Raw genomic sequence first — 60,948 nt, forward strand, 5'->3', positions numbered from 1 at the left:
CTCTCAAACTGGTAGGAGTCTCTCATAAAATCACATCAGGGATCAATGAAAGGAGCAGAGAAAACAGGGACAAGGACAGGAGAGACTTGGAGGGAGGAGGTTAAATTCCAACAAACTGGCACATACACAACAGGTGTTTGCTCAGAAAAATACAGTAAAGTTGTCATGCAAATAGAACGTTAAATCTGCTTTCCTCCAACAGGGCTGGCATCACTTTGTGAGCCCTCATCCTGAGGGAGGAAGCAGGACAAAGAAGAAGGGAGGAGGAAGGAAGGTGAGACACTTTGTTCCCCTTCCTTGCCCTCTTCCTCCCACAGAACAGTCCATCTTGTGCAAACTTCATCCAATGGTTTGAAATGGGGGGCTACAGCTGAGAGAGAAATGGCTTTTCCCTCCTATCCAGCCTTACCCCCACCAGAGAAAAAAGAAGGGCCTGATGATAGCTGTATCCCTGACCTCTCTTTTCTGCTTCATTGAGGTGTTGAGGGGGAAAAAGCAGAAACCTTTACAGATTAATGCTCCCCCTTTAAGTATTAACTGAGCAGAACTGCTTACAAGAACACACAGCAGAGAAGCACAGGGAGGGAAGAATTGGGGAGAGGAACAAGACTCCATCCCCCCTTGCCTGTCATCCCCCTTTTCCTGTCCCATTCTGCACCACAGCCATTAGTCTTTTCTGCTTGGATAGTTGCCATGCTGGAAGACCACTGAGCCTGCTCCGTGTGGTAGCTGGGGAGGTCTCTGTTGTGCCTAAGCATCTCTCACGGCTTTTACCTGTCTTGGTTTGCTGCACGGTCCCAAAATGGAGGGACACTTTTCAGCAGTGATGTGACTGGCCTTTGTGACTTCCCTTCATCCTGCTGCACACAGGTGCACACACACGTGTGCACACACACCCCTTCTTCTTGGTAGGATTGGCTTTTTCTGTGTGGAGTCAGTCCCACAAATACCTCTGGACTCAAGGCAAAATAATGCTTTGACTGTGGGAAAGCAGGCTGACAGTGAAAAGTCTGAGGCAATGGGGTCAGGACCTGGCTTAGGATTGTTACCATCAGCATCCCTACAAGGAAGAAACTCCACAGATCTTTACAGGTTTACACTTTGGGAATACCTGCTCTGGTTTTCATGCACCAGACTCTACCTACTGCTCCTCCTCACTTACAGAAATTGTCATCTGTGGCATAGAAGCCAGCTCTCACAGCTGGCATTGCTACTACCTGGCAGATAACAGGCAAGTTCTCTGCATGCAGCATGTAAATCCCTCCTAGAGAAGTTCCTACACCCTCATTGTCCTCCCAGGGCCCCCAAAAACTCTGGGTCTTCTGAGGAGCACCTCAAACTACTTAGGGGGGACCAACATAACATAGGCCTTCACCCTCATCCTGACAGAGGTGAACTATGGTCAACTGCTGGGCAGATCATGGAGAGAGAAGGCTCCATGATTAAGTGCTGCATAAAGACATGTTCAGCAGGCAGCACTCCTGCCTGACAGAAAATCCTCGGGGGAGATGGCGCCAAGATTGTGCTTTGTTGGGTTGCTCAAAAATGGGACTAGGTGGAGAGGGCAGTAGGCTCATTCCCTACTTTGTGACAGACCTTCTACCCAAGAGGCAGAGGTTGGGACCTAGCAAATGCAACTGGGATTTTGTCAAGAGATGAAAGGACCCCTAAGAAAAGTTTGCCACACCTGTGAGGAGGTGGAGGATTTAGGAGATGATATGTTGCTCTCACTCTCATGAGGGCCTCTAGGTAGTCAAAGGAATGCTGCCATCCACATGCTGGTGTCCTCTTCTACCCCAGAACACACAGTGCACTCAAAAAGGGAGCTGCTTCCAGGCCATCCTCCTTGGGCTACTCACAGGCCCACATTCTCACATCCCATTTGTTCCCTGTGCTCCTGTCTTCACCCTAGGACGCCCCCTGTTCATGCCAGAATGTCCATAGCCTATACAAGAGAAAGACACTTTGTGAGGCCAACACAGTGAGAGGAGCAACTAAAATCCTGTTCTTCACATTCACCTGGAATTGAGGAGGTTGGATGATGCTCTTCTCATGGACACCCACCCCACAGCCCATGGTGCCAATCAGTTGGGAAGAGCTGCAGAAGCTTCATGGATAACTTGTTCTGCTAGATCCTCTCCGGGTCCCCCTCCTCATGGTAAGGGGGAACATGAACACAGAGCATTAAACTGACTGCACAAGGGCAGCCTGAGCATAGGTGTGTGTGGTGAGGAGGACCTCTGACCTGTAACACTCATGAAGAGATGGGAACCCTATACACCTCTGAGAGACCAGACCTTCCTGCCTTCCTCCACCGCTCCTTGAGGACCTGGCTTGCCATGCCAAAGAGAACATTCACAACCTGTTTTCTCCCCACCAACTGGGAGAAAACTGGCTCTGAGAAGGCCTGGAGAATGCCTGTCCCTCCAGAATTGCTGGTGTTCATCAGCAGCAACATGGCAGGAGAAGGGAAGGAGGAAGAGCAGCAAGAGCACGGAGCCTGTTATATGGCAGGCCCTGCCTGCCTTGGTCCTTCACATCTCTTCTTCCTCTGAGGAGGACAGAGGTGAAGTATCTAGACAGGAAGTTCCAGCCTAGGGACCCTTAACAGAGAAGGATAGGGAAGGGCAAAGGAAAAGAAGGGAGAGAACTTCTTCCAGAAATTCCCACCTGTCTTGGAAGGGAACAGGAGAGAGAGAGAGAAAAGCCTCCACTGCTAAAGAAAATGAGGGGAAAAGTTAGTGATGGAAGATTTGGCATAGCACGTGTACAAGGTGGACAAGGAAGCTTTCTAAACCAAAGTCCTTCCCTCCCACCCAAAAGAAAAATCAGCCTTCAACAGGAACAGAAAGATGAATAGTTCACAGCTGAGTTTCATGCCCAGTGAGTGTCCATCCCTGCCCTTCTCCTGCCACCACTGCCACCCACTCCCAGGCCACCCACCCACACTCCAACGTTGTTACCACAGTGTCAGAGCAGGACACTCTTCCCAACCATCAGTGGGCAGAACAATGGTCCCCGTAACACAGTAGAGACAATTCAGTGTGTGTGAGTGAGTGTGTGTGTGTGTGTGTGTGTGTGTGTGAGAGAGAGAGAGAGAGTGTGTGTGTGTGTCTGTGTGTGTAAGAGTTGTTGTAAACTTTAAGAAAAGGTTTTGTCAGTTTTGTATTTGTCAGGAGTATTTTGTTGTTGGTTTATTTTTCACAGTCAAGTGGCTTTTTTTTTCTAGTTGTTGGAGAGGGGGTCTTGGTTTGTATTGTTTCCTTGTGAGGAAGAGTCACAGCTTCTGCTGAGCAGAGACTCCTTTCCAGTAATCCAGGATGTCATGCAGATCCTCGTCCTTGGCAAATTGAACTTTCTTCCTCAGGGCATGCCCAGCTGCCATGTAAACCTCCTCCCTGTGATGCTTCTTGTAAGGCCGGAATCGCTCCCAGATCTTGTGGGTGCTCTCTGAGGAGTACTCGGGGCTGGAGGAGTAGCCCGAGAAGTAGTGTCTGGGGGAGAGCTGGGAGTACGTGGAGTCTCGCTTGGACCGGGACAGTGGCTTGAGGAACGACACCCGCTGGCTCAAGGTGTCAGCACTTTCCTCATAGTACAGGGCCGGGAAGGAGTGACGGTGCTCACTGCAATGGTAAGAAGGCTTGACCTCCAAGTGGTGGATGGCGCTCGGAGACACCAAGGGAAGACGATCCAAAGGGCTGTTTAGGGGGCTGCCCTTCTCAATGTATTTGGAGTCAGACTTGCTGAGTGGTGGGTGGTCAGGCACATCCAAGCTGAAGACCTTGGCGCTCTTGATGGAGCCACTAGAGGAGACACTGCAGGTCTTTCTGGCCACAGCAGCATCGGCACTGAGCTGGCGCTGCAAAGGGTGGTGGGAGCTTTCCTTGTAGGGTGGGGAAAGAAAGCTGGGCCGCTCTAGCCCACTTGAGGAACCGGCTGGGATGGACTGGCACTCAAAGGCCATATCTGAGTCAACACCAGTCCCACCACCCAGGAAAGATGCTGTGTCCAGCTTGAGGGCATCAATACAGTTGTTGATGATCTGGTTGACCTTGTCTACCTCCTTCGCTATAGTAGAGATCTCAGCAGCTGAGCCTTGCCCATTGTCAAGCTCCCTCAGGTCCTCATCTCGCTGCGTTCTCTCCAGCCCATCCCCACCACCAGTCCGTACCTCAATGTAGTTACCTTTAGCGGTGACTTTAGGAGTCTCCATCCCAGCATCTATTGACTTTGATGGGGGCAACTTCTCCCCGATCATGGAAGGGATGGAGGACATCCGTGAGACAGGAATGACAGGTGGCTCACCTAGCTTCTGGGAAGGATGGACCATGGTACTGGTATCAATATCCGATCCATAACGCATTTCCAGAATGGTCTTTTTGACATTGAGTGACTTCTGCTTCTCCTCCTGCATCCTCCGCTTCCGCAGGCAGTAGTACACCACCCCCAGGACAATGACCATCCCAAAGAGGCAACCCAGGGTGGTCATAATATAGTGTGTAGTGGTGGAAGTACTAGAAATAGGATCTTCCCTGCCTTTGCTCCGGGTTGCAAAGGTCAGGCAAGTATGGTTGTAACGCCTGTTGTTGCGGATAGAGGCCACACAGAATGTATAATCAGTGTGGGCCTTCAGCTTGTTGACAGTGACATACTCCTTCTTGCTCTTCAGTGTCGCAATGTCAGAAACGTAGCTGTTGTTGTATTGGACCAGCACATACATCTTACTGTAGGGCATGGGGATGGTGACCATCAGGATGGCTGAAGTGATCGTGACATCATGTAGCTTGATGCTGGGACTGAAGGAGGAGTCAGTGGTGGAAGAGGCTGGCGGCTTGACTGAGAGGAAATCCCCAGGGCTGATGGCTGACCCCTCATCCAGATCTCGCTGGGAGTCAGGGGTGTAAGGAGTTGGGTTGACCCTGGAGAGGGAGGGGATGGTGCCCCCTCTGCACATGGACTGGAAGATGGTGATGGCATTGCGGTTGTGGTGAGGCCGAGGCACCAGAAGCGGATACCCAGCAAACTCCCGTGGAGTCTCACACTGGAGACGGTCATAGTTCTTGGTGACGTTGTTGAAGAGAGCCAGCCAGTTAAGAAAGCTGTAGAGGCTACAGTCACAGTTGAAGGGGTTGCCAGCCAGCTCGCACACCATCAGGTTGCTCAAGCTGGTGAAAGTGTTGCCCTCCAGACGGCTGAGGCGGTTGGATGACAGGTCAATGCTAATCAAGCTGGGGCACTCAGAAAAGGCAGTAGGGGTGACCAGCTCAATTAGGTTATGCTGCACAAAGAGGAACTGGAGACGGGCCATGCCCCGCAACATGCCCTCTGTCAGGTTGGTGAGTTTGTTGTAGCCCAGCTGTAGGACCTGGAGGTTTGACTGACCCATGAAAGCCCCATCCTCAATGTAGGAGATTTCATTCTTGGTCAGGTTCAAATCAGTCAGGTTGCCGAAGCGGTTGAGAGAGGAGTAGAGCACCACTTTGAGCTTGTTCTCGTTCAGACGCAAGTCGTGCACCGTGCTGTTGATATGCTGGGGGATGGTCTCATAGGGGGGCTGGTTCTGGCTGCAGATGGCCAGCCACACATACCCTTTGTCCCCCTCAATCAGCCAGCAGTCACCTCGCACGGTGCCAGGGGAAAACAAGCAGAGCAGGGCAGCTGCCCACAACCCCAGGCACAGCATGGTCTGCAGTGGTGCCCTCATCAGGATGGGGGAAAAGAAATCCCCAACAAAAAACAACGCCAAATCTCAGGACAACAGCAAAAAGAAACTAGGGGGCGGGAACTCAGGTTTAGCAATGGAAGGGAATGAGCACCCCAGTCCTATCGGATGTCATCACCATTATTTCTTCTTGCCCTCTGGATCAAGCCAGGAGCATGAAGGAAGGGGAACACATGCAATCTTCTTCCAGAACACCCAAAAGCTATGACCATGGATGTTTGTTCTGGAAGGGAACTACTTTGTGCTTCTTTTCTAAACAAAAATTCAGGCCGAGAATAATAAATCTTCTTTGATGCTCATGAGCGACTCACACGCTTTTTCCACTTTTCTCCCCTCCCACCCACCCCCCACCCACACCAAACCCACCCCAAAACAAACCCAAGTCCTCCCCCCTCTAGTCTTCCCCTGCCCCTCCACAGTGTGATTTGGAAGAACAAGGCAGGGCTGCCTCCTGAGTCGCTCACGCTCCCTTGGCTTCTACTCCTTCTCTTCCTTCTTTCCTGGGTACCCTCTGAGAAGCTTCAGAGCTTCGGATCAAACATGTCGAAAACAAAAATACAGAGAGGGAAAGAGCAAGTGTGCACGAAAGAGATCCATCTGTCACTGGAATCTGGAAGAGAAAACACAAGAGACAAGAAGAGGCATCATTTGGAAGGGTCTTTGAGATAAGTGTATAGACAGCAATGTTTCATGAGAAGAGGGAAATGGGGAAGAGACACATTAAGGGGGGTGCAAGCAAGAGAGGTGTGGTACTGCCTGCCGTGCTGATAAGCCTTTGAGGAGGGAACCCTCATGATGTATAATGTCATATCAGGGATATGCAGAACGGTATCCGGGCTCCCTTAAGTCGTGCGATCACAGCCAGGGACCTGGGGGAAGGCAGTGGCGTGGGAGTAGCAGGGGAAGGGAAAGGAGAGTGGGAAACATAAAGCTGTTATTGTGGGGGCTCAAAATCCCTAGTGTAAACAAAGGCAAGCCCCAAGCGCAGCCAAAGCCATGAATTTTCAGCTGCCTGAAAATGATGTACACAGAATGCATGAAGCAGAGAAAATGCAGACAAGCTTCTTCCTCCCACCCCCCAAAAAAAAGCTACACATTTTTTTTCCTTTCCTTCCTTCTTTGATGCAAGAGGGATAAATAATTCAAGCCACGTGTAACCACTTCTGCTCTAAAAATTGTTCCTGACTCTTGGTGCATGGACAAAGCTGTTGAGGTGAACCAGTCTGGCTTAAGCACAGTGGGGGGTTGGGGGAGCAGGCAGTGTGTCAAATACCAGCCTCCAGTCTCTCACCCAACAATGCCAGAACTCCTAATTTAAAGCACATCACCCATTTACCCCCCACCAAAGAGAGCTGTACAGTTTACACCTTCGTACTTTACTACCTCTCCTCGGGGGCTATGAACACTGCCCCTTTGGAAGAAAACACACCTTGCAGACAAAGTGATTTTTGCTTGTTAAACCACAACAAATGTGTTTCTGGGCTCTGGGTGAGCTCCTGGTTCTGACTGCAAAGCACAGCCTGGAGAAGCGCAGCCTGGAGCGTCTTCCTCTCCAGCTACAGCTCAACCCTTCTCCCACTGTGCTGAGACAGGAGCCTGGCAGGGGTGTCCTCAGGCAGCACAGAGGAAATAATTTCATACAGCAGATAAAACATGTGGGCACTGTGCTATGCCTTTTTTTTTTTCTTTTTTTTTTATATAATTTTATGCAGAAAGGAAACATTAAAAAAAACAGAGAAAAGGATTCTTGGTTAATGAAAAATAAAGATCCCCTCTTGCCCCTTTTATTTTGGGGGGAGGCTGCTCACTAAAGATATCACTGAAGCTTTTGCTGCAAAAGCTGAACCAATTTCTAGCACAGAGACACAAAGGGCAGAAATAAAATGAAGGAAGATAAATGAAGGAGGAGTGAACCCTTGAGGAACAAGGCTTACGTCTGTGGAGAAATCTGAGCTGATTTGGGTCTGTGGAATTACCAGGCCAGCTGGATTAAGGGATCAGAGATAGTGTCACAGAGAAACACTTAAATATTCAATAATCTAAAACGTAAAGCCAAGACAGCAAAGGGAAGGGGGAGAAGAGCTAGACCAATGGAAAAGATAGAGAAAAAACCTCCATTCCCCACATCTCATCATCTGAGGCCACCAAACTCATGTCACTTATGGCTGTCATATGATGGCCTTCAGCTGCTGCCTCAGCTTTGCCTCAGACAGCAATGAAGTAGAAGGCAGAGGATTTTACAGTCTGTTCCTTTGTTTCTCAGCCTTGTAATCCAATGAGAAATAATTTCCTGACACTGCTTCCCCAGATGCATGAGATAGGACGCACATCTGGCTCTCCAAAGGTTGGGACCTAGAGGCCTCTGATATTCCTCAGCGCCAGTTCCCTAACTTGGTCCACCATTTCCAGAGGGGACTCCATGCAGAGACACATCCAATTCCCCACACCATCTCTGTCCCTTTATCTTCTCTCTGATGTTCACAGAATCACAGAATCACTAGGTTGGAAGAGACCTTCAAGATCATTGAGTCCAACCTAGCCCTAACACCTCAAGTAGACCATAGCAACGAGTGCTACATCCAGTCTTTTATTAATCACATCCAGAGATGGTGACTACACCTCCTCCTCACTTCCTTCACTTCACCTGATTTCTTCCACTGAACAAAGGACTGGCAGATACTATCATGATTTTTGCCATACACTGGTGCCCAAAGTATGTCCACCCCAGGCAGAAGCCAGGGGCAGCCCCTGAGCAAGCAGTGGAAAGATTTAGGGATTAGAGATTTTAGCCAGCATTCTTCTCTGAGCATTATTTTCTGGCCTCCCTGTCTCACCTCACCAATTACTCTGCACAATATCCAGCTCCATACGGGAACATCCCAGCCCATTTGCTTTGACCCCTTCTGGTAGAGGAGACTTCTCCAAAAAGTGTGCTGAAATTACCACTGCCTGCTATTGCTTGTTCATGGTGCACAGAGAGAAACCTGAGGCCACGACCATGTTCCTCTGCAGCAACCCCAGCAACCCCTGAAAACCACCCCATCCCACTCAAGGAGCTGTGCTCAGGCAGGACTGAGAGGGCTAGGAAGGGCACATGTCATAGTAGCCTGGAAAGGAAAGAGGTGGGTGGGTTAGTGGTGGATGGAAACAAAGGTGATGCTTATCGTTACTGTTTGCTAAAACCAAAGGGACCATGCAGAAATTCCTGTTTCCTGTCTACCTCCCACCTGGGCTGTGTAGCCTTGCCACAGGCCACAGGAAGGGTGAAGCCATTCCTCAAGCCAAACTCACTGGTCCCCTTGGGTCCCCAAGGTAACCACATATGAGAAATACAGACCTTGGCATTCTTCCTCCAATAGTTCTTGTTTCCCCACCATCATGCTGGGGCTTTAAGGGCCCTGAGTCCAGCCCAATCCATGGCCCAGCACCTCGTTTCAGCTCAGCTCAATGCATCAGTCCCTGCTACAGCAATGCTGTAGGAGTGCTGATCCCCAACTCTACCACAGCCATGTCCTGCCCTCTAGGGAACAGGTGCTCCCTGATCCTGGGAACTTGTAGTCAAAGGGAGGCCAGGAATGAGGGGCAGCACTCTGCCCTCCTTTAACTGTCTACAGCCAAAAGAACATAAATCACACAGCACTGGAGTCCAACAGCACAAGGAAGCAACACTGTCCTTTTTGATGGCTTGAAAGGTGTTAACATGCATGGCAACAATGGAGGTGGCTGTTTCTCTCTCTTGCTTCTCAGGCAACAGAGCAAGAAGGCACAGGGATGGAGTGTGGTCAGGGGAAGCAAGAATGAACAGCAAAGAGCCAAGGAAGGGGAATGCAAGAGTTCTGGAGAACTTATGGGCAAGAGAAAAAGTTAGGACACACAGGATGTTTTATAGGGAAGGTACAAGATAACCACCTCCATGTGCTGGGTTTATTTGTTTGACTCTTCAGTGTCACCCAAGATCTACAACAAGCTCTTGGCTCCTGGCCATCCTCATGTATGTGTGAACATGAAGAAACAGTAGTGACATTGCACCCGTGAAAGCTGTGCTCTCCTTGGCTGGCACAAAGTCAGCCTATCAGCTCCAAAGTGATTTCCCTCTGCTTTATTCTCTATTGGCATTTATCTGCAGCACTTTGGAGATGAGCAGAAGGCCACAGGGATGGTTCCATTGTTCAGTGGAAAGGAAAGAGAAGGGAAGGTGAAACAGAGGGTGGAGAGTCCCAAATCTGAGTCAGGAGCAAGTGTCAATGGCCACAAACATCCCTTTAACTTGGAGCCCAAGGTAGCACAGGGGATGACACAGGATTGAGGCCAGCATAAAATACAGCCAGTGAAAGTATGGACAGGCAGGACAGGAGGCACAGAGGCAAACTGGGGCCTGAGGGGGTGGAAGGACCAAAACTGAGAGAGAATACAAGGCAACCAGAAAAGTCACATACAGCTGCAACTTGGGCCTAAAATTCTGACCTTGTCAACCTCGTCCTCTTGGGGCCCCATGCACTGGAAAAAACAGCACTTAATTCTACCATTGCTTAAACGGTGCTAAGAGCCTCCCATTTGAAATGCATGCATTAAAAACCTGCCAAACACTCTTGACTCCTCTGGGGACACCCCGAAACCAGGCCAAAGCTCCTGCTGCTTTCTTAAGCTTCATGCTGCAGCTGAGCATCATCCCTCTTCCCAGCTCAGTGTGCTGCCTGCTCCTGGCAGGCCTCAGGGCACAAACACCAGCTCCAAGGGACTCTGCCTCCTCTTCTTGGCTTTAAGGTCCTTCCAGGATTTCTCTAACTACTTTCTGAAAGAGGAGCCTTTCCCAGAGGTTCTTGGCACTTGAAATTCATGCTTTACTTGAAGGGACTCTTCCTATCTGCTGGGTAGTTTCTGTAATTCACAGTGCAGTGATCACTGCAGCCACCCCAGATCACCATCCAGAGACTGTCCTTGCTTTTGCACCCAGCTCTAGTGGAAGCACAGTGCCATGGGAGAAGCCTGCAGCACAGCCGTGGCACTTACATGACAGCAATCCCTTCCCTCTCAGCCCTGCTTCCAGGGAATTATTGCAGGAGTTACCTTCAAGTCATGCAGCAAAGAACCTGTAACTGTGCCCAGAGGTGCTCCAGAAGCTCTGACAAGTCTGGGACCAAGAGAAGAGGGAGCAGGAAGTATGAAGTGGTTTTGTGGTATGGAAGACATTTGTGTGGGCACAAGAGAAAGAATACTACAGATTCTCTGATGTTCACAAAGGGTTGAGCTCACACAATACTCTTTCCTTTAATGGGTCTCAATGAGGGTTTCTTTCTCATGTTCTCTCTTCTCTAATTTATCCCCTATTTTCATGGAACACGTAAGATCTCAACATCTCTCAGTTCTATCCCAATGTTACATTTGCTTGAAATCAGCCCTGTAGCTTCAAAAATCCAGAGGTCAAAGGAGCAGTACAGCCACACTAGAAAGTCATGCAACAAAAGGTGTTCCCATGTCACTAACCAGACAAAGCCTTCATCCCATACAGGAGTTGAACTGATTTCAATGAGTCCTGAAGGGTGTCCACTCAACCTTAGAGTCTCTGTGCAGGAGAAATCTCATGCTTCAGCTCTGGGCAGGTTCATTTCACCCTATACAAATCCACAGTGCCTGCAGGTACAAAACTGCAGCTGGGCTGAAGCTGAAAGCTGGGCTGCCTCTGTCATAAGTGGGGAGGAAGACTGCAGCTCCCAAACTCCAGCTGTCCCTGACATCTGGAAGCCCAAACCACTAGGATCCCAGCAGGACATTGGGAACCAAACAAGATCCCAGCTGCTTCTCACAGGACACCACTGCAAGGATACTCACAAAGCTCAAATTCCAGCCAGCAAGGATGGAACCCTGCAGAGAGGAAGGGAAAAGAGATGAAATACAGGCCACAGTACTGCCCCAAGGACATGCTGCTCTGCGGTCTTGCCCTTTGGCCAGTTTGGGGCACAGGAAAGAAGGAAAAATTCAGAAGGAAAAATTCAGACGGAAGAATTCACACACCCAGGCTCAAACAAACACACTGCCATTGACTCCAAATCTTTGCTGGGACAAACAGCTTAAAGACTAACCATGAAAAAAACCCAACATGTCGCTGCATATAAAGCCCCTGCTCTCCCATCGCGCCTCCCCAACAGCGATTAGATGCCTAATTTGTTAGGCAGCAAGAGAGAAAGAATGGGAAGGCTCAAGGGAGAAAAATGAAGCAGCTCAGAAGCATGAAAGAGAGAGCTTTAGAAGCATAAATCTTATTTTAGAGTGATAAATACTGGCAGAAAGGTCTTTAATATGCCTGTGGTTCCCTGGCAGGCCAGAAAGCCACTTTTGTTTTCCAAAGTGAAATGGTTACCTTTTATATTAATATGATTATTGAAGATTAAGGCGGATTTGCATCAAGCCAGCTCCACCCAGACAGCCTGCAGCAGCAATCCACAGAAGCATGTACACGGGGGTAGGCTTGGGAAACAGCCTTTTCCAGGTAGAAGAGCATGTCAAGAGATTAAAGGTGCCACAAAAAATATTATCAGCAATAAGGCTGCCTTCAGCACTCTCCCTCCAGAGCAGAGAGGGGCCTGGGAAACATATTTCCTTTGTCATTCCATAAGCCCAGGCACGAGGGGCTTAGAAATAATTCCTGCTGGCCATGGGGAGGGAGCATGGGGTCTGTGTGACTCTCTGTAGGGACCTGCCACAGGGAGTGGGACAGCAAGACTGGCTCTGCCTGCTGCTGTGGCATGGTTGTGAGTCACTGTAGAGAAAGATGTGGCACTGTTGGCTCCAGGAGTGCGAGGTGGAGGGGGTGTGTGCGCGGAGGAGTCGCTGTAGGTGATGGGGTGGATGTGTAGGCTGGGGGTGGATGTGCTTTAGTCACTCTGTGAAGCAGAGAATCAGTGCTGGCTCCTGGGGAGGGAGGAATTGCCATGGAGAGCCAGGCAAAGGCTGTTTGTGAGTTTATGTGTGTGTGCATGTGTGTTTGCATGCAGCAGGCACCACGGAGAAAGGGGTGGGAGTGTTTGGCTGTGTGAGAGGAGCTGCAGGGGACAGGGTGGGAGTGCAGGCTGCACGTGGGCGTGCATGGATCACAGGAGACAACCAGTGTGTGTTTGGGAGAAGGGCTGTAGGGAGAGGGGTGGGAACGCTCCTTCTGCGTGTGTGCCCTGATGTGAATCACTGCAGGGAGCAGGGTGTGAGGGCAGGCTCTGTGCATGTGCGTGTGCACGTGTGAAGGAGCTGCTCCAGGGGACAAGGAATGACCTCTGCTGTCTGTGAGCTATTGAGGGGTAAAGGGACAGGAATGGCAGCTCTGCATGAGCGTGTGTGTGAGCTGCTGCAGGTACCAGGCCAGGAGTGGAGGCTCTGGGAGCATGTAGCAAGCAGGGTGGGAGCGGTGGTGCTGTTGTGTGCTCCCATGCAGCACGTCCAGCATGAGACCAGGAGAAATCCTTGGTCTGTATGTGATGTCACTGCGGAGATCTCCACCTCCTCAGGGTCATTGTGATGCCTCTGCTGTCCTGTGGTGGCCTTGGTGCCCCCTTTTCCTTCAACAAGTCTGGCTCTCACCAGTCTGACTATGAACAGCAGGAAACTATTTAAGAGATGCCCTCCCCCAAAACAAGCATACCTCCAGTATTTCTGCATGCTGAAAACATCTCCGGCAACCCAGCAGTGCCAGTTTAGAATGTCCCAAACATGCTGCCCTGTAAGTAGAGCAGGAAAAGGGCATGGTCCTTGAATTACAGCTCACTACAGTTGCTTACAGAGGGGACTCAGAGCCTAAGGAATCACATACGCCCTGGAGTAGCAATCACTTCCTGACATGCACTGGCAGCCATTTGCCCTGAGTAGGACACCTCCAGGCCTGCAAACTCCTGCAGGGCATAGGCACTGGCATTCAAGCATCCTTCAACATTCTCTCGCCTTCCAACCGACCTTGTGCTTGATGGCCACCTGAGAGAGATTCCCTCACTGGCAGTGGGACCCTCAGCCCTTCAAAGCTCTTCTTCCTCTGGTCAATGCATGCCTGGATTCAGCAAGAGGAGTAGCCTCACACTGGACAGGGCATTATGTTTCCACACAGATGCTTCCACCTTCCTTCCATCCTCCACCCGCAGGCAACGGCACAGCTCAGCCCCGCTGGGGAGGGACCCTCCTCCCGGCCGGCTCGCCCACCTATATTTCAAGCTAGCATCTGACATGCATTTTGACACAACCCTGCCTCCCTTCTCTTTTCCCCACTACCTTGCCTTGTTTAGAGCCTGGTTTTTTCTTCCATTGCCAAAACACAATGACTGTTATAATTAACAGATTATCTCAGTGCGACAGCTGCAGTCCTTTGAAAATTAGGTTGAATAACAGGATCCTGCCGTATGGTAATTTCTTTTCATCTCTCAAATATTTTCTCTCTCTCACTCTGGTTTCTACCTCATTTCTATTTTTCTTTCTTTCTTTTCCCTCTCCCCCCTCCTACATTCCACCAGCTCCCTGACTGCATGAGCGGTATCTTTGGGGAGAGACAGGCTGAAGGGCTCTCTCTGCCTTCATCAGCTGTTTTCACTCCCCTTCTGTTACTACCACACCTCACAGAGAAGCAGTGCTTGCAGGTAGGCTCACAAACACGTCGGGAAAACATGTGCCCACCAGAGGCAGCAGTCAGGGGCCCTCTCTGAAGCCCCACTGCTTCAGAAAAGCAACCCATGGAATTTCATGGGGAGGAGAGGGGAGAAAACTGGGATGCAGTAGCCTGAACCACTGCATGCAACTTTGCCATAGGGAGCTGAGTGCAATGGTGCAGCTGAGTGGTTTGCACTGAGTTAGCCAGGGTGCTCTACCCACCCACTACCCGTCCGCCTTCTTGCTGACTCAGTATCTGCCCCTGACTCACCACTTGCTCACTGAATGGGGACTGGCAGTACTTGCACGGCATCCTTCCCTCTCGCTCAGGCAATAGCTCTGCCACTTACCACCCCCTTTCCCATTATCCACCTACATCTGTCTCTCTACCGACTCAATCAACCCAAGTTAGCCAGAAAAGCAGCTTGCTGGGGATTCAGGGTTTCAAAACCAAAATAAGAACTGCTCCCAGCTGGACCCAAATTAGAGGCTCTGGAAATCTCCTCCTCCAGGACTAGAGATCCCCTGGCTCTAGCTGTAAACAGGACTGATCCATTCACAGAAGTGGCTGGACTCCTCGGTCTCTGCTTGGCATTTCAGGCTGGGAGGATGACCAGCCAGACACGTGAGCTGGGCCTGTTGGAATTGTTGGAATGGTGTCTGGGATTTGGCAACTTAAAGGTTTCAAGTTCATTATGTTCTGGTCTCAATAAGTCTGCAACTTTGTTGTTGACTGCAAAGGGAGCATTAGTTAATTATTCTGAATGCCTGGCTTGAACCCATGCAAAATGCCCTGGTCCTGCACTGCTTATTTCAGCCATACCTGTAATCTATACAATATCATCCGTTACACTTAAAAACTGCTTTTTCCTTTTGAAAAACAGGGAGGGATTCCTCCATATGACATGTCCATCACAGCCTAGCACCCCTCTGCAGAAGTCAGCTCCAGCTGGGTCCTGGGCCTCCTCCTGCCTCCTCAGCACAGCCATTTCCTCTCCTCCCATGGAGTTCCACCTCATTTATTTCCTTAATCCTGACTCGGTAGAACAGAAACTCTTTGTCACCATTATTCTGCCAAAAGCCAAGTAGTTTTATAACAAACACTCATCCGTTCCATTGTATTTCAGCAGTCTCCAGCAATGCTGCTCCTCGTCGTCCATGATCTCTTTCTTTTCATCCTTTGCCATCCTCAACCCCGCATTTTCTCTCTGCTTTCACTGCAGGCCCTGTGATAGCTCATGGCACTTATAGCACATCTCCTCATTCATTCACTGTCACTTACCCAAATGTTACCTTCATTTATTAATTCTTCTTTTTTCTAGTAGCATCCCTCCTCTGAGTGCTTTGTACAGTCCTACTTACGTATCCAATAATAGTATTTTCCCAATGAGTGAGTCACATACCCCTTTGCTGACATTTAGAATTCTCCTTGTTCTTTGAAACACGTTTATTCATTCCCCATCTCTACAATTATATATGTCTACTCATGGCGTTGCATTTCCTACAGCAGCTGTGCAGCAAACAGATGATTTGTGCAAATAACCCAGCAAAATACTTTTTCCTCCTGGTACCTTGACATCCTCCATTTTAATTATGTAGGCCAAAGCTAATTCAAGCTATGATATATATATATGGGACAGCTGTATTTTAAAAAAAAAAAACCCACCCTTTCCTTTGTTCCTGCTCAATCCAGTTTTCCATCTTATTTCCCCACCTATTCTCTGCTCTGCTTCTTTCGATGCTGTCAGTAGCAGAGTACATGAAGGCTGCAATTGTAATTGGGCCTCTGATTTCATAGGTGCTGAAAACATTTTTAGTGAGAAATAAACTTTGCTTTAGACTGTTTCTGGGCTGAAATGGTAAAAAAAAAACAACAAAAGGAGCATTACTCAGCTAATACAGGCACGTAAATGTCTTACCCACTAACCCATGTAATACCTACTTCATGGCCAGGGAATGATGCTTATAACCCTAAATCTCTCTCCAGGTAGCCCTAGAAAGCAATTAATCTGACAGCCCCTCCTTGTTCTTCACTGTGGCCCCTATTCCTTCCCCCACCATTCTTTGCTTCTCTTCGAGTCCTTAGTCACCCTTGCACTTTCCATATTTTATTTATTCCTTACTACTCCTCTTAATCTGCATAGGCCAAACCCTAAGCTCTGGAGTCACCCTGACTCATTTCCTACCCAGGAAAAGCAACGATTTATATCAGTGGGAAAGCCTGTGATGTCAATGTGGACAGAGACTGATTCTGCACGGGGACTCCCGCATGATTATTTCTTGTTCTCACTCATTCAGGTCTCCATTTAGCAACACACTTAAGCATGCACCCAACTGTAAACCCATGCAAGTCCCATTCAGCTTCTCAATTGCTTTCTTCTGCAACATCTGTGTTGATGGTTCCCACATCTTCCAAACACAACAGATTCTCCCTCTGTGCTTCCTCTTCCTAACCTCTCTGTTACCCCCTCACCAACATCCTTCCTCTTGCTTTGAGAAATTCAGGTTTTTTCAGGTTGGTTTTTTTTTCCTTTGCTTGTTTGGATTTTCTTATTTTCACTGCTGCCCGGGGATTCCAGTTTGTAATTTCACCTCCCTGTTCCTGAGATTGCTATGTTGAATAAAACACTGACTTCCCCCTCCTCTCTCCAGCATTCTGAAATACTGAATTGGGCCACTAAAGAGAAAAGCTATTGGCCAGGACTGCTGTCTCTGATACTGAAACAGAGCTGGCAGTAATATTTACAGGCGACTTTGAAAGCTCCAAGGATGGCTTGTGGCCAAAAATGATGATATCCACCCCCTCTTTTTTTTAATGATGTCTTCCTATGACTCAGTCTGGTCCATAAGTCAAAATAAGATTTTTTTTTTTTATTTTATTTTTTTACCCATCCTCCCTTTAAGCAATGAGAACAAGAGCCTAAGAACAGAACGCTGTAGCATCACGGACAGGACGAGTTACGTCACGAGTAATGCAACTTGGGGTGTCCTTGGTAGCTTTAAAAGAAGCAGAACAAAAGGCATATGTCCTCTTTCCGGAGAAATGAGTTTTGGCAGAGCTAAACTGGCAATTGCCTGAGTTTTCTAAACTTAGTTTTATCTGTAAGCAAAGCAAGAAACACGCGGGAAGCAGAGACACGGTGACCTCAGGGGCTCATGATTTGCCAGGCTCAGCAAGGAGCTGCCGTGCCCTTTATGATCCACCACTGTGCGGAGGCAGAGCCTCGAATAAAGGGACGGCGTCGGGGGAACTGTGACAGTTTCAAAGTGGGGCTGTGGTGTACCAAGCCAGCCTGCCCACACACCCCTACCTCTGCCTCCAGCCACGCAGCCTGCAGCGACAAACAGCCATCCCAACGCTTGAAAAACGAGCAGTTCGGCCCCAGACCATTTAATTTGCTCCTCGCCTTCTTTGTCTGCCAGTGGCGGGATAAAAATGCATGTTTGGAAATTGGCAGTGTTGCATACAGCATTACCAGGCTGGAGTTATACTGACTGCTAGACTGCTACAGGAAAAAAACAAAACAAAACCAACCAAAACAAAACCAAACCAATAAAAAAAAAACCCCAACCCACCATCACCCCCCCCCCCAAAAAACCCCCAACCCACCAAAAAAACCAAACCAACCAAAAAAAAACCCCAACAAACAAAAAATCAAACAAACCCAACAAAAAAAAACCAAACCAAAAACCAGGAAAAATCAAATCAAAACAAAACAAAAATAAAAAAAAAAAAAATAAAAAAAGCAGAAGAGGGGAGCAGGCTGAGAGCTGTGAAGAAGGGTGGGGTGTGAGCGGGGGAGAGCCAGGCAAGGAAATAGGGAGAGAAATGAGACAGTACTATATCCAAGAGTAGATACTATGATGATGGGGACATTAAGAATATGATAGATAGGCAGGGAAGGAAGGCAAGCAGACAGAGGAAGGTGCAGAGAAAGAGACAGAGACGAGGGAGGGAGGGAGAAGGAAGAGAGGCAGAATTAATTTAGGAGGAATATACTGAAAACATAATCTTCTCAACAGAGTTAAAAAAGAGAGTGAGAGAGAGAATTAAACAAACAGCGACAGGAAACTGAGAAAGAATAACTTTTTTTTTTTATGAGCTTGTTAACATTTGTGAAGTTAAGTAACCCTAAATTTATGCCATTAATTTGCATGTATTACATTTTTTTTTTCTGTGCTGCCAGTTTATAGTCTCTGTGAAACCTTTAAAAAGTGGCTTTTTTTCTCCTTTTCCCTTCGCCTGTGTTAATTAAGGCTTGTGATATATGTATATTTTTACACTGCTGCTGTGCTCTAGCATTTAATCATGAAATGGCCCTTTTTGCCTTTTCTTTGGGCTGCTCCTTCCTCATCCTTTCCCCTCCAGCGAAACCTGAGGAGGCCTGCGGGTCCACCCACCTGCACCGAGCTGCAAACATGCCTGGAGCCAGACTGAGATCCCATGATCCCAGGCCGGGATTCACCCTGTCAAACAAGGCAGCTTTCACAACAGAGAGAGGATCCCCAGCTGCTGAAGGGTTAACAGTTCCAATGCACTAGGGCATTCACATTGCCATACTGAAGCACACGGTATTTACACATTAGCAATCACTGGGGAGCCATAAATCGGATTCTCAGGGGAAATCCAGCCAAAGAACAGAGTGAGATTCCTAATGAAGGAAGTCACAGCCAAAGCTGGGGGAGGCACAAGTGACAGATACCCTCTAATCAGCTGCTGGAATAAAAGGGGACCCAGGTCATCCTCTAGGGCTTTAGTAGCACCTGGAATTATCCAACCTAGGATGCACATAGAAACAGCTGCTGTAGAAAATGTGAGCCCAGTTTCTCCCCTGCTTCCAGGGGACTGCACCACACCAGTTCTCAGGGGCAGTGTCCCTCCTCTCCTCCCAAGGACTCTTCTTTCTGGGCAGACAGATCTCTCTCCTAAGCACATTGCTGACTTTGGAAGTGCCCAAGGCCAACACAAAGCGTAGCTGGTGGAGCCCTTTTGGCAGCTGTCCCAGCAAGCATATTTCTGAGCTCAGCTGGACAGGAGTCCTGGTCCTAAATGTGCTTTGATTGCTTTGCTCCTCTCCAAAGGCTCTGTTTCTCCCAGCTGTAAGCAGAGTTTGCTGAAGCAAGAAGCAGGTTGCTAAGCCTGGTTTGGATGCTGTTTGGTCCTTAGTGGAGCTGATGGGACTCATCTTGTTAAAAGCCAGCTGAGCTGAGACCATGAACAGTGAACATTGATTCAGACCTAATCACCCTCCACGGGAGACACAGCAATTGGAGGAGGGAATAAGGGGGATTGCTGGTCATAGCAGAGGTGGTGTTCCCTCATCCACTGTGGAGGAAGCTTGTGATCTCCTTGGGGTCCAGCAGGCATATGAGAGGTCTCTGGAGGGTCTCTGCTGCATTTGGGAAGGAGAGGTAGGGGAGACAGACCAGGCTTTCCACACCGTCATTTATTTTGCCATATGGGGGTGTTGAGCACCAGAGAGGATATTCTGATTTACTCCCTGGCTTACAGTTGCTGTGGCAACGGGAGAAATACAGGCCAAACTAGGCTGCATCTGCAATGTGGTGGTAATAGGGAGTTTGGATTCCCATGTGTGTGTGTGTGTTTATTTGTTTGTTTGGCTGTTGCAGGAGCCACATGGTAAAAAAGCACCGTTGCGATGAAAAGGGAATGAGGTCTGAATTGTACCCAGGCAAACACACCCTCCTCTCATGCAACAGCCAAACAGCCATGCATGCAGTCCTACAGACAGCACACAGCCCAAGGAACACCAGCACACATGTGTGGCCTTTCTTCCCACCCCTGGAGCTGGGGGTCCCCAGCTGCTCTCCCACCCTTAAAAGAAGCCAGACTTCTTATTTCATAGGTACGACGCCCCTGTGCACCAGACACTTTGTAGATGGGCTCTGAAATGCAGCTGAGAGTCTAGGGCACCCCTGGTGTCAGCAAGAGAATCTCCACTGCTGCCAGACCCACACAAATTCCATGTCAGCTGTGATTCCAAGGGATCACAATCCCCCCATTGGTTACTGAGCAAATACTCCTCCCTGCAAACACTCCTCCAGCACATTGTAGTGACAAGTTCTTACCTCCCCCCCACACACACTCCCCAAGCTGATCAACAAAACAAACTCAGCCCTTTCTCAACAGGTTTATCCCCGATTGGGTGAGATGGCCTTCATTGCCAACATCAGAGTGAGCCCTCAGGTCACATAAATTGGCCTGCTGCAGATACCAGCCTCCAAATGTGTGAGCTCATGAGTCTGCCAGCACAATTCCCATCCCAGAAAGCAAGCTGTAGAGCACAGTGAAGTACTGCCTCTTTCCTTCCCTCTCCTCCAGCTGCAGGAGCCTGAGTACCCTCAAACACTGGCCCTTGGAGAAAGGCTCCATGTCCACTGCATCCAAAACACTGGCCCCAGAGACACACTTTAGGTTAAGTGGAAAGAAGGAAATTATTTCTCAACTGCCCCTCATGGCTCCAAAGTTTCTCCCTGCAGTGCTGGAAGCAAAGGATAGCCTTTGTAGCAAGACAAAGTTGCTATTCAGCCATACCATCATCTGTTCTTCCTTTCCCCACAGTCCATAACAGGCTGAAGATAGCATAGGTGCAGGGAAGAATGGCCTGGTAACAGGATGAGGACATGGTTTGCTCAGGCACAGAGACTTTGGAGTTCCTGGAAATCAGATTCCTAACCAGCTTTGGGGGTCCTCTGTTGCAACTTTTGCAAAGGAGGCACAAAGTCCATGGCAGAGATAGACTGAATTTCCTCAGTCTGGCAGAGCAAGAGCCTGTGAGGGAGGATTTCTCTACAAGGGCAGCACACTTGGGGTGAGACACCAGCAAAGACAAGGGGTGTCATTGAAAGGCCGGTGATGCCAGCAACCTGTTGGCTGCTGCTAATAATGACAATGAGATAAAAATGGGGGGGGAGAGAACAAAGGCACTAAGGTTGAGCTGAAAAAGATGAGGTGGTGGAGATGAGAGGCTCTGCAGGTATGAAAAGTTGCTACAGAACATTGTGCAGAGAGGAGATGTCCAGCTCGATCCCAGCGAGGACAGCCACAGGGAATGTGTGGTGGCTGCCGGTGTGCTGCAGGAATACTATGAGTTTGCAGAATACCTATCCACCCAGGGTGTGCAGGAGAGGTGAGACAGGATACAGATTCACACCCCTTGAGTCCTGGCTGCTTTTTCTCCCATTATTCCTGAGACTCCATCTGGCCTCGCTATTTTTACACACATACACATACCATCAAAAAAAAAAAAAAAAAAGGGGAAGATAAAATAAACACTTAATTTCTAACCTAATCAGCCCTTCTCTCACTAATTAGCACCCTCTGAGCACATCCACAGGCTGTGAGAGATACTCTGGGGCTGATAATGACCCCCAACCTGCAGTTGCATATGCTGAAGGGTCAGCAGAGCCAAGAGCAAGCCGTGGGGAGGCAGGGAACAGAGCGACCTCTATCATTGTTTTTTTCTCCCTGAAATGCGGGATGATGGAAAGGGGACGTCTCTTTTTTGGCAGGGTCCCTTGCTCGTGCATGTGTGTGTGTTTTTCTGTGAGAGAGACAATGTGTGTGTGCATGTAAGGAGGGGGGAAGCTGGAGAGGTTTGGAGGGAGGGGACTGGAACAAAATTCTGGCACTGAGCCCAAACCTGAAACACACGCCAATTTGTGCCTCTTGCTGGTGGTAATGAAGGGCTCCGTTCAGGACACACGGGACACTAATTAAGGGGCTTCAAAGGCGGCTTTCTGCAGAGCGCTCTCCAAAGGGGGGCTGAGGGGAGGAAGGAGCACAAGAGGGGGGTGTTCTCCACTCAATGGAAGACTTCTGGCTCTTAGTGCTGCTGGGGAAGGCACTTTTTCTTTCTCGCTGTCTCCCATAGCAACTCCTACCCGTGAGAGATGAAAAGGTGCAAGCATCTGGCAGCTCCGGGCCAGCCCTCAGCAGCCAGCAGGCAAGGCAGGCTCCGGTAAGCACAGGTGGAAAAGCAGCATGGCAGGGAGGAAGAAAAGAAGAAAAAGGTGGAACTGGGGAGGCAAATCGGTGTGATTACAAAGGTAGCACCTATAGTAACAGGGGCTGTCGTCAGTCCCCAGGGATTTGCAGGGACAAAGCTCTGGGTCGCTGCAGATCAAAACTCCATAGCTGAGCCTATGTCAGCTCGATCCCATGGGGTTATTTCGTATGAAAGTGTGGGTGGGGCAGACTTTGTGACTAGGACAATGGGCAGGGCTGGGAACGTGCCTCCATCGTATCAGTCTAGGCACAAGGGCTTAGCTGGACACCTGAGACAAACAAAAACTGCACAGGCTCCCAAAGAGCTCTAGCCCACTTCCAGGAGCTTCACAGACCTTGGCCCTACAAGCTCTAAGCATTGCAGATTCGCTCGTAGCTGGGTGTTCCCGTGTCAAAGGAAAGGAGCCGGGCCACCGAATGTGCGATGTGACTCAGCCATGGTCACCAAAGGAGATCTCAGTTCAGCTCTCCTGCTTCCTACCTGTTACTGTACCCTCACACCTGCCCGCCCTCCCTCCACCGGAGTAAACATGGAACAGCAGCCCCGGTGAAAAACAGGACTGTGCTGAGACTGATGAAACGGGGACAGAGTGTGGGAGGAAAGAGAAGAATAAATTGGCAGGGAGAGCAACAGAGTGTTAGTGAGAGACACGAAGAAAGGATGAGTGAGAAAGCTGGTGAGGAAGAGAAAAGAGAGAATAGAGAGTTATCATGGATTATAGTCACTGGGCCATGCACCACGCAGAGAGAGAAAGTGAGGGAAAGAAAAGAGAGGTGATATGAGCACATGAAAAGGAGAAGTGAGAAGAGGCTCACAAAGAGCAAGAGAAGCAGACGGCTTGAGAGATGAGCAGTGTTTCGCTGATCCTGCATGACAGCATGTTGCCTGCCATCACTCACCACCCCACAAGCTGCCAGAATGCCCCACAGCTTCCCTTGGTTTCAGACAGAGCTGTCTTCTCTATGCCAGGCAGTCTCAGCACCACACATGGGTCACCTGGACACAGCTCTTTGGGAGCCAGGACCAGTCCTGCCACGGTGAATCACAAGTACACATTATTTAACCAAGGTGAAACAGAAGGCTACTCTAATGTTTCTCCACAATTTTTAGTTTTAACTAAAGTTAGTTTTCCTAACCTTTCTGCCCTCTCCTGTTCACTGTCCTCCTATGCACCAGCCCACATTTAACTGCTTATTCCGGATGACCTGCTCCATGTCTCCCATGTTCAGTGTCACCCAGCCACAAGCACGGCCACCTGCAGCCCAGAGCAGTTCAGCAGGGCTGTGCCTGCCACTGGAGACAAGGAGGGAGGAGGCTCACTCTGGAAGTGGCACCTGGGGTAAAACTGGCTGAGGTGTGACTAAGGCCAGTGGCTGCCCAGAGCAAGGACAGCGCAAGGCAGTCCTTAACAGCAGCTCTTGGGCAACACTCATATCCAGAAATTCCCTGGTTTTTCTTACTACTGCCCAATGATGAATCTTGCTGCCCAGCCTGAGCAGTTTCCCAAGAAGAGGTGGTCGGGTTCCTAGACAGGCAGAATTAAAAGGGGGTTGAATGCAGAAACAGATTATAGTGCTAGAATCACCCTACAGCAGGTCTTGCAACTGCCTGGACTGAGGAACATCTGGGGTCTGCTAGGATCTGCAGAAAAAACAGATCAAACTCAAGCAGGTACAGGCACAGTCCCAGATGCAGTTGCAAGACACAGTCTTGGCAGGGCTTAGCTCCATCACTGACCCTTGTCTCATCCCAAGTATAACAACCATGGCACAGGCCGGACAAGTTCAGGGCACTCATGTGTGCTGCCTCCACCCATCCCACAGACCACCAAACTCTTCCCATCAGCTGCTAACAGCTGCTGAACCTTTACAAGGAAACCCACAAAGATCTAAGTAGAGTGGGAGAACAGAGCTGATCACCAGCCTCTTCTGACCATAGGGGAAAAAACAGCCAAGACATTCAGGTTCACAGAAAGACACCAGCATTAGTTTCCACGGAGAGAGGAAACAGGAACACTCTCCAGCTTCCCTCTTCATCTCCCAGTTCTTCCTTCTCCCTCCGCACCTCACCTTTCTGCCCTGTGCAATCCAAATTGGACGCCATGCCAAAGACAGATAAACAGGCAACTAATGAATCACTCTTATTAAGTTTGAACTTATTATTGAAAAAAAAAAAAAATAAAATAATAAAAACGAAAAGAGGGAGAGAAAATCAAAGCTGGGATTACAGGCTTAGCAAGCATGAGTGCATATTCAGCCTACACTGTTCTCTTTGTGACTCTGTCATACCGGTAGACTGCTAAGAGAGTTATACCATTACTAACATGACAGCATTGTCCTATACAGCCTGGATTAGAAATCCCAGTGGCTGTATGGAGGGGAAAAGTCCCTTGGCAGTGGCAGGCACTTGGCCTCATGATGCCTTCCACTCGCAGCATGCTGGCCAGGCAGGGAGAAGTATTTAATTATCAGACAGGCTCTGCCTTTTCCTAGGCCAGCTTTCTTTCATTGTCTGACTGCTTTCTCCCTGGTCAGTGATGCCTGAGAAGTCTGTCACGCAAGAGAAACTCAAGATGGTCCAGGCAATTCCTGAATCAGGCAGACTTCTCACAGCTGAACCCCTACTCCTCCTCACAAGTACACCGTCTTCTCCAAGTATGGATAGGATTGAGTCTTGAAGGTGGTGAATATCTCATTCACCACCAACAACCTCCAACAACTGCCTAGAAAACTGGATCTCCTTGTTCTCTGCTGGGCAGGAACATCAGTCAGTTGTGATTCCTTCTCAGTTCTCCAGCCTAAAAATCATCCTACTGAGCCGAGACTGATTGCCCTCATTACTTCCACTTCTTAAGCAGGACCACACCAGTTTTTAAACACATCAAAGACATGTATGTTGCTCTGATGCATTTCCTAAATCTTCCTTTTCCAAGTAATCCCCATATAAACATCACCCAGAACACCACAGCAATCAGATAATCACCCATACCCTCATCCAGTGTTTGTCCCCTTTGTGACATCCCTGGGGACTCTGTTTCCTCACTGGGACAGTGGTGCCATAGCATGTCTGTGAACTGGCATGGAATCACAAGAAAAAGGCAGCTGACTGGCAACAATAAATGCATCACCCCAGCCAGGATGCAGAACGAGTAAAGGTCATTGTGTAACCTGGTCTCTCATTGCTTTGGCAGCAGCCAGAATTCCTGCTTACGTGGCCACCAGTGCAGGGGCTCGGCTTTGGTACCACTGAGGGAAGATGAGCTGGATGCTGCAGGAATTGGCTGTGTCAGTCCCTGGGTCTTCAGAGAGGGAAAGAGGAGCTGGAGTAAGAAAGGCAGGGAGCTGAGAGGAGGAAAGAATTGGGTATGCAGTGCCTGGAGGGTGAGGGTCAGGACCAAGAGTAGCAGAAGGAGCTGGCTAGGACAGCTGCTCTCCCAGATGGTCCCTAGTCTGTAGCCTTCAGATCTTGCCTTAGCTCCAGCCCCGTGGCTGGTGCCTGTGGCTTCATCTCCCCACATCTCTGTTCTGCAGCCAGTAAAGCCATTGGTGGGGCAGTCTCTGTACCACTGAAGGAATTAGGGCAGGGACTGTTCATCATCCACAGAACCCCAGTACTATTTTCTCTGTCCCAACCCAAAGAGACAAGGGAAAAAAACCACAGTTTTTCTTTCCAGAGCTGTCCCGGGGCTAGGATACAATATTTTATGGCCCAGTTCTTAGCCTATTTGCATTTTGTATTTTTACTTCAGCTGCTGTTTGTTTCCAGGCATTTGGGATGCCTAATGATTTTCAAAGCACTGTTTATTTTAATCCCTCTAATTTATTAATAAATTAGTTGGCCTCGAAGTGCTTGGGAAAGAAGGGTAAGGAAGTTGTAACCAGTGCTTTGAATAAAGCATCAAACTGTCACATGATCACATCAAAGCAACAGCAAGCAGATCACTTTGTTGGCTGTATCATGATACAGCCTCATAGGTCCTCCAGCTTGGTGTCAGGTTTCTTCATACATGTCACCCTGCAACACTACCAGGCTCACCAACTCCAAGGATGAAGTAAAAAATAGCAATGCCCAGAGGCAGCTCCCTCTGAAAAGTCTGCCCCTTCTCACCCTCTGCGTGTTGTGAGAATGCAACATGCCACTGTGGTGCAGATAATATAAACCATGCTGACATCCACGTGGATTTGCAGGCAAGGTTGTAATCTTCCCATAAATCACAGGTGCACTCAGCCTCCACTACACTCTCTTCAGCCCAGTGCTCTGTGGCAAGGCTACAGTTTCACACACAGGAGAGTCCCTGGAAAAACAGTGAGCATAAACACTGCTAATCATGCAAATGAAGGACTTGGAATCTCTGCTAGTCAGTCCCAACAGGAACATGCCAGGTTTTCTCATCACCAGAAAGCAACTGACAGGTCCTGAAAATCCTAGGGGATAACTTCTTCAAATAACTTTTCCCATCTCCAGGAAAGCTGTGAGTGTGCCCCATCATATGTTTATGAGCCTGCCTCAATCTAGGGCCTTAAGACCACGTACAGTCTTCTGCAGCTGACAACCCCATCACATCCTTACTGCTGCGAAGCCCATTTGCTCTCAGTGATCCCACTGAGATAAAGATCCCCTTTCTCCCGTCTCACGCTGACCTGTCAGCGTTGAGCACGTTACTCATGGGCTAGCATTTGCCAGGGACACCTGACTTGCAGGAAACAGAAGCCTCTCTCTTGTGCAGCAGCAGGGCTTGCTGCAAGTGTACATCTTGTGCTAAAGGGCTGAGGTGATTCCACAAACAGCTCTCTGAAACCAGCCTGAAGTTGCTGCTGGTTGTCATGATGAGTTAGTTGTGCTAGATGTCCTCCAGAAGCACCGTTCTGCCTGGGAATAGACAATGACTACTGTTTAGAGGGGGTGAACACATCCTGCCTGAATGAGCTGATTACAACAGCCAGCACGGCTGTCTGGCACGGAGGGGACACTTGCACCCATGTTCTCTTTGTACTTGTGGATAAATTGACAAAAACAGAGATGCCTCAAGAAAGGCAATGGCGGGCTAGAAGCTCTTTCACACAGGATGCAGAAAGAACAAAGACATTTTTGCAGTACCAGTTGCAAAATGGATTCCAGAGTGGATCTCCTTGCTGATGTCCACAGGTCCATCAGTGCTGATGCAACCTGAGCAGAAGTGAGCCCAGCCTTGGCCCTGCACCCATCTACAGGCAGGTGCCTGCATGCCCAGCAGCTCATTGCCCTGCAACACATCTGCAGGACAAGTGTATCATCAGGAGTGACAGGTCAGGCACCTCCTGGGATCAGTGGTCACAGCAACAGATTTCTGCCCTCCCCACCACAGATTAGGCCCACAGCTCCAGGAGCAGCTCCAGTTCCTGCAGAAACATCACTGCTGAGTGCTCACTGTGCACTGCCATAGCCCCAGTCACCATATTAGTATTTTTGCTTCTATTCTTTACTTAAAATCCCCCTTCTCTCCAAGCTGCATCTCCCATCTGATGAAGATGAGACCAGGACCAAGGGCTGACTACCACAAGGCATGCTGGCTCCCCACTACTTTGAGGGGTGCCAACCTGCCAACAGAGCATGCCCTCTCCCTTCCCTCCTTCCCTGACTCCCTGCATTCCCACCACCTCCTGCCAGCACAAGAAGAGCCACCTGTGGAGGCACTGAGACTGCTAACCCTCCTTCCTAGCTGTTTCTTCTCTCCCATCTCCTCCCTGTGTGTGGACACCCTGGTGGCACCTATCCACTCACTGGAAGGGGCACCAGAGACATCGTGTCTGTCCTGCCCCTGGTACTCAACACCTGACACCCTGTTTTGAGGGCATATCAACCACTCCAGCAGCCTTTCTCTCTCACCCAGACCCCCCAGAGTAAACAGGCAGTGATCCATGCTGTGCAGGAGGAAAAGGGATGACATGAATCCCAGCACCTTGCTCTGTGTTGTTCTTCACCCTACAAAGAAAGTGTAACTCTGCTCTTGGCTTGATTGTGGGCACTCAGTTGATAAAGTCAGGTTATTACCTGCATGCCCTGGCAAGGCACCAGCTCTTCTGTCTGCCCATCTTCCCTGGGGCAGGGAGCTCCGTGCTTTACCAAAGCCTGATCGCCCAGCGAGTTCTCCTGTGTGGCAAGAGGAAATAGAGATCTTCAAAACAGGATTTGAATTGAGTCCTCAGCTTGATGATGTACCAGTTACAAAGAAGGCCAGGGTGGATGAACCTTGATCTTTGCTCTCAAAAAGGTGCACCAACAAGTGATAAGGACTTTGGAGAGAAATAACAAGGGGAACAGCATCTCTTGGAGCCTTCCCAAGAGGAGCATAACCAGCTCATGTACTTAAGGCCGTAACCTTTCTCATTCTCCCCATAGGCCTCTTGGTGTCTTTTCTTCTGTTGCCTCTCTGATCCCTGAGCAAAGAGCACAGCCTTAGCAACCCAGCCTCTGCTGGGAAGTCCAAGAAAGGCCAAACCCCCCAGGATCATGCCTTATTTGCCTAAGGGCACAGGGAACCACCATCTGCCTCCAGGATGCTCTCTCCAGCAGTGGCAAACATTAGGGCCTGGGAAAAAGGAGCAGAAATTGACCAATATAGAAATTCCTCCCCAGGCCTCCCAGACAACTTTAAAATGGTGGACTTTATGAGTTGGCCAAAATTTACTACAAAATTATTAAATCTCACAAAATTATTCCACAAGGATCCTGCCCAGCGTTCACTTTAACTGTGCTTCATAGCTACATTTCATAGCTACACACCAGGTGCTTTTCTGCTGGGAAGAAAGGGGGCTGTAAAAGGCTTATTCATGAATGAGAGACTGCTTTGCACAGAGTGGTGTGTCTGTGGGTTGGGAGGAGGGCAGGTGTTGCTTCTCTGTGCTCCTCAGCAGGAGCGAACAGTAATGAACATGCTGGGAAAGACCAGCATGTTGTGTAAGAGATGCCAGCCAAAATGAAGAGACCATTCCTGCATTAAATCTCATTCAGGGTGTCCATAAAACTGGCGAGTGCAAACATCCTACTGTGAATGTTCACATGTGCTGTGCCCACAGCGCCCTGGGACGTGTCCCCAGCCCGTGAGCGTGCGAGCCAGCCCCATGGGGTGTGCGTGTGCATTGTCTGGCTGCCAGGGCACCTGCCCACTGGGGAACTCTGTATCTAAACCAGCTGACAGCTGCTCTCCTGAGTTTTCTGGACACCAATAATGTTTTCCCTTTTCTAATCTCCCCGATGTAAATCCATTCACAACGAGCGCCTAGAGACTTTTAATTCCATCGGCATTAAACTCACTAAAACCTCTATTACCAAAAGCTTTTAGGATTTTCCCTAGAATCTACAAGTCATGTTCATAACATGACAGAACGCCACCTCTCTAGGGTGTCTGAGAAATTAATTCATGCTTTCTAAACGCCAGGATCACTGACCAGACATTCAAAGTATCCCCCTTGCCATTAGTAAGCTCGAGTTACTGGTGCAACATGGCCCTTGCCAGGGGCTGAGCTGTCTTCTGAAACACCTCTAACAGTCTGAGAAGAGCCCCCTCCCTGTATCAGGCAAGAGCAGATCACCTGTCACGTCAAAGCAGTACCAGAGGTTCACAGATGCTGTGTTAAAGGGGTTTATTTCCCCGCTGCCTTGCTGCATTCACAGAGCAAGGGTCTGGCACACGCAGCACAACACCAGCGCTCCCCCCGTGCCATAATAAGTGAGAAGGGAGTGTGGTCTCACCTCAGTGCTGCACGCAGGCAGGCACTGTACAAACACAAGGATTATCCAGCTACACCTCAGCAGAGAAGGTGGCTGGGTGCCGAGACAAATTGAAAGTGGTTGTGGTGGAGGGGTCAGACAGCTGTGAGTCAGTGACTGAGGTTTCTAAATGCTATAATACTCCAGCGATGGTGCATTTATCCTTTGGCCCTGGAGGTTCATTGGCTGCTGTAATAGAGCAGAGAGATGCAATCATCTTTTGATCCCAGAGGTCTTTTTAGGTGCTATAATAGAGTAGTGATGATCAAGCCATCTCCAGAGCCTTGGGGTTGCTGGCACGCAGCATGGGTGACGTCAGTGTCTCTCAGCCCCCACAGTCCCCAGCTCCTGGATTCCAGGAGAGGTGTCGAAGATGTTGTTTCCACCCCAGAGGTTTGCTGGGGCTGTGGTGATGTCAGCTTTGACACACTGCCAAAGTTCCCTCTGGCCTCACAGGAACTTTAACCACGTGGAAAGGTGTGATACTGACCCCAGGTCTCTTGGCACTGGGACACAAGCCTGGCTGCTCCCACTCTATCCACATCAGCTGCGGTGGGTGCAGCTGCAAGCCACCCACCAAAACAAATCACAGCTCTAAGAATACAAGAGAGCTCACAGAGACCCAGCAAAGAGCAGCATGCAGAGATGATCCCCAGTGGGTTTTTATCTGGTTTAAAAGCATTTCCCTGTGCAAGCAGTCATTCTGCTCACACCTCATGGCCTGTCCAGGAAGGAGACGTACTTACAAGGAGTCTGGGATTTGTGTTTAGCTACACACACAGTTGTAGCTACACACAAATAGCCAGAAATCAAACAGGCTAAGTTAGCCAAGGTGCTGAAGATTTCAGCATCCTATATCATGGACTCAGAAAAAAATTTTAAAAAAGAAATAACAAGAACAGAGACCATGCTCCTGCGTAGGGAATGCTGTTGGACAGAGAAGATATGTTTGTAGACTCAGGTTCTTACACTGAAGAGAGGAGGAAGTAATCAAATAAGGGTTCAGGGTTTCCAAAGTCTCAGGGATTTCTCTTCTCCCTTCAGCCCCATCAGATTTTTAATTCTGGGATCCAGCTTGACCTGGAAATTGGAAAGTTTGCTGGATACCCTGTTATCCTGGCACTGATTCCTGCATCCATAGTTCAGGTGAAAGATGAAAGCATGGGCAGTCTCCCAGGAATGTCTGGGAACTTTGCAGGTTAGGTTTCTGATCTGAGGCAATACAATGAGTTTAGGTGGGTTTGCCCCTTTTCTGTGGCAGGGCTGGGGTTTGGTTTTCCCCGGAACTGAGTTCAAACTCAGATGATGAAAATTCTCCTTCATACTACGGACTTCAACATGATGAGACATGAACAGAATTTCACTGCTCATGTCCCAGCAGCTAAAATGTACACAAGGGAACAACCATTCCAGGTCAGAGAAATGTCCACTCTGGCTCTCAGGAAAAACATCACCTGAATCTGGGGGGAGAAAAGGTGTAAAAACATCAAAGCAGACAAATGAGGGACAGTGTACTCCTGTCTCAATTTTCTTATTTGCTGCCCTAAGCTGAAGGCTAATATAGGCTCCGAAGACTGAACCTGCAGGTTCAGGCTCCAAAACTGAGCTCATCCTTAGTTAAAGCTCATTGGGGTACTCTTGTTCTCCACAAAACACACAAGCCCACTATGAACCTTTCTAAATACTTGGACCTGACAAATTCTTATGTCTTAGACCTCCACAGTTCAACCCTGTGAACCTGAATCCCATACATTTTAATTTCACTCTGCATTCCTTCACTCCTAGGTGATGAGGAAAGGAAGGACAGATATCTTCATGTATCTCGTAATTTTATTCCCTCCCACCATACACTCCCGGTTTGCTATCTGACACCAACAACCCCTGTCTCCTCCATATCTTCACTTGGGGGGGTTCACTGGCTTTCTGTTTCCACTCACAGGCCCTTCAGTTCTCCAGCATCCCTTCAGAAACAGGCTGAGCTGGGTTTGGCTTGCAATTCCAAATGAAGCAGCACTGCAGGTGTACCAAGAGCTCTTCCAGAGCCCTCTCTACCCTCTGCATCCAAACAGCTGATTTGCCTGCTCAAGGGCATCACAGCATGGGGCAGAGCTCTGCAAAGACATTCACCCTCACTGTCATTTGGCTGATACTCTTGATTCAGGACCTTTTGGGTATCTAAAGAGTTTTGAGTCTGCCCTGCAGCACACATTACTTTGAACATACCAATATTCAGTTCCATTTACCGGAGCACAGTGCTTTCATTTAACTTAGTTCTCTTTCCCAGGCATTTCCCACAGCCCTTTCTGTCCACAGACAACATAATAATTTTGTCTCATCTGCTGATTTCCATACGGCATATCTCTCCTCCCACCTTTCCAATTCATTAAACAATAAGGTAAATCACAAAGGATTTAGAAGAGAACCTGGAGGCCACATTAACCTTTTGCCGTGGTGAAACTTGGCTGTTTAATCCCCTCATTCTTTCAGTCTCCTACTCGGTTTTTGATCTATGTCAATATTTTGTCTCTCACTGACTACTTAGCTTCTTTAGCAGCTCAAGTGCAGGATCTTTCAAAAGCCTTTTGGAAGTCTAAATACGTTATATCACTTGGTTCTCCTTTATCCACTGCATTATTGACACTTTCAAAAAGTTGTAGGAGATTAGCATGATGCAGTTTTCCCCTGCTGAACCCACACTGGATAGGCCCTATCAGACCACAGTCTTCCAGATGTCTTCAAGCACTTTTTAATTATCATTCCCACCAGTTTACCAGATACAGATGCAAAGCCTACTGATCTTTAATTCCCCGGATCATCGCTGAAGCCTTTTTTTAAATATAGGTACAACATTTGGTCTTCTCCAATTCCCCGAATCAGTAGCTTTTTTTTTTCCACAAGAGATTGCATATTTTTGTTAGCAGCTCAATCACTTAAGCTCCTTCCAAACTCTCGGATTTAACCATCTGGACTTGATAACTTATTGTTCAGGGAAAGGGGGGGCGGAGGTTTTGTAGTTGTTGGGGGGTTTTTTTCACTGGGTTTGTGGGTTTTTTTATGAGTTGCTTTGTCCCAGCACCCATTATTCTACCAGCACATTTTCCAACAGATCCTCATCTAAGCAGATATAGGAAAAGAATCTCACAAATACTGTTGGTAGGGACAGCTGATACAAGAGAAATCATAAGAGAATTCAGCTCCCCAGCAACATCCTAAAAATGGAGATACTGAGTCACTTTAAGCACAGGAGGTGACTGGAATTGATCAATGCGAGTTTTCTTGGATAACATCCACCCTGTTCTGACCAACCAGGCTAGTTTTGCTCATTTGTTTGGGTCTCTTGCTGAATAGTGATTTCCATCTTGACCCCAGAAGATTCAGGGCAGGAACAGTGCTAGCTTGATTATATACAGCCTAAGGTGTGATGAAAAGAAAGTGACCTCAGTGCTGGGGGATGCATGAACCTAGGAGGAGATGAAACCCAGCGAGGATGAAAGGAAGTAAATCAGAAGGTGAGCAGAACAATACTGGGCTGTTAGCTCCAGTGATTGCCTTTCAACTGCATCAGCCACAAGACATGAAATGTAATGGGCAATGCTGGAGAACTCAAATAAGTAGCCCCATTATATGAGCATTTCTCCCTTTGTGCCAGACTGGTTCTCGATAGATTTCACCATGCTGGCTGGTTTTAAAAGGCATGGCAGTTGAGATCGAGGCACAGCCCGGTGGCCCTGATGTGACACTCACTTTAAGCCATGCCTTCCGCCACTCCTGCAACAGGGAGTCAGGGAGGAAGCTTGAGATGGAAAAGAAGCACCCACAGGTTTTATGTCACAATGAACACAAGACCAGTTGTGGATACATGTTCACCTGTCGACCTGGCTGCAAGCCAGCACTGGCATTCCAGCTTCTGGAAACCATCATACCCCCATCAAAAGTGACACTGAGAACATCTGTATGTTGAAATTGTATGCAATCTACCTACCCTGTTACAGACTTGGCATACCTGCCTTACCTGATGGACACATATTTCATAAAAGAGGAAATTTCCATAAATCCCTCTTAATCTAATTGCTGTTCAGTTCTTGTGGGACATGTTGATGGGGCAATTGTAGAAAAAAAAAAAGAGACAAAAATGTAGAAAAAAAATGTGTAGCTTGTTGAATTCATTCCCTGCAGACACTGCCTCTGTGGGGTAATGTAGGAATAAGTTTTTCTGGGGAGCCATCTAAGGGCAAGTCTGTGCCTCCCTCTAAGACCTCACCAGCATCCCTCCAGTACAGAGCAAGGCAAATTTCAGCAGTGCTGGGCAGCACATTCACTTCCTCTGGCTCCGTGGGGCGAGGGCCAGGAGGACAGAGGACACGAGGAGGGATTTCTCAGCCATGTTGCCTCCTCCATATCGGGAGCAGACAAACATGCACAAGGAGAAGGCATCTCAAAGCAGGACAATCACAGGCTGGCTATTGCCTTAATTAAGGAGGTGGATAGAAGATGAGCAGTTTACTGTACAGAGCTGGTCCTCCTGCCACAGAGCTTTTGAGACCACATCCCTGCCCAGTACAAATGGGGTCTGGTCAAACTCTAGCCTGTAATATCAATATAAGATACTTCCATACCACATTGTCATTGCATGGACATGCTGATCTCTTTCTGCCTCCCTCTCCACACCTTTTTACCTTTGCTGCTTCCGTCCTTTTTCTCTTAGGTCCTCCCTCTTTCTCATCTCAGTATCTGCATCCCCTCCATACTCTGTGTGTCTTGGATTCCCCTTTCCCTTTGCAATGCCTCCCTCCACTGCTTGCAGGTCTCCATCTCTACGAAGTAAGCGAGGGCTCATACTGGGATGACACAGAGGAGGAACTTGGGGGAGAAAGAGGTCTTCTTTATGACCTGACTTAGCCCAACAAGACTCCCCACGCACCAGACACAGCCCTGCTTGAAGTACCTGTTTGGGCTGGAATGAAGCAACATGGACACTCACACAGATGCTGTTCCACTGCACGAGCCATAAACCAGGTAGGGAAGTAGCATGAAACCCATCCAGCTGCTCTTCTAGCAAGGCTTTTAACTTGCCTCCCTCTCTTCACATGCACTGGTCTGTCATGCGTGTGTGTGTGTGTCTTAGGGCTGTCCTCAGCTGCTTGGCAGTGGCTGTGCAGAGGGTGCAAGGGGGAGGTGAAATGACGGGGGCTGGGGATGGCCAGCTGCCAGTCATGGCCTGTACCAGGGTCCCCTTAGTCCCCTGACACACACAGACACGTGGCACGGCTGCTCGGGGAGGCCCAGCCAAGAAGCCTGTCCTTCTCCACTGAATCTCTACTCTGTTTCCCAAGTGACAAGCCACAAACTCCCTTTCTCTTCACAAACAAACAGAGGCTTGAGTGAATCGCTGCCTCGGCCCTGGCACGCAGCCCCTTGGTCATTAGGGATTCTCCTCCGGCATCCAGCCCCCTGCGAATGACAGCACTCAGCCATGTCAGTGGAATCTGCAGGCTGAACCTCCCTTTCCCCACAGCATCTCTTCGTACAGCCTGAAGTGCTGCTCCTTCACTTCCCTACTCCCCAAACCCCTCCTCTCCCACTGTGTTTGTGGCTACTGCCTGCTCCACGTAAAGATAGGGGAAACTGTGGCACAGCATGGTGACCAGTGGGAGAGTCTGCTAGGTTTTAGGACCCTCAGCAACAAGGTTTGGTAGACAGTGTCACCTCTTGACTTTAACCTCCAAAACTCATTTTGCTAGGGTTTATAGTAAAACTGACTTCAGACTGCTAAACCTGGTCAACAAATTCTCCTCCTAATCACCAGAGACTTGCACACATCCACACAAAAGCATGAGGCAAATCACTTCTCACCACCTTCCTGTCCTTTGGCCCTTCAGGACAAACAAAATTACCTCCCTCAGCAAGACAAGCTGACAGAGCTGGAAAAAGTCCCTGCAGCGTAACAGCGAGGGTTTGCACTCATACTCTGTCCCAAACAAGCACCTGCCTGCAGTGGGGCTGGCTCAGCCTCACTGATGATCACAGTGATCCCATGAGGAATGCTAATGCCTGGGCCCTGTGCACTGACCTGTGGAGCGGTCAGGGCTGGAGAACAACATCCTCCTGCTGAGACAAAACTTCCTTCCTCTTCAGCACGATTCCTGCCCTCCTCACAACCAATGCCATCTCTTTGGCATCTGCCTGGTGGGGGACATGGCTTGCTCCCAGACTGTAATTTAACCCTGTTTCAGACTGGCTTGCCTGTCAGGAGGGACTGAACCAGGCTGGCTGCAGCGTGCAATTACATCTGTCAGATTAGCCGTAGCATGCACGATCCGGAGCACGTGCCAGATGTGGCACACAAGCAACACTTGAGCCAGAACCAAGATAGGGTTGTGCAGACAGATAATACCCAACACAACATAAATCCTGCCAGTACAGAGTTAAGCCGACATTGTTTTCTAAACAATTCTCAAACAGCAGCGTGAATTCATACTGGATCAGCATTTTCTACCATGTAGCTGCAGCAGTCTTGACCCAGTACCAAGCTCCCTAGAGCTGGATTTATTGTCTTGTCCACCCTGAGTCAGTGCCAGAGCCATGTCCTGAGAGGACTGAGGAATGTAACCAATGCCAAATGACTTTGCAGGCTGCGTATGGGAAGAGCTTGCTTTCTGCAAACTCTCCAGCCATGACATTGAGTGTGGCTGCACGGGCACGCTCCTGCCAGGCTCCGGCCAAGAGGAAGAGCGACACATCAACAACACCACAGTCACTTGTCACCCACAACACGTGCACACGCACACCAGAGGGTGTGAACCACATGGGAAAAAAATCACAGTATCATCAGCTGGCACCAACATCCAGAAACAACCCCACTGAGCAGCACAGCCCTTCCCAAGGCTGACCAAAGCTGCTCCTGCCTGACACGGTGGTCACAAAGGAGGAGAAGTGAGGAACGGGTGCTCAAAGAGGGAAAAGCAGGGCTCAGGGCACCCCAGGGAAGGAAGGAAAACAGCAAGAGACACCAAAGAGAAGTTGAAGGCAGTAGTTTGTGTAGAAGGGTAGGTATTGGAGTAGTGGGTCAGGGGGCATTGAGGAAGTGCAGATGGGGAAAACTGATGGCAGGGTCCTGCAGTGGCAGCAGAGAGATGCACGGGAAGATGCAGTGGGAGATGTGCCCTCCTTGTCAGCATCACTGTGTGGGACCTGGGCAGGAGGGGAGCAACCCATCACCTCTTTCAGGGGAAACCACACCAGCACCATTGTTGGGGCCACACTGTAGCACAGACCCTGCTAGTCCCTTCCCCTCAGAGAAATACAACAGCTCCCAAAATCTGACTCAGAAAAACTCTGGTCTCTGTCAGAGTCTGTGCAGAGCCTGAAACCACAGCCTGGCAGGTTGCAAACTCCCGGAGCTCCCCTTTAAAATCCACTCCTCTGAGGTTACCCAGGCTTTGCCAGCAGCTCGATGCTTGAGGGTCTATTTTGGGGAGAGGCATCTCCAGGCACGTTCGTGCTCCTTGAGGGCTGTCAGCGCGTTTGGGCCTGCCCAGGCACTGGGAGAAACAGCTGCTCCCCTCCCATCCCCACACCACAGCATCTCCAGCAGCACGGAGACATGGCATGGAAACAGTGCAGCTGATCTTCCTGCTTTCCCTGCAGAGGAGCTGAGGAGAGGGGCACTGAGGGCAGCCCCAGGCAGCAGGAGGCCCTTTCAGGTGCTCCCAAGAGCTTTGCGCCCCAAAATGGGTCAGGCTTGGCACAGGGCCCCTTCACTGCCTGTGCAGGGCACACGGCGTTCCCAGCTTATGAAACACACCGTCTCCAGTAGGAAAACATCCCTTCCAGTTGAGAAGGAGCACCAGGGGACAGCAGATAAGCAGTGACAAAGAGCATGCCCATCACCCCAAAAGCTGTGGCAGGCTGGGCTGGGTATTCAGAGGAGGTACCTGGCTGGGAAATGGAGGCCAGCATCTTCTGTGGGGAACTGGAATCCCCAAAATATCTGTGAGATGAGGAGGGAGGGGGAATCCTCCTCTCTAAGCCCTGCTCCCAGTAGCATGATGCCCACTCCTGCCCTGCTGCAAGCTGTATCCCTGAGGTGACCCAGGCCAGGGCTGCGGGGCCCAGCCTTGCCGCTGGCCAGGCTGCAGCAGAGCCAGCCTGGCTGCCCCTTCTCCCGGGAAACAGGGGAGGTGGAGGAAAATGAGGAATGGAGAAGAGCAGACAGGTGTGTGTGTGTGTGCCCAGGGAGGGATGGGAAAGGGGAGGAATGCACTCGGGACTGCGTGCGGGGCACCCACAGAGCTTCCCTCTGCAAACAACCCCTCCCTGCACACGCATGCAGAGCCGAAAGGGAAGGGGCTCAGAGGGGAGCCAGCGGCTCTCCCTTGTCGGGAGGGCGCTGATGAGAGCCTGGATTTTGTTCACAGCATACCAGAAACCCCTGCCCTTCTCCTCCCTCACACCTCTGGGGAACAAGCCAGGCGAGGGAGGGAGGGCGGGATGGAGAGAGGCACAGACAGAGGTGCCGGGCTTGGCTTACCTCGCAGTGCCTGCGCTGGGGGTGCCGGGTGCGCGGGAGGGAAATCCAGGGCTCTGCTCTCCTTGGCGAGTGCTGGCAAAGGTCTCTGTTCAGTCACGTGAAGGAGTGGCCTGGGAGTGGGTGCTCCAGCTCACCGCTCGATCGAAGCTGCCATGGATTCATTGCGAATGACTTCGCCTTCTGTGAGGAGAGGAGGAAAGGGGAGGGAAAAAAAAAAAGAAAAAAAAAAAAAAAAAGGGAAAAAAACCACCAGCTTAAGACTTGGAGGGTAGATTCACTTCTTTCTTAGGTTTCCAATGGCAACTGAATATGCCACATATGAAGATCCAGGGTGTGTGTGTGAATGTGTGTGTGTGTGGGAGGGACGGAGAGATGCACAGCTGCTGAGTCCACAGGCAGTGTAGGGTGTGAGCTAGTCAGGGCGTATCGGTGATTACGGGAACAGACAACTGGACACGGGCAGCAGAGTAGACAGACAGCCAGATGGAAAGAGAGCGAGAGGATGGAAAGAGGTTGGCCTGTGTGCTAAGAGCCTGGCTGTCCCACTGCACACAGAAGCTGAGAGCACCTGACCCAGCACAGGGCAAGGTGCTGACGGAGCTGCACCGGGAGAAGGTGAAGTGTGCCTACACACACGGCCGCACGCACGCATGCACGCCACCTCCCAGCCCACACAGGCACACCGGCACACCCCCTGCAAGGACACTCTGCACACTCAGGACACACACACACACACACTGGACACACACACACATACATTTACTCACTGGTCTTTCCACAGCACCTTGCATACAACCCCTAAAAACTCAGAGCTGCTCTAAAGGATGAGGTGCTTCTCTTCTTCACATACAGCCTGCACCTACCTACAAGGCTGCACATCTGTATTAAGATGCACACGTGATAACTCAGACAGCCGTCACACAACACCACATCATCTCCACCCAGCCTATTCCACCCCTCCAATGAGTACACAGCAAAAACATTTTTATACAGCACAGCAAATAGTGATCCCTGCACAAATGCACGTGGAATACCCAAACATGTCTACCGCACACCAGCTCCTGACCCCTTTTCTGAAACTGTCACTGCACAAACACACAGCATTTAATGAGCCCACTCCCATAGCAGAGACCAGAAAAAGTGCCATGTGCACACACACACACACACACATCCATATCAGTGCAAACACCACAGTAGCAAATGACGTATCTGTAAGAAAATGAGGGCACATAAAACATCCTCATGCACTCAGGAACATAAGTCAAGCAAGCACCAGTGGCTGTATATCACACATAAATATACTCTGCTTATGAATTGCCTGCAGCATACAAACTGATTGGATCAGATACTGTTACCTACCTAAACTCAGCCCACACAGTGGCATAGCATCCTTCTGGATCCTAAACATTAGCCCCAGCAACTACCAGACATATTCTGTCACATGGAAAACAAAAATACTCATCAACATCCAACACAGGCAGACAAACACAAACTAGACATGAAACACAGACAGCAACACCACTCACCCAAAAAAAAAAAAAAATTTAAAAAAGCCAAAAAACCCAGAAAAAAAAATCCCACATTTTTTAAAGTTATGAAACTGTAACAGCTGTATTATTCTGTGCAAGTGCACAGGTGCATATGCACACGCGCACACACTCCACTGCCACACCAAATCTGCTTTAACTGACTCCATCTCTAAGTAAGATTTCTGTTTGGGGTTTTTTTTTCCCCTGCACTTTCTCTAATTCTGCCCATTCTACAATCTCCCATGTGTTTGTCCACAGACTGGAGCTGCCGCTCCGGGGGGCAAAGTCTCTGGAGCAGAAAGCCTGCAAAAGCATCCACTCTCATCCCTTCTCTTTCCCTCCGTTCTGGTGTTAGATGTGCATAATTTGCATGCAAAGAAGAGTGCGCAGTCCCAACAGCCCCGAGTGCTCTGAAATTGGCTGATAGTGGCATCAGGGGATGTGACTGCAAAACCTAAGCGTGGCGAAGTACATAAACCCTTGTGGGAAGCAGAGATTGGGCTAGGAAGGCGCCAGCTTCCCCCAGGCCCCAGGAAAGACAAAGAGATACAGGAGGTGGGTAAGAAGGGGCAAAGGAAGGAAGATGGAAGGAAGGGGCAAAGGATGGAAGATGGAAGGAAGGGGCAAAGGAGATGGGCCCAGCACCAGGGACAGCACAGCGAGCGCTCGGCCAGCCTTGTTGAAGGAGCTCGGCAGTGGCACAGCCTGATGCTGCCAGCGATGATGGACAGCAACCAGGGATCGACATCAGGGCAAGCAAGCGTACCTGTGTGCCCCCGGGAAATGGGAGAGGCAAGGGAAAGCATGGACTTTGCAGCGGGGAAGAGCAGCCGGGTGTGGGTGCAGCTGTAGATTATATGGCATAGGGATCCATGGCTGCACTGAGATCATTGGAGCAGTGGTGGCACAGATAAAAAAAGAAGAGCTCACAGGCAGAAAAAAGGCTGGCATAGGCGTGGCTTAGACACAGGCAGTGCGGGGGTTGCAGTCGGGTCTAGCCCCGGGCACATGGAGGAAGTGTGGAAGGAGTCCCGTAAGCTCTTGTCCTGTGCTCTCGGACGTCACGGGCTTCCAGCACGTGTAGATACACCCCAGTGTGGGTCAGTGGAGCGCACACTGCAACAGCCTCCCTCAGGAGCTCCCTGCCCTCACACACACTGCGTGCCCCAGCAGCTCCAGCCCCTTCCCAGCGCCTCTAACTTTCCACACCGCTCCTCTGGCGTGCCAGCTCTCCACTCCCCAAAGCCGCCTACTTCCACACACCCCCACCTCCCCACGCCTGCACCACATCCACCTCCATGTGGCAGCATCAGAGGAGCCAGAACAAATGTGGGATGGTCCCCACTGCCACCTCAGCCCCAAAAAGTCCCCCTTCCCCTCTGCCTTCACTGGTGCCACCACCATTCACTTTTCTGAAGTGCTTTGAAGGAGTAGAGGTTTCCTGTCTCTCTCAGCCAAGCTTGGCCCCTGCATCCAGGCAATTTCAGCTTGCTAGTAACGTCAGTGCCTCGGCACTGCTCAATTGTACCTGCGTGCCTCTTCCCACAAACATCCATTGTGCATTACAGCAGATGAATAATTTAGGCTGAAAGGGGACAAGTGAGAGAGTCTTTTGGGTCTCAGCAAGGCACATGTACAAAACAGAATGGAGATGGAGCTGGCTCATTTGGTCAAAACTAACAGATGCTGCCAAAACTAGAAAAGCCACTATGGCCTGAAGTGCTGCTTGGGTTAAAGTACGGTCATGAGGGCAATTTAGAGAGGCATTTGGACTCGGAATTTCTCATAGGTGCTGAGAGTGACACAGAGGTGTTGTGTGCAGATGAACAAGGAGGATCTTCATCTCTGAGACACTGAGCACTGACCTCAGCAGCTGAAGAGAGCCACTAGTGGAAAAGGGAACCATCATCCTAAACTGACCTGCAAACCATCTGCTCCTGTGCTTTGGAGGCATGAAAGAAGTACTGTGGCTGGCTAAATAAAGGAAAAGGGATTGAGAAAGCACAGCAAACAGGAGCTGAGTGGGATGCAGATGCGTGTTTGCATGTGCACATCGGTGCTCCTCTCAAACAGATGCCACATCACAGTTTTGTGGTGGCATGCAGAGGGGCCTGGAAGACACAAACACGTGTCTGTCAGTGCTGTCCTGAGTGAGCCCATGGGATAATGCTGGAAGGGGGCAACACGGACAATGTGGGGCCACGTGTGCAGGTGGGTGTGCAGGAATGCGTGGCCTCTGGTGAGCACCTGTGTGCTGGTGCTGTGCATGTGCCTGCAGTGGGGAGTGGATGCCAGGGATGGATGTTTGGGATGTGCATGTGTGCATCAAGTGCTGCAGTGCAGGGTGAGCAGCGACTGTGGGTATGAGTCTGCTCCTTGCTGAAAACACCGGCGCATTTGTGAGGTGTCACAGGGAGCGGTGGGTCCCCTGTGGGCTGCCTTGTGTGTGTGTGGCAGCATTTACCTCGGTGAGACACCGCTGTGTTACTGCACACCTGCAGCACCTTGGGGAAGCAGTGCAGTGCAGCAGCACAAAACTATGGGAGAGTGCATGTACTGGAGAGCACCCCTGGGAGCATCCAGGCTCGCAGGGATGGGATCCCCTCTCTGGATGGAACAGTCCGTCTGGCTCCTGCACTGCCTCTTCTCCTGGACTCCGCTTTTCCTTTCTCGCCTTCCCTCAGCTCCCCTCGCTCACTGGCAGCAGCATGCTCTGCCCTGGGAACCAACTCCCACTCACCACACTGGGAGGGAACTCCTTTCTTAGCAGCTCCCTGGTATTTTCCCATATCAAGAGCAAGAAAAAACTCACTGGGCAACCTCAACTGGACCTATTTCCTTTCTGTGTCCTTATTCCTCTTTTCAGCCCACAGGAACTGCATTACAAACTCACAGATTTTCACCCAAACCCATAGACCTCCACCCCCAAGCCCCAAACACTACAAACCAGACTCAGTTCACATCCAAGCCATGGGCCATCTCAGGCTGACACAGCTCTGGGAGGGCACCTCAAGGTAACAGAGTTAGGAGAGAGCGGTCCCTGTCACTGGGAATATGGAGTGAATGAGAGGCTCCTGCAGCTGCAGCCATATCTGTCTGACTTTCAGCTACCCAGCCAGAATCACACATAGCTGGGGTTGGAGTAAGAAATTTTGTGCAGGAATTGCAGTCAGCACAGCTCAAACTCACACTTCTGGAGCCAAAGGAACGTGTCTTAACTGCTCTGTTATTGCTCCTATCAGAAGGCTTAACCTCCAGCCAGATCCCACTTCCAGGGGAACTTCCAGGCTGGGTTCCAAAGCACCAAAGCCTGTCCACTTGGAGCACACCCTGGGGTAGTGGGACTTGAGTAAGAAGAAAACCCCAAAGACATTTTTTTATTTCTTTAGCCAATTCTGCAAATCAATACTTCCCTCCCAAACACCCTACCTGGAGCTCTACTTGTTTGTTCTGAGGCTCATCTAAATTACTCAACTCCCCAAACTCAAATGCAAACAACTGGCCTCCATTTCAGGCTTTGCTTTTGCCCTATATCCCACTTTGCACCTATTCCCTCTGGAGGACAAAACTAGCACACAGGAGGCACTTGTGAAAATATGCACTCCTTCCCTGGAAGGCTTCATGGGCTCCCAGTAAGACCCAGTTTCACCCAGGGCCAGAAACATACAGTTTTGCCATGAAATGAAGCCTTAACACTTAAGCATCATCTGGTTTTGTCTCAACTGCAGTCCTGAATCTGGGATATCCCCAAACTATCAGTGCAAATCCTATGCACTGAAGCCTCACCTCTAAGTTCCATTTTGAACATTTTGTCTCCAGTTTTCTTCTGAACTCACTTTACACATAAGTGTTCCGTACCAGATCCCTTCTCTGATGTTTTCTCCACACCATACAAGACGACAGACTGGGAAAGTCTGTCTCTCTGATCCACTGCATAGCAGCAGTCACGACCCACAGTGCAGGTCTCCAGGAAGCAGGACAGGATTTGCCAGATTTTTTTCTCCCTACAGAGGAGCCCTGCTCATGGCTTAGACAGTTTGGGAGACCTTTTTCACTGCTGGAAATCATAACCAGGAAAATAGCCCTCTGTGGTCATATTTAAATATGAAAAGCATGGAACTAGCATCAGTGCTTGCTTCGGGCTCTCCCCTGTGCAGCACCACAGCATTGCTACTCCAATTCTTCCCTCAGACTGAGGTCTCTCCCTCCAGCCCTGTGTCCTTCTCTTCCCTGCTCAGCTTCATGAGCAGCTCCTGCCGATGCCTTTTCCACATCCTGCCCTGCAGCCCTGCTAGCTTTCCAGGCCCACCAGGCACACAGAGAGTGAGCCCCTGATTACCATTCAAACTGGATTCTCATTAGGCTGAAATGCCCCTCCAGGAGATCCATTAACAGTCCATAAGGTTAACTTAATCCAGCCAGTCTTGTGTGGTCTCTGCCCAAATTCCCTATTACATTAACAATCTTGAGCCTTAATTAGCATGTGAGGCAGAGGTGGCATTATTAATGGAGATAATATGGAGCATTAAGAATAAACAGTCCAGGCTGCCTCTCCCCCACCATGCAAGTAAATCCTCTTCTGTGCAGAAACAGCGTGAGCTTCCCCCACGAGCAGCACCGTGAGGGGCTGGGGTGCCCCAGACCAAAGACAAACCCTGGAGCATATGGCCAGGCTGCTGCAGGAGGATGATGGGGAGGAAATGAAATCCCAGAGTGACCCTTCGTCTGCCTGGGAGATGAGGGGCTGGTAACGGGAGGACCACAGTATGGCCAGTCCTGCGAGGCAAATCCTTGCACCAGGAAGGAGCTGCCACGTCCTTGGCTAATCCAGCCATCCCATCTTTTGGGAGGCTTGGCAAAGCAAGGCCAAGGTTGTGTGAATTTCTATTCCTTTGCACGTTCAGTTCACGCCGCCGTGTGCACGCACGTAGGATAACGCGATGGGTGCATGGGCTGGAACACCACGTGTAAGGAGGGGGCTCTGAGGAGCAAAATGCTCCTCAGGAATCTCCTTTCTGACCACTGAACCCCACTACTCTGAGCATACAGGACAGGACAGAGGGGCTTCAGCTGGAGCTGAAGGAGAGAAGCAGTCATTTGTGGGAGCAGAGAATAAATGATGGGGGTTCCAGCTTGGTGCAGATTGACTGTGTGGTGGGGAAGGGACAGGTCCCTTTTCAGACAGGCTAGTGACTGGCTACACAGATGCCTGCTCAAAACAACTTGGTCATTACAGGTGAAGGGACAGTCTGGGGCCCCTCCCAGGCCAGGTAGAGCCAGCACAGGTTAGAGTAGAGGAGGGGAGGACTGGTGCTGCCAGCAGCAGCAAGGGGCTGGGGCAGCAAAGGGTCAGGGATGCACTGAGTATCATCCAGGAGAAATTACAAGCCTGACACTTTCTTCTAATACAGGCACTTGCAAAATCATAAGGCAAAACAGGGGAGGAGAGAAGCAGAAGCAGCTAAGCCAAGGAAGCAGAGCCTAATGACAGGACCTCTGGACTGCTAATTTCCTTCCAGCAGCACCCAGCAGGATAGGGGCAAAGAGAGAAGTGTGTCTCAGGGATCCACAACTGCAGGGAATGGCTTCCTGGCTTGTCCCAGTTCCAGCATGGCTCCATTGTGCTCAGTGTGTCCCTCCAGGTTTTGCAGAAGGGCTTGCACTGAGAGCAATGATCCCTGAAGCACAGAGTGATATCCCTGTGCCTCGGCCCTGGAGCACTCGACCAGTGCTAAGTAGCCTTGCTTAGCAAGGAGCAGTGCCTCAGGCTGGGCTGCTGTCTCCCAGGGCTGCACTCAGCATCAGCCCAGCTGCCTTTGCATGCCCAGAGGTGCAGCAGACAACAGCAGAGGCCCTGAGCAGAGCCCAGCTCTTCCACTTTCCAGCACAGCAAGTTCCCACTCCCCTAGGCCCACCAGCCAGCCCCTGCCAAATCCATTTGTCGAATCTTGCGCTTTCTACTAATCCTGTTGAGCCATCCTTTAAGTTGCTCTGAGGCAGAGATAGAAAAATACAAAGATGCCTTAAGAAGCTTCCCCTGACCTTGCTCAATTCAAGATAAAGGGCTTTGATTTAAAAAAATTACAGTGGGGGTCTGTCACTGATCCACTGCGTGGATTAAAGGGAAACAAACAGAGATACAGGATGCAGCTAGTGCCAGGTGAGCAATCAGGGAAGGGAGAAAGGTTACAACCAGCATGGGGGAGGAGACAAAACAAAAGAAAGGACAGAAAGTGAGAGAGAAGGAAGAAAACAATAACTTCTCCCTTGCCATCTCTGTGCTTGACTATTGGTAGAAAAGCTTTGTACATTCATGATGTTATACGACATGTCCCACCACCTTTCTTGGTCTGTAAGGAAGAACGAGGCAGCTGTACTCTCTGCAGTGTGACCAGGCTGGGGACAGGGTGCTGGGACTGGAGAGGAGCTCCTTGCCCTGTCAGAAACATCCAGTGGGGTACCTGACTGAAATCCCAAGGCACAGAAGCCTGCTAAAGAGATTGCCATCACTATCCCTCTTTAAGACATTGTTCAGGCCTTTCTTCCTCCACCCCTCGACCCTTCCTTCACACCAGACCTCTCAGCTCATCTCCTTCCCTTCCTGACAGTGTTGTCTCTCACTCTCCCTGCTGCTTGTCCTGGCCCACATCATATCTGACAGCATCTAAACAGACTTCCCACCACCCACCTCAGTCCCCTACAGCCCTTGACTCAAAGGTTACTCAGAACAACTTTCCTCTCAGGAAATGTCATAATGTCATAAGGACTAGTGAGGGCACCTTCTTCTTTCCCTGTACCCTCCAGCATTTGCTGCACCCCACAAGTGCAGTCCCAGGCATGAGCCTGTTTCCTCCCCCTGAACCTATTCTGTAAGATGGCTGATGTTTCACTTCATTCTTCTTTTACAGGTATGTTGACCAGAAAAGGAAGCTTAAAGAAGGTGTACACCTCTCATAAAAAATGCTGGGAAACAGATAACAATGGATGAGGAGAAGGCTAAAGTACTCAACAACCTTTTTTGCCTCAGTCTTCAATGGCAACATTTCTTCCCACTTCTCTTGAGTGGATGGACAGCAGGACTTGGAGAGCAAAGTGCTTCCCTCTCTGAGTTCAGGTTCATGAGCACCTGGGGAACCTGAACATACATAAATAAGTCCATGGGCCCTGACAAGATGCATCCCAGAATCTTGAGGGAATTGTTCAATGTAGTTGCCAAGCCACTCTCCATGATATTAAAGAAGTCATGGAAGTAAAATGAAGTTCCAGGTGACTGGGAGAAGGGAAGCACTGTACCTATCTATAAAAGGGGTAGAAAGGAGAACCCTAGGAACTACCAACCTGTCAGCCTTGCTTCTGTGCCTGGGAAGATCATAGGAGATCCCCTTCCTCTGTTTCAAGCCTCATCAGAGCCTACCCAGTTTCTGTCTTGATGACCAAGGGCACCTTCAACTGGTTTCAGAATTTTTGCCCACCTTCCTCAGCTCCTCCTGTACCATGTAGGGATGTGTGGGCACTGCAGCTGACTCAAACATTTTCATTGGAGTGGGACCTGGTGCAGCTCATTGCTGTGATGTCACTTCCCACCCAGCAATGCCCCATGTCCTGTTGCTAAAAGCTCCACCACTGTAGCCAAGAAGGAGGCAGCTGATAGATGCAAAGAGATGAAAGGTAAAGGGACACTGGAAAAGAGACAGCAGAGACCATAAAATGAGACAGGTCTACAAAACCACAGATGACAGAGGAAGGGCAGAGGAAAGAGGTGTTAACAGTCTCTTCCCACTCAAAAATCAAGGGTCAGGAAATTAAACCAGAAAGTTACAGGTTCAAGACAAACTGCATGCTTATGCTGCACAACTTCCTACTGTGAGGTTCTGAGGATGTTAAAACTTTACCTGACCTCAAAAATTGGCCAGACAAATTCAGGGAAGAAACAAATCCACCAAGAACTATAAAGTGCACAGCAGATCTTCCAGCACTGGGTCCCTCAAATATGTATCACTGGAGGCTGAAAAGTTGTTCAGAGGAAGTGCTGCTACACAGTTGTCCTGCCTGTAAGCTAGTCCCTCTTTCAGCTACAGCTGGAGATACTGCACTGGAAGGACCACAGACCTGCCTTGGTATGGTCCTTTTTGTATTCCTATGGCTTTCCATAGCCAGGCTGACACAGAAGTCATGGGAAAGAGTAGCTCTGAGTAACAGTATCATTTTAGAGATGGATGGACAAGACAGCAAACAACAGAGCTCATTCCACTAAAGGTTTTGGGTTTTTTTCTTCCCTGACCAAAAGCTGTAAGGAGGTCAGGTGTCATTTAAACCAGTCATTCCAGTACAGATCCTTGCTGGGAATAACATCTCTGCTTGAGCCCTAGCTCCCTCAGTGCCTATTTCCAGACTTTTCTAAGACCAAATCCCCTTTCCCTGTTGATAAACAACAGAACCCTTTAAACAGACCATCTGTAACAGGTCCAACCCCCTTGAATTCCCTTCCATTTCCCTGACCTGTCTATCACACTATTCACGGCAGGCTCTCCACACTAATCCTTTTATTATGATCTCACTCAATTTTCCTGGCCTATGACTGCAATGAGGAAAAAAAAAAGGAGGGGTATTAATCCTTCTGACCTTGTTGTCCCAATTCTGGGCCATCTGTGACTAGGAATTCAGAGGAGGGAAGTCTGATCCTCCTGACCCCACTATCAACCCCTTGCTTTGGGAGGCTCAGTTTGTACTGTCCTAGAAAGATGGGGAAAAGCCCCTTTTCACTTACAGGCTCTTTCTACAGGGTTGCTTCCTAGACTACCTTTCCAGCCAGAGAGGGTGGAGGGAATAATGTCCTCCACCTCCATCAGACTCTGTTTACTTATTCCTCCTGTATCACCTCTCTGCTCCCTCAACAGCAGTGTCTGTGGGTTCTTTCCAGCCATGAGACAGGGAATCAATAAAAGGTGAATTACAATCAAACATCTCTCAGAATTTCCCTGGCAATGCTGCATATAAAGAGGAGGCCTTGCAGCTCACTCTGCTTCCATCACTGGCCAAGTGCAGCCTGTTCCCTCCACCCCTTCCCACCACCATGTTTCCTTGCTGCCAGCAGTTGCATCTCCATGAACCTGCCACACTATTTCATAGGTGGTTTGAGCACTCACAACAAGCTTTCATGTATCCTCAATAGACAAATATTCTCCTCTTTGCTCAGCTTCATCAATGCCTCTGACTTTGCCCAGTTTTTGCCACTTTAAACAATCTCCTCCTTTCCCTGGTGTTTACAGTTCTCAATACACACAGACTTTTACATGTAAACATTTAGTCAAACTCTATGTATTTTGTTCTTTCAATCTCTCCTCATAAATAAGTACCTTCAGCCCTTTCATAATTTTTATTGCTCTTCTCTGAATTCCCTCCAATTTATCACCCTCCTTCAGCTAGCACATCACCCAAGTTTGCATGCTAGGTTTTCCAGACTGATCTTACTAAGGCCTTGGAAATCACATGAATTCAGTCTCCCTAGTGCTTCAAGGCTTGATGTTTCTGCGTGCACTTGAGTTTCTGGATGTCAGGAAAGCAGTCTCACTTCAGACATGTGGCACCAGGTAACACAACTCAAGTCTGTCTCCCCAGGGAGAGGAAGCAGAAGGTTCATGAGAGGTGGGGAGAAGACGACACACGGACAGGTGGGGACAGATGTCCTGCAGATGAACAAGGGACACGACTATAAACCCTTATGTACTCACACACCTGGAGAAAAGACATCAAGTCCTGGCTATGGAAAAGGTGCATATACACACACGCATAAACACACACGTGTTCGCTGCACAAACCAACCCCTGGTGACCTGCATCACACAGGAGTGCACACAGGAACACGTACAGGGATAATACCAGGAGGCAGGAATGACACACGTGGGCATGGAGGCTTTGGGCATGCACACGTGGCCTGTGCACACAAGAGGACAGGACAAAGTCTAGCAGAAAATGGTGCTCTCCCTGCTCACAAACATACATGTTCTCATGCATAAACCAATGCTCCCAGAGGAAAGATAGCAGCTCATGGAGCCCTTATAGTAGCCTAAAAATACACAGGCAGCTCTGACCCATCTGGTCTGCAGATTGAGCCCATGAGCCATGGAAAGAATGAAGACAAACATATGACACCTTGCCTTAAGGCACCTGGTAGCACATGCATCGTACTGAGACAGTCTTCATATCTACAGACCCTTCCATAGTGATTACACTAGCAAATACAATACAATACAAATACAAAGCTATTCAGACGTGAGGTGAAAGATGAGGACCACAGAGAGAAAGAAAAGGACTCTCTACAGGGCAGTTGTGGCAAAGCTAGGGATCCTTCCTCCTACTCTGTGTTGCCCTCCCTGAGTCATGTTACAGGTGGTCCTTCCTCACGGGGATGTATTTGCTCCATCTCTCTGCCATCAGAGATCCAAAGGAGTCAAAAGCACCCACAGTTTCTTGTCAACAGTCTTTCCCCTACAACTTACCAAAACCAGACATTATTAACATTTTGTGAGCATCAATGTATAGAGAAGAACATGAATTCTTGGCCCCTAGACACAGCTTCTCACTTCTGTGAAATTCATGCTGCACCATCAGCTCCCCAGAGCATCACCTGGAATGAAATTCTGTGCTAAAGGGCTGAAAAGCTGGAGATGCACTCCCCAGGGTGACTGCAGACAGGAAAGAACAGTCCCAGCACAGCAGTCAGGTCAACACAGAATGGGCTTCACCTTCACCAGCAGAACAGACTCAGCAGTGGGGTTTTGATCCCATGCCTATCTCCATGGCATCTGATGCTATGCTATAGGGCACCATGCATCCACTGAGACTCCCCACACCAGTGATGCCTGGGGACTTTTATAGACTCCTCGCAAGCGGCAACATCTAGGGACAAAACCCATCAAGTCATTCACCTCAACCTGACTCCTGGTAGCTTGTTTCCCACCTCTTAAAATGCTGTGGAAAGAGTGACAACTGCCCTTCCCTCCTTCTGTACCTCAGCTGGTCAGCTGGAACTGGATTTCCTCTTGGCTTATGAATGTTGAGAAAATGAGGTCATTTCTCCTCAGTGACAGAAAATTATTTGGTGAGGAAAGCAGTTCATCTCAGGCAATGGCTGTGTACCCCTGAGCTACCCAGGAGACCCTTAAAGAGGAGGTCAGGGCAAAGCAAGGCACAAAACCAACACCAGCTGGGGAGCACAGGAAAGTCATGGCACAAATGCAGCGTTGCTAAAGTGAGGCTGTAACTGCTGCCAGACCAGCTCACCACTGAAGCAAACACAACAGCAGTCCCACAGTCATTGTCACCTCCAAAGTGTCAAGCTTGACTCATCTGGGGACTTAAATACAGCACTCATCTGGTTCACAGCTGTGAGAAACTCATCCTGACCCAGCAGAGAGAAAGGGCTGGAGGTGGGTCACAGCCCCTTGGTCTGCCCCCTGAGCTTTGCACTCTCCCCTTCCAGACCACAGAAGGGATTCAGTGCCCCACTGCCCTGGCAAAAGAGGTGGCTCCCACGCATTCCTCTTGCCTCCCCTTCAGTAGCTCACTCCATGTCCTCCCTCACCCTCTTCCCACATGGAAAGGCACTGGGGGACACAGAGCTCTGCTCCTTCACAGCTGCTCAAGCACTTGCTGTGAGTCCAGTCTGGGAAATCCTCACCAGCAGGACCTGCAGAGCTGCCAGGCAAACTCTACAGCTGCCAGCAGCCTGGGATCCCTCACTGCTCAGGACAGCTCTGCTCCTCCATGAAGGAGAAAAGCAAAACCACCTCTGTTCCCAGAAAAGGGGATGTTTTTCTGGAAGACACGTGCTCTGCACCTAAGCTGCTTCTGTCCTGCTCTGGTGCACAGGCATGGGCAAGGGCTGCAAGTGTTTTTTGGGACATCACATCCCTTTACCAGAGCAAGGCGGCCCTCATGAGCTCACAAGGGTGTGAGGACAGAGGTGTTCCCTGCGTGTCCTCTGCCCTCCCTCACACTAATAAAAGAAACAGCTTAGCCCAGGTCCATATTTACAGGGACCAAGGGGAAAAATCCCACAGTATTTAGGACAAAGGAGAGAGCAGCCAGGTCTGTCTCCTTCAGCAAATGTGCTGATATTTTCTGACACAGCTGATAAGAGCACTGGGAGGTTTCAACAGGCCCTGATATGACCAGTAGCCTTTTTTCCCAGGTGGGCAGAGCTTTTCACCACTCTTCAGCAGGGTCAGGTGAGGCAGCTGCACTCTGCCTGGAGCTGCATCTGGCTTCTGACATGACCCAGGTAAGAGCAAACATCACAGACATCATCACAGCTATGCTTGCCTCCCTTCTGCCTTCCCTGCAATTTTTACCTTTCTGATTTGCAAGCTGCCCCCAGCAAAACCTACCCCTCCATATGCCCCCCTTTCCCAAATGCCCCCTCTACCCTCCAAGTGGCTTCTGCTCCACAGCGTAGCTTTGCACCAGTGCGGCGGATCAGACAGCATATTCCCAAATACCCACTTTGCCTGGAGCTGGGGGAAGAGCGGGAAAGGCCGTGCATCCACAGTTCTTCCCTTGGTGTCGTAGTTTTCAATGGGGGAAAAGCAACCAAGGCAGTTTGCTTCATGCTGACAAATCTGCATGCTTGCGGGTTGGGTGCCCTGAAAGCCAACCACCCCCCAAGGAAAATAATGGCGTGGGGAGGGTGGCAGGTGGGGAAGGGGCTGGGGGTGGGGGCAAGGTTGGTAGGTTGGGGAAATCAGTGGGATTAAAGTGTCTGCTCCTCACCCCTGGCACTGCATCGGCACCCTTCCACTCCCTGCAGCTTCCTCACTGCTGCTGGTACGGTCTGCACAGAGCGGGGAGGCGAGAGGGGGGCTGTATTTAAATGTATTAATAATGCATGTTCCATGCAAATGAAGCTTCCCCTGAATATTACATTAGCGATGCTGTCAGGCTGCGCTTCTTGGGACCCAGGAGTGACGGGATGAGTGGGGACCCGGAAGGGGGGTGTGGGGAGGTAGGGCTCACCAGAAATTCCCTCGTACCCCAGCACAGCCTCCTTTCTCCCCCTCCAGCCCAGCTCCCCCACATTACACACACTCCCACTCGCTCCCACCTCTCCGTGCATGACAAATTCCTTGGCTCGCAGCGTGCAATGCAGCCAGGCTCCCCAGGCCCCCTCCAGTGGCATGGCCCACCCCACTCCCTACATAATCTTCACCCCCCCACCTCCAATGTCAGCAATCCTCTCCCTGCTCCACAGCTCGCTTTATGGCTCTGTACCTCCCGAGCAGGGAGAAGGGTCCTGCTCTGCAGCCTTTAGGGGCAGGGAAGGGCAGCAGTTCCCAAGTCTGGCCTGCACATGTGCACCCCTTTTGCTTGCACCCACCGTGCCCGTGTGAGCCCAGAGTGGGTGCCACAGCTCCGCGGGCTGTGCCAGACGTGTCTGCCCGCAGCACAGGAGCGATGCTCTCCGTGCCCATCACCGACACCCCCTTCCCTGGGCGCTGGAGAGGCTCTTTGGTGTTTGTGCACAGCTCTGTGCACATTCAGGCGTGGGACACACACCCGTGTGTTGCACGGTGGGGCACACACGCGAGAGGGCATTGCGTGTCACAATATTGTCACAATTACGCACAGCAGCTCCCGAATGTGCTGCCTCCTGCAGTATTAGCTGATTTATGCTGCCTTTCCCCAGCCAGATCCAAGCTCTGGAATGGGAACAGCGGCAGCTGTGCACTCCTGCCTGTCCTGGGATGAGAATAGGATGCGCCTGTTCGTCTCTCTCCCCCACCCCCACCCCTCCTCCTTCCCCCTCCTTTTGCTCCCATTCATTCATTCAGCTTCTCCTCCCCCCCGCCCCCCCCCCCCATCCCATGCCCCAAAGCAGGAATATCCTTATGCATAAAAATGTGGGCATGCTTTCTCTGATGGAATAAACGGGCATGCAGACACCCTGCAGGCAATACATACACACTTACATATGCATTGGAGTAGCTGTCCTGGGCCCCTACATAAATACCCGGCTCCCACCACCACCACAGACACATTCACACACCCGACAGACACCACGCAGTGACTTTTCTGCAGCCAGCCAGTCTCCCAGCAGAGCCGTGTAAGAGCAGAGATTTACTCTGCATGCAAACCAGGCGAGTATTCACACACCGCACGACGGACAGACACACAGACACGGACAAACCACTGTCCGCAGGGGCTCCCCGACAAAGTTTGCGGAGAGACAGGGAGCAGGGGGCCGAGGGATGAGACTGGGTCCTTCTCTGTCCCATAACTGCAGGCAATACCCGGAGAGGTCTGTCTGCCTGTCTGCACATGCATGCATGTGTGGGGGTACACACGTACACCTATAGCTACACCTGTACACGGCTACACACATGAACACACACACATATATACAGATCTATACATGGACATGTACATAGATCGCCTCCTCTTGCAAGGTCTGAATAGATGCAGGCGGGTCAAACCCAGCTGTGTGCAGCAAGCCCTGAACCTATTCATGATCCCAGTCCTAAGCAGAGCACACACACACACACACACACACACACACACACACACACACACGTCTCCAAGCCTCCCTCCCTCCCATCACCCTATATAAGCATAATCTCCCCACACACACACACACACACCCTGGGCCACTTCCCCATCTCCTTTGCACTCACCCCTCGCCTTCATCCTCAGATAAGAGGCATCCAGCCCCCAGGGAGTGCGTGCACAAGCTGGAGGAAAAGGGCAATCCATGCATCCTGCCCTTCTCCCCCTTTTCCAATCTCAGCTGCTTCTCCGGGAGGCAACACGGACGGCAGCCGGGAGCCGAGGACACGCGAGGCAGCAGCACAAGGACTGCACACAAAAACGTGTCACACACACACACACACACACACACACACACACACCCCACAAACACGTACCTGCTTCTGGAGGGGTGACTGCTCCCAGCTTCCATACGGGGCATGACAGAGACGAAGTGGAGGCACAAAATACCCCGGTCCTCAAGCAACTTGCAGCCCTGCAGATGTGTTCGGGGGGCGGTGGGGGGTGTGTGTGGCTATCCCCCACTCGTGTCAGCCCTTGGAGCTGGAGCGATGCTCGCCCCGCAGCTGTCTCATTCCCGGCCGCACCTAGGCAGCGCTCCCAGCCATGCACACGCGCGGCCACGGCAGGCGGGGATGGAGCAGCAGTCCAGGGAGGGCACGCACAGCCGGAGGATTTGCTGCCTTCGCCGCAGCCGCATCACTGGGGGAAGAAGGCAGAAAGGGCTGTATTGGCATTTAAAACGCAAGTGATTAATTCGCCACAGGCTCGGCTGATAGGGCTCTGGGACCAGAGCCGGCGGCACTGCTTCTCCCAGCTGGGAAGGCTGTGACAGGCAAAGGACCCTCTCCCATGGAGCCAGTGCCGAGCTCTCCTCGCCTGCACAGCCACTGCTCCGGTGCAGGCGGAAAGGGGTGGGCCTCCACCGGAGACATGAGCACACGCATGCAACAGCTGCTGGGAACTGCACACACACACACACAAACACACACAGACACAATTCCCCACAACAGCTGCTCAGGAGCTGCACACAACACACAACAGCTTCCCAGGAATACACACAAACAACAGCTGCTGGGGAATCACACACACACACACAGAGGCTACAGCTTCTCAGGATTAAGTCACCCACATGAAAATACAACAGCTTCTAGGAACCACACAGCTACAAGCAACAGCTGCTGAGGACACACGCACACACACACAGATGCACACAATAGCTATACACATACTGACACAGGTATGTGCAACAGCCATGGGAAACTACACCTGGATACAAGCCCCTGTGGCATTTGCTAAAAAATTCACACATAAAAACGTAGCAGGAGGTGGAGAAAACCTTTCATCCACACACAAACACACTGCTCTGGGGGGATTGTCTATCATACACCTCCTCAAATCACCGCCACAGATACACAACAGCTCCTCAGCCCCTGGAGCCACATACCCTCATGTACATCTGGAAGACCTTCCACCTCCCTCTCCCCAAACCCACATGTGCCATCACCCATGGAGATCACAGTCAGAAACAAGCATCCATGTGCACCATGTGCATCCATGTGTTGGGGACTCAGCCACAGCTTGGCCCCCAAATACTTCACACAGGCAGTGCCAGCTAGGAAAGCACATTACCAAACACAGGGTCGCTCTCAAGAAATTACTCCTCAGTTCCTTGACAGAAAGCAGAAGCACACATGACAGACGTAAATAATCTCTGCACAGACATGCAAGACCACCACTTAGGGGACACAATGCACCCCTCACACTCACCACAGCAGTGGAAAGACTGCCTGCCTCACTCTGAGACACACGCACATGCAACAGCTGAAACTTAGGGACATTGGATGGGAGCTGGCTTCCTGGGATGTACAATCCAGCCTCCTGCTATTCCAGGCAACCACATCATACAGCCTTGCTCAGAAATGTCTCAAGGTCCATCTGAGTACTGTGAGACTATTTGCTTCATGCTCAGAAGCCACACTGAAGTTAAAAGCCTGCCCAAACGTCTGCATTTACCCAGGCCCAATTCAAACCCACATGTTCCTGGGCCAGCTGGCCATGTTCTTCACCCAGGCACGCACAGAGGTTGCAAGAACAAATGGAAGCGCCCTGACCCTCCACTCCCACCTGAACAGACACCTCCTGTTCCCCAGCTTCACACAGACCTAACACACACACATCTGGGTGAAGACCTTCCCCTCGGCATAAATACCAACATGATTGCAACAGCTTCTAGGTAGACAGACACCTAAAGCTGCCACCCACAGCACTCACATGCACTCAGGTACAGAATATACAACAAACATGTATAACCTCTGATGGGAAACCAGTGAATTTCTTCATGCAGTCCAGAAACTGAAGAGAAATTAGGTTGACACACACACCCACCACTGCAAGCAACACTGTTATTGAATGTATTATATTAATGGCATGAGACTGCATCAGGGGAGGTTTAGGATATTAGGAAAAGATTTTTCACCCAGAGGGTGGTTGACATTTGAACAGAGTCCCCAGGGAAGTGGTCACAGTACCAGCCTGACAGAGTTCAAGAGGCATTTGAGCAATACTGTGAGGCACATGGTGTGATTTTTGGGTTGTCTTGTGCAGAACCAGAAGTTGGACTCCATATTTCTTGTGGATCTCTTCCAATTCAGGCTATTCTATTCTATTCTATTCTATTCTATTCTATTCTATTCTATTCTGTTCTGTTCTGTTCTGTTCTGTTCTAATCCTGTTCCTGTTCTTTCTGACACCCATTACATCTAAAGAAGCTCACCTGTGGCCCACCTCCCCATCCCCCTAGTTATATGAGCACAGATCAATGGAATTTCCCCATCTGTCTCACGCCTGCAGCATTATAGAGGGAAGGTGAGCTCCTTTGGCCCCCCTGCATGAGAGGTCATGCATGATTATCTCATGTAAATCCAACCCCAGCAAGCAGAGGACTGTCCCTAATGATCTCACATGCTCTACAAGAGCCCCATGGACAGAGCACCAAACCAATAAACCTCTACATGGGGAGGCAAACAATAAATAGCCCTAAGGGAAACACAAAACACAGGCAAGCGCAAAGGACCCATCTACAGAAGGAGGCCCAGGATCACACACACCGGCTGGATGGCATGGAGAAACAAACTGGCCCACTAGGCACAAACACACAAGTCATCAATCCTTTTGAAAATAATACATAGGAAGCTTGTTGTGCTGTTTTGTACTCCAAACCTGCAAACCCAAGTGGGGAAAAATCACCCAGACACAAAAATACACACAAAGACACACACACTCCTCAGGAAGACAGACATGCAGCTCTGAGGACACTTCTGGATGTTCCCTGGACCATCTGTAGACATCTGTTCCCAGTGGATTAAGTGCCAAAACTACTCACACCTCCCAGAATCAGAGAAGGAAGCTTGTCTTGGCAACTACAGGCTCAAGTTTCCTCGCCTTTATCACTTTGGAGTGTTATGACTGTGGGGTGTTTCCTCCAAGCTCTTTTGAAACTAAAAGCTAAAGGAACAGAGACTTGCTTCCATCTCTCTCTACTTCCTCCAAGGACAGACAGTATCTAATTTTAGAGGGTGTTGAAGTAGGAGAAAAGGTTTCCAACTCCAAATTAATGCAGGATTTGTTCCTGCTTGAGCTCCTCCAGGATCATCTTGCAGTCTGTTTGTGATGAGTCTCCCAGAGGCTCTCCTGCTGGCACACATCTCTTCAGGACTCAGAAGTGCTGGGGCAGGATCCTTGTACTAGCAGGACCTCTGGGGGTCAAATGGTATTTGCTCATATTCCCACTGACCCAGGAACAACACTTAACTCCAGCAGAACAGAAGCGCCCCAAGAGACAAGCAGAAGCAAGTACCACATTTCCAGCAGTGTGGGACATTTGGGTCCTCAATCTGATTCAAAGCCAGTCCCTCCATGCCTATTTGTCCCACTGCAGATGATCTAGAGGGTACAGAAGCTCACCCCCATGTTTATTTTGCAGAGGCTCTGACCTTGCCAAAAGCCCTGGAGAGACTCTGTTGTTTTTTACTTCACACACACACACAAAAAAAAAAAAAAAAAAAAAAATCACTGAGAGGAAAAAAAAACCTCCTAAGGACGTCATAGATACTTTAAGCCAGCTGCAGAGGTGCCTCATTCCCTATGTCCAGCAATATCAAAAAGAATCACCTTCTAATTATTTTGTGCCAGTGTCTTTGAGACCACTACCTACAGTCAGGCCTGACCTCTCTGCCCCCTTAATGGGGATGAAAACAGCCCCTAAAAACACTTTGGTTTATACCTTTCTGCTCAGCTCCTGCTCTTTTGGGCTGCCAAGACTGGAGATGCTGTTAGGGGTGAACAAGGGAGCTGACCTTATTAGAGCAATTCCCTAGTGTTTTTCCAACTTATGCCAGGGAGCTGTTAAGTCCTAGAATAGCCCAGAATCTGGGAATCACAAAAGTGATGATTAAACTGATATTTTAACCCCCTGTGGCCCGCCTGGGGATTGTCAGTCCAGTGGGGATGGTACCTGCTCTCCATGTGAGGAGTGGGGGCAGGGAGCGCAGCCAGCCATCCCCGTCTCACCCATCACCTTGAGCCGCCTCTGCCCAGGAGGAGGGCAGAGCCGGCAGGGAGGGCTGCCTCTACCTGCGGTGGGTGCTGCCAGGGAAGGGAGCCTCGCTGGCAGCGATTCCAGCTCACGGAGCCGGCCCATCAGCCCTTCTCCCTCTCCACCTCTTCCCCTGCCCATCTCCCGCTAGGGCACAGCCGGGTCCCAGGGATGGGGGAAACAGGCCGAGGGAGAAGGCTGGGCTCTGCCCTCGTTGCAGTCAGAATCTCTCCGCTGATCTATACTGCGGTGAGCAGTGACAGATTGATTTTACAGCTCTGCTTGGAGCCGGCCGCTGGCCCTGGGCTGTGGATGAATCAGCTTTCTCTGGTCCTTGGCTTTTATTTCATTATTTTACTGCAACCTCGCTCACAGGCAGCTAAAGAGGGAGCGACAGGGAGAAACACGAAGTTGGCAGATTTCCTTCCCTGCTCGTGTGCTCCCAGCCTCCCAGCCTGGCTTTGGGACTCCAGCAGGAGGGAGGGAAGGGATTGTTTTCCAGGAACTGACATCTGTCAGGAATAAAGACATGAGGAGGCTCCTTCTACATGGGTAGATGCATGTTGCTGTGGCTGTGGGAGCCGGCAAGGACTGCGTAGGCACTGCACAGCATGAACAGTTCTGCTCTGCTGTGACAATGCTGCCATCCTTGCCAAATGGAGGGGGGGCCAGTTTTCAATACAAGGGGCAGCACGTTTGGAAATAACAATGCATTCAGTCCACGAGTGCACTGGACACTAACCTGCTTACAGACTCCAGCGTGGAAGTGAGTCCAGGTTCTCCTCTTATAGCTGTGGAGGTAGAGGAGGGGGCAAGGGCTGTACCCTGCTGTCTCCAGGAGGTCTCAGAGCATGCCACAAATACAAGGTTCTCCTGGAATGAGGTAGCACCTCCAGGCACAGAATTAACCTTCTTCCCCTCTCCTGGCTGTGGATATTGTAGACATTGTCCAGGGGCAGCCACTTCTAACTCTCTTGGTTCTTGTGCTGTCAAGAAGAGCAACAGTGAACTCAAGCAAGGATGGAGAAACAAAATCAAAGGGCAGAAAGGTGTTGGGTTTTTCCGGCTCTGATCTGGAACTACAGTGGGACAGTTCAAGCCAGATTGTTGAAACAGTCTGGAGACAGAAGAGCAGAGAACAGAGGGACCAACCCAAGTGCAACAAATGGTCCTCTCCACACCCCCAACGCCTCAGGAGTGAATAAGAGCAAATATCTGCTCTATCAGACTTGCTTCTGAAAAAATGTCGTTGTCAGAACAGAAGATCTCACCTCTGCTGACACCTGCTCTGCAAGAGGAGGAGTAGCCAAAGGAACGCAGCCCCAGTTTGGTCTGCTCCAGCCTTCTTCCCACATGCTCACTTCCTGAGGGGGCTTCACATCACCATGGATGGAACTTCCATTGCAATGGGTTGAGGACACCTTGGAGCTTTCTTCTGCCTTATCCCAGAGCCCTCCAGCACTACAGAGAGTGTAGGGAAGGAGTGTTCCTCAGAGAACAAATGTCTGAAGGCAGACAGCTAAAGCACTGTGTTATTGGGCTCCCCCAAGCTCACTCATATCCTTTCTCTCCACCTGCCCCTGCACAAGCGTCAGAGAGTGGCCTTGAAGGTGGCCAGCACAGCTCAAACTG

General features: G+C 50.0%; 1 protein-coding gene across 4 annotated transcripts; it reads right to left on the reverse strand.

Annotated features, from left to right (window-relative positions):
* Positions 1 to 3,161: 3,161 nt before the first annotated feature.
* On the reverse strand, positions 3,162 to 55,625 carry ELFN2 (extracellular leucine rich repeat and fibronectin type III domain containing 2). Of its 4 annotated transcripts, none has more exons than XM_086887406.1 (4): positions 13,069 to 13,163; positions 12,081 to 12,200; positions 11,552 to 11,584; positions 3,162 to 6,332 (listed from the first exon to the last, which is right to left on the reverse strand). In XM_086887406.1, the coding sequence occupies exon 4, from the start codon at positions 5,702 to 5,704 to the stop codon at positions 3,278 to 3,280; it is 2,427 nt and encodes an 808-aa protein (XP_086743532.1). In that variant the 5' UTR covers positions 5,705 to 6,332; positions 11,552 to 11,584; positions 12,081 to 12,200; positions 13,069 to 13,163; the 3' UTR covers positions 3,162 to 3,277. The 4 variants fall into 4 exon arrangements, 1 of the variants encoding a protein (XP_086743532.1); XR_015286400.1 differs by lacking the exons at positions 11,552 to 11,584; positions 12,081 to 12,200; positions 13,069 to 13,163 and adding exons at positions 28,402 to 28,500; positions 38,651 to 38,830; positions 55,097 to 55,625 and having other exon boundaries at positions 6,096 to 6,332; XR_002867656.2 differs by lacking the exons at positions 11,552 to 11,584; positions 12,081 to 12,200; positions 13,069 to 13,163 and adding exons at positions 38,651 to 38,830; positions 55,097 to 55,623 and having other exon boundaries at positions 6,096 to 6,332.
* Between the last annotated feature and the right edge of the window lie 5,323 nt (positions 55,626 to 60,948).

Source organism: Cyanistes caeruleus, chromosome 4 (assembly GCF_971803275.1).
Source record: "Cyanistes caeruleus chromosome 4, bCyaCae1.hap1.1, whole genome shotgun sequence".
NCBI classification, from domain to species: domain Eukaryota; kingdom Metazoa; phylum Chordata; class Aves; order Passeriformes; family Paridae; genus Cyanistes; species Cyanistes caeruleus.

Coding starts and splice junctions, on each gene's coding strand:
- ELFN2 (XM_086887406.1), bottom strand. CDS start 5,704: ATGAGGGCACCACTGCAGACCATGCTGTGCCTGGGGTTGTGGGCAGCT.